This window comes from Cryptomeria japonica, chromosome 5, assembly GCF_030272615.1.
Source record: "Cryptomeria japonica chromosome 5, Sugi_1.0, whole genome shotgun sequence".
Taxonomy (NCBI): Eukaryota; Viridiplantae; Streptophyta; class Pinopsida; order Cupressales; family Cupressaceae; genus Cryptomeria; species Cryptomeria japonica.
Genome location: NC_081409.1, coordinates 461,079,958 through 461,152,046, shown reverse-complemented (window position 1 = coordinate 461,152,046; position 72,089 = coordinate 461,079,958).

The following is a 72,089-nucleotide window of genomic DNA, read 5'->3' as shown; positions in this document are numbered from 1 at the left end:
TTTCAAGCATATGATCCCATGGTAAACTTGAAGGGAAATGTTGAAAGTCAAATTTTGACTCTTATGGGACAAAGCAGTAATCTAGAGAAGGATAAGGACAAGATGCGAAGGGAAAGTGAACTCCGAAACCTAATTGGTCCCCGATTAGACACCTTGGTGTGCCATAAGATGGACTATATTCAAAAATATGATGCAGGAGACACCAACTGAGTTGCATGCAATAGAATTCCATGCTTATGTTTTGAATGGTTTTGTCTTAATTTTGGAGAAATTGCGAGTAGGTTGGAATACCTATTTTAGATTTCTTAAGTCTACATATGAAGATGTACTTAAGTATGTATAGATCTAGTCATCTGGTGTGTATATATGTACAAGGAATTTTTCTTTACACCCTATCTTTGGCATTGTTGTGAAAGGGGGAGAGATAAGGTGAAAAATGTACAGTCTGAATGGAGTATACAAATTTCTATAGATTTTTGGATTTTTTTATCTAAGGGGGAGCCTTAGAATTATTTCATTCTTGATTTGGTGTACAGGTATCACAAGTGTTGCCAACAATGCCAAAGGGGGAGATTGTTGTCAATTGACACTCATCCGGTGATTTTCAATGCTTGATTCATGATTTAGGTTTGTCATTGATGGCAACTCTTCTTGGAGATTCAATCTAGTGGTCGTGATTCCTCTTATCTAGAAGCAAGAGTTAACCAGTAGCCAGTTAACTGATAAATTAGAGTTATTCTAGTGTAGTTTTTGTCTGAAAAGATTTCCAGTGATTACAGTAATTTTGGTGACTAATTTCTAGGTGTAAATGATGAGGACGACATTGGTAAAGCATTTTGGAAAAAAAAATTGGTCCAGTGCTATGTCTTGTTAGAGAATGAAGCCGACTTGAAGCTACACATTACACTTTTGATAGCCGACTTGGAGAAGATTATTTTTTATATAATCAGATATATAAGATTGAATTGGTGATTGGTTTTCATTTCTATGTCTAGTGTATTAAGATTGAGCGCAGTTTCACATGCGCATTTGATTTTGAGGTGATATGGTAGCTGACTGAGACTGAGACTGAGCATATTGCAAAGCGAGTACAGTCAAAGATCATGTGCTTAACCGGAACTCATTCTTGCATTGTTAGATGCTATTTCAGAGCTCTTTAATTGTATTCCCTCATTGCATTTAAATTGTAAGTCAGTGAGACCTCCCTGAAGGTTGTAGCCTTTCAGGTCATTGTAATTGAGTAGTGATCTCTAGTGAGTAGTGATCTCTAGGAAGTGAGCCTAAATGCAAGTGCATTCCCCATCTATGTCATATTTATGTACTCCTAGCCATAATATATGAATATTGTGGGTTCCATCCCCACCATGGTTTTTCCCTTTTCAGGTTTTGAGAATATGATGAAACAATAAGGATCTAGTCAACTACTGAGAGGGGGGCTGAATTAGCAGATAGAAAACAAAGTAAACTTTTACCAAACTTAATCCCAACTCAGAAACAACTTGCTAAACTAACTGGTTTAGACACTGTATCAAAAACTACAACTGCACTGTCAAACTTTACTAGTTGACCAAAACATCAATGATACAACGTAACAGATCTGTAACTCACATACCATTTAACCAAAACATTAAATCACTTTACTAACATCAGTAATAGCTCATTTCAGATCACTTCTGGTCATCTAAACATATCTAAGTGGCTTTACCAGTTAATCATATCAACCATATCAAAACATATCCACAAAATCATTCACCACTTGACACAATGATTTTTCACGTGGAAACCCAAATGGGAAAAACCACGGTGGGGATGAATACCCACAAGTATTTTGAACTCTTCTCAAGTTCACCCTGTTAGGAGCCAAGCCTTGTTAGAATCTTATACAATAATGTCCTATTAATAACAGAATCGGTTAGGGACCACCCGGTTAAAGGATTGACTACCATACCCTGTTAAAGGTAATACCTTGTTAGGAGTAACCTCGATAGAGGATTTCAAATCCAAGCTAATGGATCACCTGATTAGAGGATTTAAACAACACCAAGCCTATTAAAGCTTACCCGGTTAAGGGATTTAACTGTTGTAATGGTTAGAGAATAACAAGTTCTTTGTTGATCTGGTAATAGCACTATCTTGCTTAGTCAGATCCTTTTCTACTCCTATCTGCCTTCACAACATTTTGTAGACACTCCTTCTGGTTCAACAACAATCACACTACCACACTTAACCAAATTTTCAACATAATTACAAACAACTCATCGACCATAAATACAAATACAATAGGTCAGTAACACATCACAAAACCTACAAATCTCATCAAGATTACAAACATATCAGTTCAAACATAACCATTAGATTACATAGCAATCAACTAAAGATTGTTCTAGACAACTGGAACTGCTCCTGGATCACTGCACATTGGATCTTGTAGCTCATCATGCATTTATTACTTCATGCTATGCATTTTCTCATTCCCAAGATAAACGGTTATCTTCACGTGTCAAAACCACTTTGAAACCCATCATGTGCATTATGCATACGTGGAATATTCATCTCCGATCATCATTCGATCATAGATCATTACAATTGATTCACCAAGCTCCATCACTTAGGGTTTGGCATATCAATTGGACAGGGTTATCGGTTGATCACTCTACTTGAAATACTAATACCGGTTTCCTCCACTACTTTGCTACTGGTTGCATTATTGCATCATTACCATTTGCAATACAACTCCATTATCAGTTTCTATTGACATCAATGACAACACTATACTTCATCAATGCAATCTCCATGCAATGCCAACAATCTCCCCCTTTGGCATTGATGGCAATACAAATATCAATACCCTTTGATTGTGATGATTGAGAGTAAACACATACATAGGTATAGGAATCTTGGTTTACATTTTTCCATAGCATGTAACTGGCTATCAATCATATACGTTCTTCTCCCCTTTTGACAACAATGACAAAGTGAAGGTTAACCATTCCATGCTTCACCAATTTGCAACAAGATTCTCCAAGGCACTAGTAGTCCTCCAAGAAAGAATGCTCCTCTAGTTGTACTCTTCCTGTCATCAATATTGCCTTCCCAATCTACATCTGTATAGAATTTTAAATCAAAGTTACCTGCATATGGATACCATAATCTATAATCAATTGTGCCTTTCAGATATCTGAAAATCCTTTTGGTCGCTACCATGTGTGTCTCATTCAGGCTTTTCTGAAATCTAGCAACCAATCCTACTGCATGAGCAATATCAGGTCTGTTGTGGACAACATAATGTAGTTTACCTATCATTGACCTATACTCCTTTTCATCCACTAATGTAAAATCATTTTCCTTAGATAGTTAACAGCCTGTAACCATTGGTGTTCCAACCGGTTTATAGTCTCCCATTCCAAATGTCTTCAAAACTTCTTTCACATACTTGGACTATGTGATGAAAATACCATTCTTCATTTGTTGGATTTGTAGACCTATGAAATTTTTTATTTCACCTACCAGTGACATCTCAAACTCATTCTTCATCTCATCAGCAAAATCATGGCACATATCATCATTTCCTCCAAAAATGATATCATCCAAAAATACTTCACTTACCAATATCTTATCTCCTTCTGACTTGAGATATATGTTGTTGTCTTCACTAGTTCTCTGAAAAACCTATCTTCACCAAGTGAGAGTCCAATCTTTCATACCATGCTCTAGGTGTTTGCTTCAGTCCATATAATTCCTTATGTAATTTGCACACCATGTCCTTTTCTACAGTTAAAGCATAACCATCTAGTTGTTCAAATTAGACTTCCTCTTCCAACATTCCATTTAGGAATGTTGACTTCACATCCATCTAATATATTTTGAATCCTCTGTATGCTGCAAATGCAAGTAGAGTCCTTACTCCTTCCAATCTTGCAACTGGTGCAAATATCTCACCATAGTCTTCACCTTCTTCTTGTGCATATCCTTTGCATACTAGTCTGGCTTTATTTCTGACCACTACTCCATCTTGAATTCCAGTGGGTATCCTTTGTCATTGAGTTGAGAAACACTCAAAAGATTGTGTTTCAGACCTTGAACCCAGTACACATCATCTGCACTTCTTTTACCATTTAGAGAGATGGATCCCTTTCCTTTAACCATGCAAGGTGATTCATTCCCAAATCTCACAACACCTCTATTAAACTCTCTCAAAGTAAGAAACTTACTCCAGTCATCGGTCATGTGGTGTGAACAACCACTGTCTATAATCCAATCATCAGAATTATCCATGCAAGAGACTAATGCCTTCTGATCTGATGTCTCTTCTTTAATAGGAACAAAGGTAATGTCCTCATTTGCATCTTCTTTAGATTCCTCATTTGTAATTCCTCTATCCACTGCAATGAGACAATCTCTTTTACCTTTGCATTTTTACTTCTTATACTTCTCACATTTTTGCTCATTGTCTCCATCAGGACAGTTATCAACAATATGTCCAATCTAGCTGCTTGCAAAACACTTCAAAGTTAATTTACCTCTATACTTACCGGTACCTCTGCGTAACTGCCTAACCAACAATGCTTCAATCTAAATTAGACTGTCTTCATCATCTGTCTCTTTGCTGGATCTAGACTCATGAATGTGACTGATTTCTCTACTTTTCCTTACCAGTGGGGTTGAAACTGAGGCTCTAAATGCAGATTCTAATCTCTGAACACTTCCATCAAAATCATTTAATTCAAATTCAGTTAATTTACCAATGATGGAGTCAAGAGTTACCTTTGTTTTATCAATAGACTTGAGTTCCTGAATGGATGCAACTCAGATAGCGTACACTGGTAGAAGGGTTCTCAACACCCTGCTAACCACTATGGTATCCTCCATTGTACCACCATCACTTTTCATCTCACCGACTATCTCCTTGATCCTCTGACCATACTGTTGAATGTTTTCTCCTTTAGCCATCCGCATATCATCAAATTTACCTCTCAAACTCTCCTCTTTGGCAATCTTAACATGCTCATCACCGCTATAGATATCTTCCAGTTTCTTCCACACTTCATAAGCAATCTCCAATCCATGGACATCAACATACTCTAAATCGGACAAGGAACTGATAATGGCCTCCAATGCTTGATTGTTCTCCTATTGCTCCTTCTTTTGATCATCTGACAAAATCCCACTAGGCAGGTTATATTTAGTAACAACATGTTCCCAATATTGACTTCATAGGCTCTTGATATAGATCTTCATACTATCACTCCGGATTCTATAGTTTTTCCTATTGAATTACAGACCTTCTTTCTTCATCATGTTCTCCTAGATCTTTACCTCAAGCTATTAGTCTTAAGCACAAGAGGACCTGAAATGCTCTGAAACCAATTGATAATATGATGAAACAATAAGGATCTAGTCAATTAATGAGAGGGAGGCTGAATCAATAGATAAAAAACAAACTAAGCTTTCACCAAACTTAATCCCAACTCAGAAACAACTTGCTAAACTAACTGGTTTAGACACTGTATCAAAAATTGCAACTACACTGTCAAACTTTATCAGTTGACCAAAACATCAATCATACAATGTAAGAGATCTATAACTCACATACCATTTAACCAAAACATTAAATCTCTTTACTAACATCAATAATAGCTCATTTTAGATCACTTTCGGTCATCTAAACATATCTAAGTGGCTTTACTAGTTAATCATATCAACCATAATAAAACATATCCACAAAATCATTCACCACTTGACACAATGATTTTTCACATGGAAACCCAAATGGGAAAAACCATAGTGGGGACGAATACCCATAAGTATTTTGAACTCTTCTAAAGTTTGCCCTGTTAGGAGCCAAGCCTTGTTAGAAGCTTATATAATAATTTCCTATTAAGAACAGATCTGGTTAGGGACCACCCAGTTAAGGGATTGACTACAATACCCTGTTAAAGGTAATTCCCTATTAGGAGTAGCCTCGGTAGAGGATTCCAAATCCAAGCTACTGGATCACCTGGTTAGAGGATTTAAACAACACCAAGCCTATTAAAGCTTACCCAGTTAAGGGATTTAACTATTGTAATGGTTAGAGAACAACGGGTTCTTTGTTGATCTATTAATAGAACTATCTTGCTTAGTCAGATCCTTTTCTACTCCTATCTGCCTTCACAACATTCTGCAGACACTCCTAGTTTGGTAACAATCACACTACCACACTTAACCAAATTTCCAACACAATTACAAACAACTCATTGACCATAAATACAAATACAATAGGTCGGTAACATATCACAAAACCTACAGATCTCATCAAGATTACAAATATATCAGTTCAAACATAACCATTAGATTACATAGCAATCAACTAAACATTGTTCTAGACAACTTGAATTGCTCCTGGTTCACCGCACATTAGATCCTATAGCTCGTCACGTGTTTATCACTTCATGCTATGCATTTGCTCATTCCCAAGATAAACGGTTATCTTCGCGTGTCAAAACCACTTTGAAACTCATCATGTGCATCATGCATACGTGGAATCTTCATCTTCGATCATCATTCGATCATAGATTATCACAATCGATTCACCAAGCTCCATCGGTTACGGTTTGGCATATCAACTCATTAAGGTTACCGCTTGATCACTCTGTTTGAAATACTAATACTAGTTTCCTCCACTGCTTTACTATCGGATGCATTATTGCATCATTATCAGTTGCAATAAAAATCCATTACCGGTTTCTATTGACATGAATGACAACACTATACTTCACCAATGCAATCTTCATGCAATGCCAACAGGTTTCCATGTAAAAATTCTGGTGTTGTGGATCTATGGTTTATTTATTGCTTTCTTATGTTCTTCACTACTATACATTGCTAACCGATGGATAAAGAATAAGTTTGTGAATTTGATTTTCAACAGATCACTGATTCAGCCCCCCCACCCCCCTCTTAGTGATCCCTGATTCTAACAGTTTAATGGTTTAGGCCTCTTTTAAGGGTTTTGATAACTAACACATGACATTCTTATTATTTTAATGGCACAAAGAACTCAAGAACCCGTGGCTCTTTTTTTTTCTTTTTTTTTAATCATGACTCAAATGGTTAAATGAAGAATTAACCAAAGAGGAAAACAAAATGTTCTTTTCTTTTATACAACAAAACTCTCAATCAAAACAAAATGAAACATCTCTTTATGCTACCATTTCAAAAAAAGTAAATCATATGATTTCTCTTTTGAGATATGTCAAAGAAAATAACAAATGAGGATTGCACTTCTATTACTTAATATAATAATAAATTTTTCAACCATATACATCATTAAGTATCTCCCAAATCCATTTTGAAATTAAGAGAAACCGTGTTATCATCATGAGATGTATTCCAATGGAAAATATCTATCAAAGGCTTTCTCTTTCATTACACAATAATTTTTCTTTAACTAAACACTTTGAAATATCTCACAACCATACATGGCAATAGGGAAACACAAAAAACAAGGCTTGCTCTCCTCCCAACCATAATGGAATCATGGAGCCTTGTAAGCTCTAACCATACCCCTGAGAAAGAAGATTTATTTAGACCTAAGATAGTGGGGTCTCACACACTCCACAAATTTACTCTCATCAACTAAAACCCTTACATAACTCTAATAATTTTCTTCATAAAAAACACTACATACAAGACTTTGCAACTACATCTCAAACTTGTAACAATAACAAAATGGGTTAGAGGAAATGGAGAACTTATCTCTTTAATCCTATGCATTTTGTCCTCCATCTCTCCAAGGATGGACTCCTTCCTTTCCACCAATATATCTACTTTCTCAAAATCCTCCAAGAGCTCTCCAAAATGGAGAAGTGGGTAACACCCAACTCCCTCTTCACAAACCCAATATAAGGGAGATTAACCTAGAAGACTTCCATGGGGAGGTGAAACTTTTCACCTTTCTATCCTCTTCCTCCATGAGGTCTTTTCCTTATTTAATAGGGGACAACAATTAGGACACCTTGTATACACCTAAAAATGGTCTGAAGATAATTAATTAAATAAGAAATTATTCAATTAATCCCCTTCCTAATTTAATTGAATTCACTAAGCAATTTGATTAAATTCCCCTTTTCATCTACTTATTAATAAATATAAGAATTTATTTAATAGGTTCATTTCAATAGTTCCCTTTGATTAATTAATTATATTAATTAATCCTCGTCCCCATCTTCAATTAATTCTTCTAATCCCCTAATTAGTTAAAACAAATCAATTTATGAGTTGTTGAGAATTAATTAGTCTTTTCCTATTATTTGAATTTTCAAATTCAAATTACCCACATGCCTCCTAACTTCTAACCACCTAACCTAACCATCCCTCTAACCTAACTCATTCCACCTAACCTTGGCTTTGCCTAACCCTGTCCTATCTTGCACATTCTAACCTCCTTATCCTAACCTCCTATGGTGTGGATATTTTCTTCTTGAGACACATGGCACTTTGGCCACATGTCTCATCTCTTGGACACTTGCCCTTTTATGAGAAAAGCTCCTTGACACTTGTCACCACAGAGATGACAAGTGTCTCTTCCTCTAACCTCTTCTTCAACCTCCTCCAATTTCACCCTTGATATCTTCAGACTCAATCTTGACCATTGATTCCTGCCACCTCACCCTTGGCCTTGGAAATCCTATAAATATCCCCCATTTTGGAGCAATAAGGATCCCATCTTGTTTTTATCTTATGAATTGTTACTATAGGCATATATCTTCTAGCATATCATTTGAGCATTGTTATTATAGGCATTTGCATCTTAGATCTAGCTTAACTTGATCATTTTCTAGCATAATTGCATCATCATCATAGCTTAATCATGCTTATCATTAGCTTAATTAGTCTCTTGAATCAATCTAGCATAATCAATCTCATCTTTGCATATCATTACCATATCAAATCCTCCATCTAGGTGTAGACAAGTCACTAGGATTGCTTATCCAGATCTGAGAGCAAATCCATACTCGCATCTCTTAGGAGGCGATAGATCGCTTTGTCATGGTTTTATCTTTCTTTTCCTTATGATTTTCTAACCATGCTTGTAATGATATATTGAGTGTTTTGTGTTGCAGCTATAGGTATCACATTTCTCACAGAGCATGACATTTTGGCGCCCACCGTGGGGCCGAAAATCTGATTTTTGGCCTCTCGAGCATCATCAAATCTTCATTTATGACCGGTTGGAATCAAAATTTTGTACGAGCTCCTTTGTGCACTAAAACGATAATCCATCCTGACTCATACAATATTTTAAAGTGTCTTACAAGCTCTGTTCTTCACTCGTATGGTCTTGGAAAGGTACTCATACAGTCAGGTAAATTGTGTCGTACAAAATTTTGTTCCTGTGTTTTTTAAGCAATTTGCATTTTAAGGGTTTCATGAGTTTTTTGGTAGCCTAACTAGTTTTTTCAGGATGATTGTCGAAGATAACGCTTGTCAAAGCTTCATTTCAACAAAACACATCATGACTACTAATGCATTTATTTTGCAGGTTGCCTAGGAGGATTCAACTAAACTCTATGTCTTCTTTAATTTTTCTAGGCACACTTGACTTTTCTAATGGAAATGAACAATCATGTTTTATGTGTTTTGATGATAGGCGAGTATGATCTCACCTTTCTTAGGTGATCAAAAAGCTAGACTCGTCCTTTGCTTTCATTAGTGCATTTCTTTAGGGGGCCTACCCTCCTGAGGAGCTAATAACTCTTAGCTATTAAGGCCAGTGAGAGGGGAATAACCTAAGTGGGAATGGATAACGCCAAGTAATCCAACCCACTATAAAATAAATGTGATTTGATGAAAATCAAGTCAACAGCAATTCTCAGGAATAGCTCTCCTTTGTACCTTTGGGTATATCAAACCTTGGTTTTCAAGGTTGGGAGACCTCTTAATTGAGTATTATACCCCAAAGTGTTGAACCGATCCCTTACTAGTTCCAATTAAATTAGAAGCTACCTCATTCACCTCTGAAAGGGTGATAATCTTTGTGCAAGAGAGATAGTAACTCTCCCAAGACACTTGCCATATCGTGCTCCCATTAGCATTTGGATTCGGATAATACGGCATTGAGAATCCATTGCATGAGACTCAGCGGTCGTATTTTGATTAGCTATTGGGTGTGTACCTAATCTTGCAAGCAAAGGTTTTCTCTCTCAGCCAACTTCCTTAGGTAGCGTAATATGCTTGAAGGTCACTTATCATATCATGTGTCTGTTGTGTATTCATCCCTTAAACAGAAAATCGGACATTTAAAACTGGAAAACACAAGCAAAAAATCAAACTTCACTAATCAAAATTCTGCCAAACAAACATTTTTATCTTTGTTTTGTCCTCTGTCATATGAGTTTGTCTGTTTGTCGTATGAGGTATCTACTTTGTCATATGGTCTGGTGGGAATTGTCGTACGAGCCTGTGTAACAGAAAATTTTATATTATCTTTCATCGTCTAGTTCGGTGAAAAGTGTCATACGAGTCATCTTAGCAAAGGATTTTTTGTCGTGCAAGATTTTTGGTTTCTCGTATGAGCTGTATAAATTATCGTTCAGGGCTGCATAGTCTGTCGTAAGAACTTTTGTCTCTGTAGGTTCAGAACTGTCTTCTTGCACATCTTTTTTAGGTCTATCCTATTTGCTCGATCAATTTGCAATGATCATAAACACCTGTTATGTGTCATTTTATGCTTGGATTGTCTTCTTGGTTTGCTTGGTCAAGCTATCATTTGTCAAATCGGATTATAAAGATAAACACATCAAGATTTTCAAGTACACACCCTCAACAAGTTCAAGATCTAAACATCTCAAAGTGCATCATCAACCTCTTTGATAAACTGATCACCCAAAACATAGTTTATCATCAGGATCTATCATCCTTTATCACGAAACTACAACATTTGGTCAAGATAACCTTGTCCCACATCATAGGATATATCATTCCTATTGTACTTGGTTCTTATCAAATCATCATTATTGCACTCCAAAACCGAAGATCAAGAGACTTGCAAACTTTTAAATACTTGAACCATCTTTTCGTGTCATATCACTTTATCACATTTACATTGAAAGTTCATCACTTATCAAAAAAAATTTTAGACAATCGAATCCTAGCACAATATCTAAGACACGTGTATGCCTGTTTTAACTAGAGCTCACAGACGAAGAATCACAGAGACGGAAATCGAAACATTGGAAATAACTAAAGAGCATAGAACCATGGAACATGAAGATGAAATATAAGTTGAAGGAGAAATAACAGAACAAAATATCAGAGACATCAAAAAAGATCCTCAATTCGATAAATTTATGCAGAAATTATTGGAGGGAGAAAAAGAAAAATATTTCCTAATGTTAGCAAAATCTGGTGCTACACTTCCCCAAGATTTTGATGTGAACAAATTCACACAAAAGAAAAGTGATCTTCCTCCTAGTAATGAACAATATGAAGATATTTTTGGTCTTAAAATGAATGACACATCAATTCCTAGTAACACCAGAGCCAATGAAGAAACATACATTCCCAAAAGAGACGAAGTGGAAATTTTGAATATCGTTAAACCCAATGAAGATACAAGAAGGACTAGAGATGGCACAAGACAAGATCCAGATCCTCCTAGAATACAAAATCATGGTTATGCAAGAACAAATCATGTTGATATTCCTATCACAACTGTCACGCAACAACTACAAACACTACAAACACAAATTCAAGATATGCAAAGAGGAAATGTTAGAAGATACTCACTTCAAGAAATATGTCCTTATCCATTTGACATAAATCTAAACATGATACCATTTCCTATAGGTTTTTAAACTCCTAGATACAAAAAATATGATGGAAGCGCTGACCCTGAAGATCATATATGAGAATTTTCCATAATGAGTATGGAGTTTGCACATGAGGATACCTACTTAATGAGATTATTTCTGAAAATCTTAACTGGACTAGCTATGGAATGGTTCTCCAAACTTCCACCTGGAATTAGATCATTCTCATAATTGGTGGATAAGTTTGTTTCACAATACTCTTACAACATACAACATGAAGTAACAATGCTAGACCTGTGTAATACCAAACAAAAGAGTGGAGAACCTTTCATGACATTTTTACAATGATGGAGACGATTAGCTTCGAGATATCCTCGTACAGTGCTAGAGTATGAAAAAATGGACATATTCATCAACAACTTAAATGATCAAATGAGTTATTATTTAAAAATGCAAGGAAATCAAAGTTTCAAAAAGATGATTGATAATGGAATCAGAATGGAGGAAGCCATGATAAAGAAAGGTGAGTTGAAAATATACAAAGATGGAGTTCATCCTCCTAACAACACTAATAACAACAATCACAATGATAAGACAAAGTTTTGGAATAAAAATCGTAATGTCATCAATGATGGAATAGTGGATAACAACAATGTGAAACCAAAACAACTGGTTTTTAATTTATCCCATCACTCAGTAGTGGCTCAGCAAAACAATCATCACCAAAAAACAACTATCAAAAACTTCTTTCAAAGGCAATTTACAAACATTGGTGAACCCCTTGGGTCAGCACTAAAGACTCTTCTCGCAAACAAATTGATCACTTTACCAGAAGAAAGGAACTATGAACCTCAAGTAAAACCACCTTGGTGGAATGATAACCATTATTGTGATTTCCATCGAAACAAGGGACATCACATAGATACTTGTCATCGATTGAAACATGTTATCCAAGATTTGATTGATAATGGAGTAATAATAGTGGATGGACATACAACAAACGAATCTCATATAACTTTTAAAACTCCACTTCCAAACTATGAGAAAGGTGAATCATCAACAACAAATAATGGTAAGGGTAAAGTGAAGGTAAACTATGGTCATACATATGATAATGTGGTAAACATGATTGTAGTTAAAGAAAACCAAAATCAAGAAATTGCTCAAGCTATCACAAGAAGAAAAGCCAAAGTTGTTTTATCAGGTCCTATGACAAACACATCATCCACTACCAAACAATACAATCTAATGGATGAATTGTAGAAAACACCCACACAAATATCCATCTTAGAATTTTTAAAGCTTTCACCTACACACAAATAAATTCTTGAACGAGCATTAGTAGGTACCACAGTATCTAAAGATCTTGATATCGATCAATTCCAAACTATGGTGGGACACCTCACAACCCCTCACTACTTATCATTCACTGAAGAAGACAACATGTCCCTACAACATCCCCATAATGCTCCCTTGCATATCGAAGTCATCATTCATAAAATGTGAGTTAAAAGAATCCTAATAGATGGAGGAGTTGGTTTAAATATTTTCTCTTTGACTCTAGTCCGTGTGCCATCAACATATCGTCAGTGCTTAAAATTTCCCTATAATGGATAGGAAATTACAATATCAGTAGATTCAAATCCATTTCAATACTGTAGTAATCTCAAACCAGTTCAAGAAGTCATTGTTCCTCATAATAGGGAGGCATCATCTTCAAACGCCCAATCCAAGGAACAATCATTTGCCTCTATTTTGTCAAGTATGGAAAAACAAATGTAGCTAAGAGATAGAGGGAATGGAGAATATTCAATATCACAATTACCACTTTCTCCTAAATCCTTTGGAAAACCATCAAACTCTAAACAACAACCAATTCTAAAACATCTTATGATATTTGATGGAGCATTTGTTAGTGTTGGAACCTTATCAGAGGAAACAGAAGACAAAGATGTGCTACAATGGTTGTACAAGGATGAAGAAGTTCAACAAAAGATCAGCAATGTTTGCATACCTATAGAAAAGTATGGAAAATGATTTAACATCCTCAAAAAGATGGGATACATTGGAATAGGTCTTATAGGGAAAAGAAAAGAAGGTATACCAGAACCTATCCAACCTTACACTCAACAGGCTATAGACAAAATAGGCTTAGGATATGGACAAGTTGCTTTACCAGAAGACACATCTTTTAGTTAGCAACAAGAGGAATATGAAAACAAATAATAACAACTGGCAATTGAAGGAGAAGAAACATCAGCTAAGCAACAAACACCAGGAAACATGAAATGGGAAAAGAAACAAGCTTCAAATCAACAAGAGAAACAAACTAAAAGCACCTCTCAAGTAGCATTAAATCTCAATCAAAACAAGAAAGAAGCTAATACTAATCTAGGAGAGCTCATAGCAAAGTTGACAGAACTCAATCTCAGTCTTGAAGAGGTTGAATATGAAAGAAGAAAAGATATAACAAGAAAAGTTGAAGAAACAAATCAAATACTATATGAACAAATCTGTAGATTGCAGGCTGCAAGTGATACAGATTCTAATGAATGGGAATGGGATTCCTATCACTCTGAAGAATCAGCTAAAGAAAATTGTTTTGAAGGACATGTAGGAGTCGATATAGTTCACACATATGCAGGGAAAACATTAGGAACTAGGTCACTTGAATCAGAATCACATTCAGCTAACTTGGACTTAATCGACGATGATCAGGATCTTATTGTGCGAGGTCATTCGGATGAGAGTACCATTCTAGACATCAACATACATATTGAAAACTTTGATACATCCATCATGACTCTTGATACTTTCGAAACATCTCAACTCAATGACCCCCTACCTCTAATCCACCCCGAACTTATTGATTGGGAAAATGAAGGACATACTACCATTGATACCTTTCCAAATGACCATGTCATATCTGTATATCTTAATGCAATTGAACCCACAACAACTCTCACCAAGAATTTCAGAAATGCATCTTCAAGTCAAGTGGGTGCCATATCTCCTAGTCACAAAAAGAAAAATAAAGAAAACAATATCAGGTCTAATGTTGAAAACCATTTCTTGGCAACATTAGATCGGGAAAAAGTAAAAAGAAAGGATGCATCTAATGGTGAAAACCTCCTCAAGGTGTCGGAAGATGGGAGATTTGACACTTTACCTGCACACTATCAAGAAAGGTCATCAATTTTGATCGAACCAACAAAGCCAGTTAACATTGGAACAACAGAGCAACCAAAGATCCTACATCCAGTGATTTCTCTATCAAAATAAGAAATGCAACAATATATAGAATTCTTCAAATGATGGCAAATCAATTCTGCCTGATCATATGCAGACATACCAAGGTTGGATCCAAAGCTTATTATGCATCACTTGAATGTTAGTCCAAGAGCTAAACCAGTCAAAAAGAAGTTAAGGAAAATGCATCCACATATCGCTCTCCTGGTCAAAGAAGAACTAAAGAAATTACTGGATGTAGGATTCATCAGACCTGTAGCATATCCTCAATGGGTATCCAACATCGTTCTTGTGTCAAAACCAGATAAAAGCATTAGAATATGCACAGACTTTAGAGATCTTAATAATGCATGTCCAAAGGATGACTTTCCTTTGCCTAACATTGACATCATTGTAGATTTAATTGTTGGACAATCCATGTTTTCTCTAATGGATGGTTTCTTCAGATACAATCAGATTAAAATAGCACTCGAAGATCAAGAAAAGACAGCTTTTACATGCTTGTGGGGTACTTTCTGCTAGAACGTCATACCTTTTGGAATAAAGAATGCATGTGCTACATATCAGAGAGCTATGACAACAATATTCCATGACATGATGCATACATTCATGGAAGACTATGTGGATGACATCTTGGCAAAATCATACAACAAAGAGGACCATATAGGAATACTAGAAAAGATCTTTGATAGGTTAGAATAGTACAAGCTATGGCTAAATCCTAAGAAATGTACCTTTGGTGTCACTTCAGGCAAGCTATTGGGATACATTGTTTTAGCTAGAGGTATCGAAGTAAATCTAGCTAAGGTAAAAGAAATCATGGAAATGGCATCTCCCAAGAATATAAGTCAACTAAGATCACTCCAAGGAAGACTCCAGTCAATCAGAATATTTGTTGCTCAACTAGCAGATAAATGTCAACCATTTACCCATCTATTACATAAAAATGTTCATTTCAAATGGGACCATCAATGTGAGGGTGCAATCAACAAGATCAAGGCATATCCCATGCAACCACTTGTTCTAATGTCACCAATTCCAGGAAAGTTGTTATTACTCTATGTATCAACCACCGAAGAATCATTAGGAGTTCTGCTTACATAACAGGATAATGAAGAAAAAGAATGAGCCATCTACTACATCGGCAGAACATTAGTGGGATACGAGATCAACTATTCTCCAGCAGAAAAAGCATGCTTGGCAGTTGTTTTTGCTTCTAAAAAATTAAGACACTATCTATTATCTCACTCCATCAAGTTGATAGCTAAAATCGATCCATTGAAGTATTTACTCAGCAAGGCAACATTAACAGGACGATTAGCAAAAAGGATCATGATCCTGAGTGAGTTTGATATTGAATATGTAGACAAAAAAGCTATCAAGGGACAAGTCATCACACACCAACTAGCCAAGGCACCACTTCAAGATAATCGTCCTTTACAGATTGAGTTTCTTGATGTTGATATCCTAAAAGTCACAACAAAAACATGGCAATTATACTTTGATGGTTCATATACACAACATGGATTAGGAGCAGGTATTATATTCATCACACCACCAGGTCATACAATTCCAAAAGCATACAAATTAAGCTTTCCATGCACCAACAACACAACAGAGTATGAAGCTTTGGTTACAGGTATCAAAATGGCTATAGAATGGAAAATTACACAACTTCAAGTCTTTGGAGACTCTCAGCTCATCATCAATCAAATTAATGATGATTATCAAACAAAGGACAAAAAGTTAATGCCTTATAAAAAGATGGTTGATGATGTCAAGAAATACTTTATAGAAATAACTTTCCAGCAGATTCCAAGGAATGACAACAAAACAATAGATGCCATGGCTACACTTGCTTCTCTCCTTCAGACACAGGAAAATCAACAACATTATGAATTCCTGGTAGAAGAGTTGTTTTACCCTGCTCATAATTGCCCTGATTCCCAAACTATATGTCACCTTATTGGGCATGATTCCTCCCATTACAGCCAAACTTACACATACCTAAAAGATAATATCCTCCCTCCTAACTTATCGAAAAATAAAAAGAGAAACTTTATTCGCCAATCCTCCCATTATACTCTCATTGCAGATACCCTATTTAAACGAGGTCTAGACAGTACTCTTTTAAGATGTCTCGAACAAGAAGAATCTAAGAAGGGAAGTCCATAACAACATTTGTGGCACTTATTCAAGTGGTCTTACCCTTTCAAAAAAACTCATATGCTTGGGCTATTATTGGCCGACTATGGAATGAGATTCTTTACAGATAGCTAGAACATGCAAACAATGTCAAATCCATGGGAATTTGATTTATGCACTAGCACAAGAACTTCATGCTTTAGCAACATCTTGGCCTTTATGTCAATGGGGTCTTGATCTAGTAGGAAAAATAAATCCTTCTTCATCTAATGGTCACAAATTCATCCTGGTAGCTACATAATATTTCTCAAAATGGATTGAGGCAGTACATCTCATAAATATCACAGGAAAACAAATTTCTGCATTTATCTTGAACTACATCATCTGTTGCTACAGAATACCCATGACCATTATCACTAATAATGGGTGACCATTCAAGAATCAGGATGTACAAGAGCTATATGAGAAATTCAAGATCCAACACAGATTTTACACACCCTACTATCCACAAGGGAATGGGAAAGCAGGAGCATCAAACAAAACTATTCTGAAAATCCTCAAAAAGACAGTGAATGATGCTAGACGAGATTGGCATATTCAATTAAACCCTGCTCTATCAGCCTACCGTACCAGTATCTGCACACCAATAGGTGCCACACCTTTCTCTCTTATTTATGGAACAGAAGCAATACTGCCAATAGAAGTAGAGATACCTTCTCTACGAGTATCATTAAAAGGTTTTATCCCAGATGAAGAACAATGAGTATCTAAACTGCAGGATTTAGAATTGATCCATGAACGAAGACAAAATGCCTTTGATCATTTAAAGGTATATCAGCAAAGAATGTGTCGGAGTTATAATCACAGGGTCAAACCACGAATCTTTCAAGTTGGGGAACTAGTTGTATGCGGGAAAAGTGGGCGGATAAAACTCAATATGTGAAAATATTGCTAAATGACTTGTCCACACACACACACAGGACTTCTTGGTGCAAGCTATGGAGTAACAATATATTACTCAGCTTCCCAAGGTGGGTCCCATGGTTCTCTATCTCACAATGTCCCTCAAACCAATGTTTTTGCTCTCAGATCACTGAGCAAAATGGTTCAGGGATGGCAAATGCAAGAAAGAGGGATGCTTTGATAGATTTTAGTATGAGATGCGTTATAAGCTATGCATGATTTTAAAAATGCAATAAACTAGATGATAAGATGAAAAGGTTAGTATGAGTACTATCCTAACATGATATATTTAGTCTATGATTGAGCTAAATGATAAAGAAATTATTCTAAACATGCATATTTAGACTAGTTTCTATTCCAAAGAGAGGCTAAAATGATGGACATAAAAATGATATGAAAACTTGAATGTATTTGAGCATAAGTGTGATACTACAAATTTGGAGGATGATCAAAATGGAGGAATGAGAGCTCTATTTATAGCAAAAATAGGGCAATGGATGGTCAGGATTGAAAGAGTTGATCAAGGGTTGAGTTTGAAAGTTGGGGATCCATGTTTGCAATTGGCACCAATGAAATGGTCACAAGTGTCAACATAGGGTTGGCTTGAGAGAAGGGGTTGGAGGCATTAAATGCCTGAGAAGACCTTATGGTTATCTAGAGGGTAAGGGTCAAGTCTAAATTAAGATTACACACTGGATTAAGAGTTAATCCAAGGATAAACCTTTGTGCAAATGATTAAGAGATAATCATGGTCAAAGCATTAAAGGCTTGATGAGACCTTTGGGTTGGGTAAAGGTTGAGTCAAAACAAATTCTTTAACCATGTAGGAGGGTTTGAGTTATCCATTAATGGTTATTGGAGACTTTGGGGGATTAAGTGGTTGAAGGTTGGAAGCCTTTAATGGTTATCAAAGACTTTGAGGAATTTAGTGGTTGAAGGTTGAAAGCCTTTAATGGTTATCAAAGACTTTGAGGTTTTGAGAAGTGACTTCCCTTTGCTTAGGGATGTGACAAAGTTTAGAGGAGGGGTTAGGTTAATTAGAAGCGATTAGAAGATTCTAGAAGGGATTAGAAAGGGATTTGGGATTTTGCAAGTGGATGAAGAGATAATAGGATTTAATTGAAATAAAGAATTTCATTCAATTTGGTTGCAATTAAATAAATTAGATTTATTCAATTTAGGATAACTATTTAATTAAATTTGAATTTAATTAAAAGTGGATAGGGGAATTTAATTGAATAAAATGATTTATTCATTAAATGGGTATAGTGAATTTTATTTAAATAAATTGAGTAATTTACTTAATAAAATAGAAGAATGTGGATAATTTAATTAAATTGGATTTAATTAAATAGAGAAATGAACATAAAATATTCATTTAGGAATATGGTCATTTTTATACGTCTACATTTTGCCCCTCTTTGAAGTGACGTGTGTGCAAATGTTATTTCAAAGAAAATGATGCCTTATCATGATTTATGATCAAATGCAATTTTTGTGTCGCTCTTTTGATTTGCAAGTTGTGCCCCAGATTCAATATTTGATGGTGATGCCCCCTCGGGAGATGAATTAATATTTTAAAAAATTTTGATTTAATTTGATGAGTTGCATATGATGTGTATGATTTCGTGCATGTGAAATGTGGGGAAATTGATTCATTTCCCGATAAGTTACAAATGTTATGGTATAGGGGAGACCGTGACCATATTACAGGTCCATTTGGCTAACCCTAATTTCATTTTCCTCTTATAAAAGGGGAAAAAGGCTTGAATTAGATTCATTTGTGCTTTGTTGACTTTGGAGAAAGAGAATTTGGTCTACAAAGAAAATGCCTATTCCTTATCATAGACACCGTTTCGAGCGCGTTCAGAGGTACCGGAGACCTGCAGCGTATGGACCACCAGTAAGTCAACATTTTTGACCCTCTTTTGACTTTTCATTTAATCATTTTTAGTCATTTTTTTATTTTCAAAGTTTGGGTTTCACGGTTTAGCGCGTCTACGGCATAGATTAGCACATACGAAATTTTAAGTAGCGCATCAAGTCGAATATTAGGGGTCGCGTCCGAAATAGATAGGATAGCACATAAAAGAAATAGGTTAGTGCATATATGTAGAATAGCGCATGGCAACCGTCGGGTAGTGCATCAGGTCAATAGGTTAGCGCGTAGGGTAGACCTAGCGCATAGGGGTCACAGGGGTTCGCATGGGTAAGGGGGTTTAGCGCATAGGGTTGACCTAGCGCATAGGGTCAAGCGGGTAGCACCTAGGAGGGATAGATTAGCGTTTGGGTAGGGTTTAGCGCATGGGGTGGGGTAGGTGGTGCATGGGGGGAAAAGATTAGCGCGTAGAGTCAGTCTAGCACATAAGGTGGATAGAATAGCGCGTAGGTAAGACAGCCTAGCACATGGGGGAAGTTTAGCACAGCGGGAGTCTGTTTTAGTGCATCTGAAAAAAATTTGCATGATGAGTGGATTTGTGAAATTTTTGTGTCGTTTTATCCTGATTTTATGGATTTGTCCAATATGAGTGTCGATATAAGTTGTTTTGATTTGTGATATTCCAAGTTATGTATAGATATCAATGTGTTGTGTTGATCAAAATATCAGTTATTTGCGTGTTTTGTTTCAAGTTCAATATGTGAAGCCTGATTTGTGTTACAAGCTGATATGGGTTGGAAACTTGAGTTGTTTTACAAGCTGATATGGGTGAGAAACTTGAGTTGTTTTACAAGTTTATGTGATTTTGGAGACTTGAGTTGTTTTACAAGTTTTGATATGGTTTTTGAGAACTTGAGTTGTTTTACAAGTTGATATGAAATGATAGGATTTTGAACTTGATGTAGATGAGCAAATTGTTTCATGTTGTTGATGTAAGTTAGATTTTGATATCTTTGTTTTGATGTGGAAACTGATATTAGATTTGTTTTGCTTGTTGACAGGAGCGATTGGGTGTGGTGTAGTCGCGAGAGAGATTTCTGAGACCGTGAACATTGATACCACGGTTGTCGCAGGCTGATCTCGATATTATCGAGAGATGTGGGTTGACTTCCCTCTTAGGTATGCCTCGGTTCACTATGAACTGGGGGCTACTGACAGCACTTGTGGACAGGTGGCATAGCGACACGAACACCTTCCATTTTGCCACTGGAGAGATGACAGTCACACCAGAGGACTGTTATAGGATCTTGCGCATTCCTATAGTAGGTGCACTACTACCATATGAGCAGTTAGAGGAGGGTGGGATAGAGGCATTGCGCCGCATTTTCCATGATGACACAGTCTGTGGCTATGAGATCCCATGGCAGGAGTTTCTAGACCTGGATTACGCACCACTGCCATCTGTACTAGTAGGATTCATTGGTGGATTCCTTTGTCCTGATCGCAGGTCAAAGGGATTTTTTGTGGGATGGGGGCTGGTGTTGGAGGAGATGGTCACACAGGGTCGGAGGTTTTCATGGGGGTCAGCTATGCTGGCCCATCTATACAGGGGCCTGCATGAGGTAGTATACCTCGGTTATGGCAGTTTGTCAGCTGGCGTGACATTATTACAGGTATGGTGCTGGGAGCATATTCCAGTGGCAAGGCCACTAGCAGACAGGGACAGGCCCGTAGGAGCAGCATATGCCTACAGATACAGGGGGCTAGTTGTCCAGCGTAAGCTGGGCAAACTAGAGCACTAGAGGAGAGTGTTAGATGACATTGATATGGTCACATGGCGACCATACACAGGATGTGAGGTGTGGGTTGATGATGGGCTGGAGATGCCCTTTGTATTCATGACCAGGTACCTGATCGGTAGGACCCCGTTCGTGATTGAGAGGTTTGTGGTGACCCAAGTTTTGAGGAAGTTTGGGCGCCAGCAGGGTATTCCACAAGGAGCGTGCCTATATGCACAGCAACGGTAGGATGTGGTTGATTGGGGGCCGACCATTGATAGTGGAGTGGCAGTGGAGGAGTTTGTGGGGTTAGCAGGGCAGATATGGGATTATGCCCCTGAGATTTAGGATGCGGGCATGATGGATGAGTTTTCCCGATTGTTTGCTGTGCGGGCGGTGGCCAGGATATCTGATCCTGAGGAAATGAGGCCAGCCTTTGATGATGATGAGGAGGAGGGAGACGGGGGAGATGACAGAGATGATGGAGATGATGGAGGAGGAGGACGAGGGAGAGGAGCCAGAGGGAGGCAGAGAGATAGAGGGAGGAGAGGGGATAGAGGTGTGGATAGAGCGGTGAGATAGGCGGTGATAGATAGGGGGAGAGGTGGATTGGCTATTGGAGTCGGTGGAGAGGGGAGAGTGGGGGAGGTGTTAGCTGCAATGGGTGGTACAGAGGAGGCTAGGCGACTAGCGAAGAGGAGGAGGACAGATGTACTCCCACCTCTAGCACCGAGGACAGGCCGAGTGGGAGGGGTTCCTCCAGCACAGGTACCGCTACGGGTTCGGGTCCCAGGTCATATGGAGGATGCTCAGATGTGGACCCTACAGATTACTGTTCAGCAGCTGCAGGCACAGATTTTGACCTATCAGCGAAAGATTTCTCAGTTGACCATTGAGTGAGATACCGAGATAGAGCAGAGGGGATGAGCGGAGGAGGTGGTGTCGAGTATGCAGAGAGCAGCGGTGGGTGGTCCGATGAGAGACACCCTGAGAGAGCTGGTGTTGAGAGCTCAAGAGGCAGAGTATTATAGGCGACACTATGAGGCTGTGATACCCAGAGACTGGCGAGTACAGAGCTTTGCACAGTCGAGATCTAGTCGATCTCGAGCTACTGGGTCGCGATCTGAGAGCCGAGGTGTTACGGGGCCACTGAGACAAGACCCTCCTGGAGATCCAGGAGCAGGGACATCTGTAGCTAGACCATCTCCGTCAGGAGATAGTCATACTTGAGAGACATGGTCTCTATTGTAGTTTTGGATTTTGTTATTCTTTGTACTAGACACAGTTTTGACACATTTTGTACATTTGGATCATTTTTGAGATATATATATGGCACCATTTGCTTTGATCATGTGATGTGTTTATATGGATGCATTTATTTGGGTTATTTAGTTTATGTGATGCAATGCTTTAAATAGATGATATAATGTATGATGCAGGATGTATGCTTTTATATGCTATGAGATGTATCTTGAAAATGACATATATGATTTGATATGCAGTGTGATGTATCTTAAAAATGACATATATGATTTGATTTGCAACTAAATGTAAAATGATATGCAATGATGTTAAAATGATATGCAACTAATTGTTAAAATGATATGCAATGATGTTAAAATGATATGCAACTAATTATTAAAATGATATGCAAACTAATTATTTTTGGTAGCATCTGCATTCTGTATTTGCCATCCGATATAACCATTTGTTTGCTTTCTTTGTAGATATCATCATTGAGCATTGATTTGTTTAGGATATGTTGAAAATTTATACAAGCATAATGGTATAATTGAACCATAATGACCGGAGAAAAATTTACATGATTTTTTATTTTGCAAGATAGCACAAGCGTCAAGGTATAATTGAACCAAGACGACCTAAGTGTGCATTGCGTAAATAGACAAGATTAGATCATTTGTATGCGTGAAGTGGAATCAGGCCTTCAGTGATATTCAACGTATCACGTCTCAAGGAATGTATTCACACAGTACAAGTGATCACCTCCCAGATAGAAGACTAAGAAAATATTGGAAGTTCCCCTTGATCTCTAGCTTTTGAGGCATTTTAGTGAGAAAAAGGAAAAGATTCCAATAATTTAAAAAGTTCAAAATGCAAAAATAGTCAAGATTTTTATGCAAGAATGCAACATTCAGTACTTCAGAAAATCATCCATCCTTGGTATTTTTGTGAATTGTTTTGTTTTGGTTTTTGCGATGAAGCGTAGTTTTGTTTGTTGGATGTCATGCTTCTGAGTTTTGCAATAGTTGTGATGTCTTGAATGTTTGCAAGTTTTTGAACAAGTTAATGCCCCTAGCTGAGTGTGCCTCTTAATATGATCATGTACAGTGATTTCCAAGCCATGGTGGATTAGTGGTAAGAGGATAGATATATATGGATAACCTAGGATAGTGACTATGCTAAGTATGTCCTGAATGGATATATGCTAAGTGTTGGGCGATGGCCGATAGTGTTTGGATAGACAAATAGTAAGGAGATAGATAGAGGAGCCATTCTTTCACAAGAGCGCCTGTTTACCAGGTTTTCACCATTTGTTTTTATGGTACTTTGTTTTTGCTTTTTCTGGATTTTTTGATTTTTTTTTTTAATTTTTTTTTTTTTAAAATTTTTTTTTTTGCTTATTTTTGGCTTTTTCCGTGCACTAAGCTACTTAAGTTTAGTACCTTTTTAGATGGATGTTGTTAGTTGGTTCGTCGAGCACATCTCCTTCAAAATTTGTTAGCTAATAGGCACCTGATCCATAGACTGATATGATAACATAGGGACCCAACCAGTTAGGTTCAAATTTCCCTTTCTTTTCTCGATCTTGCTGATTTCTTGGATTTTCTTTGAGGACTAGGTCACCAACCTTGAAGTTTCTGGGAATGACCTTGTGATTGCAGCTTCTGCACATGCATTGTTGATATGCTTTGAGATGAGTATAAGCATGTTGGTGTCTTTCATCTAATAGTTCAAGTTCTTGCAGTCAGTTAACTCGATACTCTTCATCTATGATTAAACCTTTCAAAGAGACTCTGAGAGATGGGATTTCTACCTCCAGGGGTAAAATGGCCTCTGATCCATATACCAATGAGTATGGTGTTGCTCCTGTAGGTGTGCGGATGCTGGTCCTGTATGCCCAAAGTGCTGGATTGAGTTGTACGTGTCAATCTTTGCCTACATCATTCACTGTTTTCTTGAAGATTTTCAGTATTGTCTTGTTAGATGCTTCCGCTTGACCATTTCCCTGTGGGTAATATGGTGTAGAAAACCTATGTTGGATTCTGAATTTTTCACATATTTCTTGGACATCTTGGTTCTTGAAGGGCCATCCATTATCTATGATGATTGAACTTGGAATACCATATCTGCATATCAGATAATTGAGGATAAAAGAGGCAATTTGCTTCCCGGTCACTGTGGTCATGGGAACTGCTTCTATCCATTCGGTGAAGTATTTTGTGGTAGTTATAATGAACTTGTGTCCATTTGAAGATGAAGGATGAATTTTGCCAACTAAATCTAGTCCCCACTGACAAAAGGGCCAAGATGTTGTAAATGGCTGCAGTTCCTGTGCTGGTGCATGTATCAGATTGCCATGGATTTGGCATTTAGGACATTTCTTGGCGAAATGATATGAGTCTCTCTCCATTGTAGGCCAGAAGTATCCCATCCGAAAAAGCTTTTTAGAAAGAGTAGTGCCACTTGAATGTGTGCCACAAATACCTTCATGAAGCTTGTGTAAAGCAGAATCGAAATCATTACGATCAAGGCAACGAAGAAGAGTACCATCTAGACCTCAATGATACAAAGTATCAGCGGTAAGGGTGTAACGGGCGGCTTGTCGGATAAAGTTACGTTTTTGGTTACGGGATTGGTCAATTGGTAAGATATTGTGTTTGAGATAGTCGTATATTGGTCCATATAACGGAGAATCTGAACCAGTCAAGGCATAGATAACCTAGGATTCAGAGTGGTCATAGGCGGGGGAGAACAGTTGCTCTACCAGGAACTCGTAACGATTCTGTTGCTCTAGAATTTGTAGTAGTGAAGCGATAGTAGCCATTGCATCGGCTTCTTTGTTGTTCAATCTTGGTATTTGTTCAAAGGTGATGTGCACAAAATACTGTTTGAAATCATCTACCATTCGCTTGTAGGGTAGTAACTTGTCATCCTTTGTATGATAGTCATTGTTGATTTGATGGACGACTAGTTGTGAGTCTCCATAGACTTTTAACTCTGTAATTTTCCATTCTATGGCCATTTTGATGCCTATGACCAGTGCCTCATATTCAGCCACATTATTTGTGCATGGAAACATAAGCCTATATGATTTTGGGATAGTGTGTCCTTCAGGAGTGATGAACAGAATGCCAGCACCAGAACCATGTTGTGTATAGGATCTGTCAAAGTATAGGGTCCATTGTTTAGTAGAAAGAGCAAGAACGTCCCTATCCGTAAATTCAATCTCCATGGTGTGTTTGCCTGGTAGTGGTGCTTCAACCAACTGATCTACAATTGCTTGTCCCTTGATGGCTCATCTTTTTGTGTATTGGATGTCAAATTCACTAAGAATCATGACCCATTTAGCTAATCATCCTGTAAGAGCAGCCTTGCTGAGTAGATATTTGAGAGGATCAATTTTTGCGACTAGCTTGATGGTGTGTGCTAGCATATAATGTCAGAACTTCTGAGATGCGAAGACCACTGTTAGGCAAGCCTTTTCAATGAATGTATAGTTGAGTTCATAGCCATTCAATGTCCTACTAATATAATATATGGCGTGTTCCTTCCCTTGTTGATCTTCTTGTGTCAAGAGTGCCCCCAGTGATATATCTGTTGTTGAGATATATAAGATAAGAGGCTTTCCTGCGACTGGTGGTACCAGAACTGGTGGATTCATCAGGTACTGTTTGATTTGGTAAAAAGATTCTGCACACTTGGCCTCCCATTTGAATGGTACATTTTTGTGTAGTAAATGGTTAAATGGTAGACTTTTATCTGCTAGCTGAGCGATGAATCGCCTGATGGATTGAAGTCGTCCTTGTAGAGATCTGAGTTGACTGATATTCTTTGGTGGTGGCATGTCCATAATGGCTTGTACCTTTGTTGGATCTACTTCAATACCTTTAGCTGAGACAATGTAGCCCAGTAACTTGCCTGATGTAACCCCGAAGACACACTTCTTAGGGTTGAGCCTGACTTGGAATTTCTCTAATCGATCAAAGATCTATGTTAGGATGCTGAGATGTTCTACTCTGGTGAAGGATTTAGCGAGTAAATCATCCACATAGTCCTCCATAAATGTATGCATCATGTCATGGAATATTGTTGTCATTGCTCTTTGATAAGTAGCCCCTGCATTCTTCAAGCCAAAAGGCATAACATTCCAATAGTACGTTCCCCAAGGACAGGTGAACGCGGTTTTATCTTGATCTTCTGGGGCTATTTTGATTTGATTATAGCCTGAGAAACCATCCATTAGTGAGAGCATTGCATGACCTGCTGTAAAATCTACAATTATGTCGATACTGGGCAGAGGAAAGTCGTCTTTTGGACAAGCTTTGTTGACGTCTCTGAAGTCAGTGTATATTCGATACTACCATCTGGTTTTGATACTGGAACGATGTTGGAAATCCATTCTGCATAGTCAATGGGTCGGATGAACCTGACATCTAATAGTTTCTTTAGTTTAGTTTTGACCATGAGTACCACCTGTGGATTCATCTTTCGTAGCTTTTGCTTGACTGGCTTAACTCCTGTAGAAATGGACAAGTGATGCATGATTAAGTGTGGATCTACTCCGGGCATATCAGCATATGACCAAGCAAAGTTAATTTGCTTTTCTTTAAAGAAGATTATGAATGCCAACCTTTCTTCCTCTGTCAGGGATTCTACAAGGTGTATGTTTCTGGCTGCTTCCGTGGTACCAATGTTGATTGATTGAGTGGGCTTAATCAAAATGGGTGATTGCTCATGAAAGTGTTCAGGAAGAGTGTCAAGTCTGCCATCGTTAGGTGCCTTAAAAAGGTTTTCACCTTCAGATGCGTCCTTTATTTTTACTTTCTTGTGATCTAGAGCTGTCATTGACTAGTTTTCAGCATCAGATCCTTTATTTGGTTCATTTTTGCGACTGAGAGACTTGGCACTCCTTGATTGACAGACATCGTTATTTTGTTCACTGGTAGAGCCTATTTCTGGATTTACAGTACATAGGTAATGGCTAATAGATTCATCATCTGGGAAAATTGGTAGATCATGGATTTCAGGTTCATCCCAGTCAATGAGGTCAGGAAAGACAAGTGGTATGGAATCATTAGGTGGATCAAGCTCTACTACTGTGAGTGTTAGGACAGAGTTTTCATCATGTTTGTTCTTGGTTTTAAAGAAGTTCAGGATTTCGTCGAGGTATTCGATGGTATTATCTTCTACATAGACTTGTTCATAATGTTCCTATTTGCTTTCAATGGCGTCATAGATATTTTGCGGTCCAAATTCAAGAGGTCTATCTTCTGCGTTATGTTCTTCTGGAGAAAGAGATATAGAATCAGTATCATTAGGGATATCTGTAGTAGCATTAGAGCAGGTACCCCATTCATATTCATTGGAATCTATCTCATAGGCATCATCCCAGATTCTATCTGTGCTGCAAACAGGTATGTTGTATGGTGAAAACAAATCTTTGATGATGGATACCATTTTGATGGTTTTTGTTGATTCTGTATCAGATCCGTCTTCTACTTTCTGGATTTGTTCATAGACTGTGTTTCCTCGTGGAGGAATAATGGTATCTGGAGATGACATGATTTGTTTTTGAGGCATTGGTGTTTTAATATGAGGTACTGCTGCAGATAGGGCCTTCTTATGACTTAGAAGCTTTCCCTGATGCAACTTCTGATCTTGACATTCCTGTGCCTTGCGGATTGTTTCTGTTGATTCAAAGAGTGCTTCCTGCCAGGATTCTTCTTTGTACTTCTTCTTCACCTTCCATTGAGGTTTTGTAGTTGTGTGTGGCGGCCATTTCAATAGGAACGTGAGTTTAGAACCCAATCCTACTTTGTTTCTACTAGGTTGTGAAGGAAGATCTATAGGTTCAGTGACTCCTTCTTTGCATTTCCCAATAGGTCCTTTACTGCCATATCCCATTTTCTTCATGATTAAGTAGCCTTTTCCATATAGGTGTGTTGGTAGAACAATGTCCAAAGTGGCTGCTCTATGATATTCTTCTTCATCTTTGTATAACCAGCTAAGAATGTCCTTGTCTTCTGATTCATGTGCTAGAGTACCCAATTGGATGAAGGTACCATCAAATTTAGTGATGGGCTGAGTGGCCAGATGTATTGATGTAGTAAGCAAACCATGCAATCCAGGTGATGTTGGCAATTTGGCCAAACATAAAGGCTCCAAAGAGTATTCTCCCATGCCCTGGGCTTTGATTTGCATCTTCTGCTTGAAGTCTCCCAATAAGGAGTTGGATTTTGCTGTTTGTAGATCTGATGTCAAGGATCGATGCTTTTCTCTATTATGAGGAACCAAACTGTCTTGGGCTGCCCCCATTGTGTTGCAATGTTGAAATGGATTATGATCAGCTGATATGGAGATTTCTTGTCCATCATAAGGAAACTTGACACACTAGTGATACGTAGAAGGTACTGCTTGCATTTCATGTATCCAGGGTCATCCTAACAAGATATTGTAGGTTAGATCTATGTCTAAGACTTGACATATAGTATCCTTATGTACTAGTCCTACTTGAATAGGTAATATCACTGTTCCTTTAGAGGACCTTTCCTCATCATCACATGCTTTTATGGTAATCTTCTTGCAAGGATCAATAGATTCTTTTGAGAAGCCTAATGCACGGATAAGCTTTAAAGTACATATATTAAGTCCAGCTCCTCCATCTATTAAGACTCTTTTTACTTGGTGTTTGCAAACAATGACTTCAATATGGAGAGGAGTATTATGCAGATGACTCAGGGAAGTATTGTCATGCTCTGAGAAGGTGAGGTTATGAGGTCCTGTCATATGGGCGACCATGGCTTGAAATCTGTCTGTATCCAGATTTTGAGGTACATTTGTTTCCAATAGCACTTGCTCCAATATGTCTTTGTGTTTTGGTGATAGTTTCAATAATTCCAGGATAAATATCTGAGCTGGTGTCTTGCGTAGTTGACTAACCAAGTCATATTGGATTTTTGGTGTGGTAGTTGTAGGTGCAGTATGTCTCTTCAAGACATATTTCTGAGTTCGGGTTGTTACATTGATAGATTCATGATCATGCCGATCTCGAATGGTGATGACATTGACTTGATGATCTTTAGCTGATATGTGATTGATACGAGCTCTGCGTGTATCATCCGAAGTTGATGCTCCATCTTTGTTGTAATTTGGGAGAGGATTTTTGAAGGCTCCGTGATCACCATTTGTTTTGAGACCATCCACCGTTAAGTCACCTCGATCAATCATGTCTTGTACTATGTGTTTCAATCTCATGCACTCGTTTGTTCTATGACCCTTGTTGCGATGGAAATCACAATAGTGTGAATCATTCCACCAAGGTGGTTTTATTGGGGGTTCATAGTTTCTGATTGGAGGCAAAGAAAGAATCTTTTTTGCCAAAAGTTCTCTGAATGCGGATTCTAATGATTGTCCCAGTGGTGTGAAGATACGCTTTTGGAAATTGTTCGTGTTGTTGCATGAATTGTTGTTAGGTCCTGGATTCAGGTTTTTGCTTTGTGTATTGTTGGTGTTGTTTGTGTTGAGTTGTCCTTGATCAGTGTCTTGCACATATGTGTTAGCATTTGTATTAGCATTTTTAGGATTTTTCGTGTTTTGAGGATTTCCAGACAATGCGAGCACTGGTTGTTTAGATTTGGGATCATGTGTTTCATTTTTGCCTTCGTTTTTGTTTCGAGTCCAAAATCGAGATTTGTCAAGGTTGGTGTTGTTCTGGTTATTTTAGTTTGATGAGTTTGTTCCTTCTTTGTAAAATTTGAGTGTTCCCTTTTTGACACATGCTTCTTCTACCTAAATGCCATTTTCGATTAATTTAGCGAAAGATGGTATGCATTGAAGTTTTAGTCTGTAACTCATTTCACTATTCAAGTTATCGATGAAGATTTCCATTTTCTCCTTTTCAGGAATATCTTGAGGATATCGTGAGACCATGCGTCGCCAGCATTGAAGGAATATCATGAATGTTTCATTGTTCTTTTGTTTGGTGTTGCAAACATCTAGCATGGTTATGGCATGTTGGATGTTGTAGGAATAGTGAGTTATGAATTTGTTAACCAATTCATCAAATGATCTGACAGGTGGCGAAATTTTGGATAATCATTCTATGGTTTGCCCTCCCAAGCTTCTGGGGAATAACCTCATCAAATAGGTGTCATCATGAGAAAATTCAAGGCTCAGTGTGCAAAATTCTCGAACATGATCTCGGGGATCACTTTTGCCATCATATTTATCAAATTTGGGAACGTCTGAGTTTGGAGGAAAAGGCACCATGTTCAATCTTCTGTCAAATGGGTAAGGACAGATTTTGTTTAAAGAGTACCGCACTGTTGTCCCTTGTTGCATATCCTGTATTTGCCTTTGCAACATTTGCATTTGTTGAGTAAGGGCTGCTAGAGGTATATTGTCTTGTCGAGGGAAAATTTCTTCCCTTATATTGGTTCTTAGCTGAAAAGGTGTGGTAAATGGTATATTTTGCTCTGGTGTTTCTAGCTCAAGTATATGCATTTTTGGTATGCGTTGTTCTGGAATGTGTTGCTCAGGTATATGTTGTTCAAAGTTACGGGTGTCTTCTTCTCTTTGTTGTTCTTGATATGCATATTGTCGAGATCCAGTTTTAAAGATGTTTGGGTCTAAATCTTCGGGAAGTTTAACGCCTTTGCTTGTAAGCATGAGCAAATATTTTTCTTTGTCATTTTCCATGAGCTTTTCTACAAGCTTTTGGAATGAGGGGTTTTCCTGACATTCCCGAAGAAGTGCTTCAGTAATTTCAGGTTCTTCTAAGGGTGGAACCTCAAAAGGATTTGATAATCTTCGATTCATACTAGACTCAGCGTGTGCCTCGCTTTGTTTGTCTCTTTGAGAGCGAGTAACAAGCATTTTAGTAGAAACTCTCAGTGATGAAAGGGACAAAAGCCTCATTGATATGTTGTTCGGGGGTGGGTGGTTCTGGTCGAGATGTGTTATAAGTGATACACTCATCGGGCAAGAATGCGGGATTGATTTTTCCACTGTGGTTTATGGTTTGATTAAAAGCAGACTTTTGACAGTATGCTCTTGTCTTCAAGGGTTCTTTGTCAAATTCGCTAGATTTGTTTTGGATATAACGTTTGACATGATAAAGGAATACCTGATGAGATTTGAATAGTTGACAATTGATGTATAAAAACTTATTTCTCTTGATGAATTTGGAAAAACTAGGTTGTTGTTTCTTCAACGTGATGTTACAATAGAGGTTCTTTCTTCTCAGAATAAGGGGATTAGTTATGCATGAGTGATCAATGGTTTCCTTTGATTGGTTTGGATTCAATTGATCTTGTTTGAAAAATTTTAAATCTTACTCTATCAAAGTGAAGGTTTAGATGTCCCTTCCCGACAAAGCATGTCAAATGATATGGATAAAAGTCTCCCAATCTGGAAACTGGATTTGACAATTTGAAAATTTTAAGCAAGTGTTTTGAAATAAAAATCCGTAAGATGGTAAAGGATTCTGTTGATACTGATGATGAAGTTTCCGGATTATGATAGGAGAGACATCCTCTATCGCATGATTCGCTTAGGATTCTGACAACGTTCATTGTGACACAAATTTAGCTCAAGAAATAGTTTTAGTGGTTTGTTTGTCACTTTGTTTTGATGAAAAATGGTGTTTGATAGAAAAAAGCTTCTAAAAATGTTTTTGAAAATTTCAAAAAAAAATTCAGTTTTGCCCTCTGTTTTTCTATTTTTGATTACGCGCTAGAACAGAGACTACATGCGCTACTGAAATGTCTCTATGCGCTAAAATGATAACCACATGCGCTAGGCTACCCCCAGACACGCACTAAAGTTTTCGACTGTTAAAATTGTTTTTCTAGCTGTTGAAAAAGCTATGCGCTATCCTGGGTCTGTCACGCGCTATCTTTTGGACTTTATGTGCTAATGTTTGGTTACCATGCACTGGACTATTTTTCTGATGCGCTAAATGTATCAACACTGATTTGTCTTGGGATAAAACGCTATTGTTTGGACCTGACGTGCTAACTTGATGTTTTGATGCGCTAACAGAAGTACCCCATGTGCTAAGAAGTTGCTCTTATGTGCTAAACAGCCCTGATTTTTTTTTCTTTGGTTTGGTTTTTTGTGAATTTTGAATTTTTGCTGTGAATTTTTCAAGTTTGATGGATGATTTTCTGAAGTAATAAAGGCAAGCACGGCACAAAAAGTACAACCATTTTGCCTAATCTAACAAAAAGTGTATGTTCGGTGAGGATGTGTTCAAATCCCCAATGTTTTAACAGGTTTGGATACAAATAATACACTTCAGAAAGACTCTTTAGTCAAGGGTCATAAATAACATCATAGCCCACTAGTCTCGATACTCCGTCAGCTCAAACAACCATGTCACCCCCTAGAGGGTGCCCGTTTTTTTGCCTTTTGCCAGAAATTAACTCAAAGTGAATTGCTTCACAGTTGAGTAGTTATCTTGGGAGATATATAGTGAGTAATCTTGGGAGCAGATTCTTCCCCACCCTTGCACTATGATGTTATAAATGTCTGGTTACTGACTCGGTTCAAAGTTTCTATTTCTATGGTTCGTAATCAGGCTTCCTATTCGGCCGTCAATGATAAACTCCCTCAGGAGGCTTCCCAACCTTTAGAACAAAGGCTTTACGTATCTCAAGGATACTGAGGGAAGGCTAATCGTTGCGTGCAACCGTTGAAATGGACTTTTGTCACTTTCCACATTTGATTATAGTGGGTTGGAATTCTTGACGTCAAAACCGTTCCCCACTTAGGTCATTCCCTTCACACCAGCCATAAACGGCTTTAAGAGTTGATTCCAACTCCTCGGGAAGGCAGGCATGCTAAAGGATGTAAATGCTTGAAGTACAGAAAGCTATAAGAGTGGTCTGGATTTTTGATCATCCAATTAAGGGGAGAGCATATTCCTTCCACTTTCGAGACAAAGCAATCAAGTTGGTTCTTTTTATCCTTTCAATTCAGTGATTTGCTAAAATCTATATGGAGATGTTGCTCCACGAAAACATGATGTTTATTTTATCCTTTCAGGGCAATGATTTTCTGATCTATGAAAAGGAATTTTGGTCAACAAAGTAAATTCGATGTTTTGGTCAGCAAAAGAAATCGCTTAAAAGAAAATGGCCCGCTCCACCTGCAAGAAAATTGTTAGAGTCCTGCAAAAAGTCAATTGAATAGTTAGAAAATCTAGATTTTGGTGGACTTCTACAAGTCTAGATTTTATTTCGGTTACAATTGTAATTTTCTTGCTCACTGTCTGTGATGTGCTACAGAAAAGACTGCATGCGCTACAATAAAACCTAGATGCGCTTAACTTATGTCTCTCTGCGCTACACTATTTTCTAGATGCGCTACTCTGTGCGTTGGAAGTGCTGCTCTGTTTTTCTCTCGCATTCAGACCTGCAGGAAAAATACTGATTTGATGCACTAAAAGATGGTTTTTACACGCTGGATGATGGACTTAAAGCGCTAGATGGTAAACCGGATGCGCTAGCTAACAGACCCGAAGTGCTAATCTATTTTGCAGATGCGCTACTCTGTTTTTCGTCCGCGCTGAGACCTACAAGAAAAGTTTAGTGAGGTTATGCGCTAAAGAAAGGACTTTACGCACTGAAGTAGAAACCCCACGCGCTAAATAGTGGACTGGATGCGCTACGATGTTTACTGGATGCGCTAAACAGTGATTTGAACGCGCTAATTCATTTTTCCCGCATGCCTGCAAAAATAGTTAGTTTCAAAAACCGATTTAATATTTGGGGTTGGGCCCCACGGTGGGCGCCAGAAATGTATGCGGGAAAAGTGGGCGGATAAAACTCAATATGTGAAAATATTGCTAAATGACTTGTCCACACACACACAGGACTTCTTGGTACAAGCTATAGAGTAACAATGTATTACTCAACTTCCCAAGGTGGGTCCCATTGTTCTCTATCTCACAATGTCCCTCAAACCAATGTTTTTGCTTTCAGATCACTGAGCAAAATGGTTCAGGGATGGCAAATGCAAGAACGAGGGATGCTTTGATAGATTTTAGTATGAGATGTGTTATAAGCTATGCATGATTTTAAAATGCAATAAACTAGATGATAAGATGACAAGGTTAGTATGAGTACTATCCTAACATGATATATTTAGTCTATGATTGAGCTAAATGATAAAGAAATTATTCTAAACATGCATATTTAGACTAGTTTCTATTCCAAAGAGAGGCTAAAATGATGAACAGAAAAATGATATGAAAACTTGAATGTATTTGAGCATAAGTGTGATACTACAAATTTGGAGGATGATCAAAATGGAGGAATGAGAGCTCTATTTATAGCAAAAACAAGGCAATGGATGGTCAGGATTGAAAGAGTTGATCAAGGGTTGAGTTTGAAAGTTGGGGATCCATGTTTGCAATTGGCACCAATGAAATGGTGACAAGTGTCAACATAGGGTTGGATTGAGAGAAGGGGTTGGAGGCATTAAATGCCTGAGAAGACCTTATGGTTATCTAGAGGGTAAGGGTCAAGTCTAAATTAAGATTACCCACTGGATTAAGAGTTAATCCAAGATAAACCTTTGTGCAAATGATTAAGAGATAATCATGGTCAAAGCATTAAAGGCCCGATGAGACCTTTGGGTTGGGTAAAGGTTGAGTCAAAACAAATTCTTTAACCATGTAGGAGGGTTTGAGTTAACCATTAATGGTTATTGGAGACTTTGGGGGATTAAGTGGTTGAAGGTTGGAAGCCTTTAATGGTTATCAAAGACTTTGAGGAATTTAGTGGTTGAAGGTTGAAAGCCTTTAATGGTTATCAAAGACTTTGAGGTTTTGAGAAGTGACTTCCCTTTGCTTAGGGATGTGACAAAGTTTAGAGGAGGGGTTAGGTTAATTAGAAGCGATTAGAAGATTCTAGAAGGGATTAGAAAGGGATTTGGGATTTTACAAGTGGATGAAGGGATAATAGGATTTAATTGAAATAAAGAATTTCATTCAATTTGGTTGCAATTAAATAAATTAGATTTATTCAATTTAGGATAACTATTTAATTAAATTTGAATTTAATTAAAAGTGGATAAGGGGAATTTAATTGAATAAAATGATTTATTCATTAAATGGGTATAGTGAATTTTATTTAAATAAATTGAGTAATTTACTTAATAAAATAGAAGAATGTGGATAATTTAATTGAATTGGATTTAATTAAATAGAGAAATGAACATAAAATATTCATTTAGGAATATGGTCATTTTTATACGTCTACACTAGTATTAAAAGAAAATCCACACAACTAGGCAAATCGAGAAAAGAAAGGAAAGTTCAAACCAAACTGGTTAGGTTCGTTTGTGATCATAGCAGTATTTGGGTTAGGAGCATATCAGCTATCAACACAGGACAAAGATCAGCTTGAAGAACCCATCAATAGAATGCATCTGAAGAAGTTTTGTGTGCGAAAAAGAAAAAAAATCCAAAAACAATGAAAAAGCAAAAAAAAATCAAAAAAAATGAAAAAGCAAAAAAAAATCCAAAAAAAAATGAAAAAATTAAGAAAAATCAAATGAAGAAAATCAAATATGAGAAAAAGTGCAATAAAAATAGATGGTGAAAACCTGGCAAATAGGTGCTATCTGTCAGCTAGCTCTTCTATCTATTAGATCATGCATCCTTCTGCTTGCATTCTTTTCCATCAACGTTGTTCATATGCATAAGAAAGCCTTTGTACATACGCAGACATCCCCAGTGGCTTCTTTCCATGGTTTGGATGATTGGGTATATCATACTAAATTTGTTTCTAGGCTTGGGGCAAAATCTTGCACCTAGCTAGGGGCAAAATTTTTGATCATTTTGAGCTAAATTAAACAAGTAGAACAACAGTTAGACAACTCTTATCAAGAAAAAACTAAGACATATCCAACATTGAACACAAGATCAAATTATCAAACATCAAACTATCACAAAGTCAGTCTAAACACAAGGACGATATCTTTTGGATAATGATTTTAACATGATTGTTCAACTTTTCTATCTTGATTTTTGCTATCATGATTTTTGAGTGACTCCGGGATGTCTTTGACTAGAGAAACAAAGAAGGAACATGATATTTTTCTACTGTCTATAAATTAATCATTAATATGTGCAAATTTGTCCCAAGACATGATCATCAGAGTATCATCGAAGACATTTCTGGTTTGCATATTGAAATGATTAATACTACCTATTTTATGCAAGCAACACTCAGGTCATCTTGGTTCAATTATACCTCGATGCTTGTGCTAACTTGCCATATCAAAATCTAGGAAAGCAGTGCTTTGGTCATCATGGTTTAATTATACCATCATTATTTACACTCACTTCCCACATTTTAAAAATCTCAATGATGACAAAACGCAATAACCCAGTGACTGGTCCGGTCGTAGCTTTGCATTTAGCTTACATTTCATTCTTGCATGGGATCCCGCATGCTCATTTTATCCAAGGTTAAATCTATCACAGGAATCATCAAAGTATTATCATAAGTGTATACGCAATCAAAATAATGACTCATCTCTATCCACATATTATCGACTCAGCGAAAATCTTATATTTCTCCCTACCAATAGAACCAACATCAGCATATCTAAATCCTCCTGCAACTTGATATCAACAAACTGTCAGTTCTTTATCCAATCAATCTTACCAATTCTATCAATCGATCACATATCATCTATTTTATCATGTCTTATACAAGATGTATCTTTCTTGAAACCAGGGGTTCTGATCATGTCTTATATAGGATATATCAGGCCTGAAACCATACACTTTAATTATCTTTGTCTTATACAGGAGGTGTCATTCCTGAAACCAGACCAAATCTTGATCTTATCAATCTAATCAATCAAGCTTTATCAATAATCAAGAACCACATTACCATGATCATATAACTCACATTTTCATCAACCACAGTTGCAGACATCAAAACATTTCTAATCGGGATATCAATTTCGCAAAGATCCAAAAACTCCAAATATCAATTATCTCAATTGATCTCCCGAGGGGGCATCATTGTTTTGGAATTTATTAATCATTAGTTGGGGCATCCTATCCAGCCAATATCATCATCAAAATGAGATTATTCTTTGAATCAACGCGTCATCACACCTCGCTTCAAAGAGGGGTGAAATGTATACACCTAAAAAAGGTCTGAAGATAATTAATTAAATAAGCAATTATTTAATTAGTCCCCCTTCCTAATTTAATTGTATTCACTAAGCAATTTGATTAAATTCCCCTTTTCATCTACTTATTAATAAATCTAAGGATTTATTTTATAGGTTCATTTCAATAGTTCCCTTTGATTAGTTAATTAAAATTAATTAATCCTCCCCCCATCTTCAATTAATTCTTCTAATCCCCTAATTAATTAAAACAAATAAATTTATGAGTTGTTGAAAATTAATTAGTCTTTTCCTATTATTTGAATTTTCAAATTCAAATTATCCACATACCTCCTAACTTCTAACCACCTAACCTAACCATCCCTCTAACCTAACTCATTCCACCTAACCTTGGCTTTGCCTAACCCTATCCTATCTTGCACATTCTAACCTCCTTATCCTAACGTCCTATGGTGTGGATATTTTCTTCTTAAGACACATGGCACTTTGGCCACATGTCTCTTCTCTTGGACACTTGGCCTTTTATGAGAAAAGCTCCTTGACACTTGTCACCATAGAGATGACAAGTGTCTCTTCCTCCAACCTCCTCCAATTTCACCCTTGATATCTTCAGACTCAATCTTGACCATTGATTCTTGCCACCTCACCCCTAGCCTTGGCAATCCTATAAATATCTCCCATTTTGGAGCAATAAGGATCCCATCTCATTTTCATCTTATGCATTGTTACTATAGGCATATCCATTCTAGAATATCATTTGAGAATTGTTATTGTAGGGAATTGCATCTTAGATTAGTGCGTGATTTATCAGACACTTAGAGAGGTCACATAGGGTTGTGTGGATTTGAATATTTGTTACAGATGCCTGATATCCATGTGAATCGCACTATGTTGACCGCATTAGTTGAGCATTTCCATTCTTAGCATAACACTTTTCATTTTCTGGTTGGAGAGATGATGATCACTCCAGAGGATATTTATAGGATATTGAGGATTCTATTTGCCGGAGATAAGGTAGATTATAATTCTACTCCATGATCGGGTATTTTGGCTCTTAGATGTATATTCCATGATGAGACTATCCTTGATCGTACTATCACTTAGGATGATTTGATGAGCAGGTATGGTGCAGAGTACCCTTTGGCTTGTGTTTTGGCTAGCATGATTGGTTGTTTTGTGATGCCTAATAGAGGATAGCAGGGATTTTTATGTGGATGGGGCAGAATGCTAAAGAAGTTATTGATTCATCCAATGGGATTAGGTTGGGGATCATTCTTACTCACGCATATGTACCATGAGATGCATGAGATTGTCTATCAAGAGGGGAAGAGCATGGCAGCAGGTGTCCTAGTTTTGTAGATATGTCCATGGGAGCATATCTCGGTTTGGAGACCTATTGTAGATGATTCTAGAGAGGCACAACAACCTATTGTATGTCGGTACTCAGGTTATGTTACACAACCCCACCTAGGCAAGACTAATTTTTGGAGGAGGTAGTTGGATGACTTGATCACTGTATTATGGAGACCATATAGGGGTCTAGAGCTGTGGGATGATTGGAGGGCACAACGGAGAGATATGTTTATGACTAGACCTTTGATCGACAGATTGACTTCTATTATTGAGTGATTTGTAGTATCTAGGGTTTTCAGACAATATGGGAGACCACAAAGTATATCTCACAATTTTACAACGTATGCTAGATATGGGGAGGAGGAGAGATGAGGATGGGAACCAAGACTATCATATGCATTGAGCATGCAAGAGTTAGCAGGTTTATAGCCACAGAGATGGGAGTACCTGAAGGATGTAGCAGATGCAGGGGTATTGCCCCAGTATAGAGATTAGTTTCAAACATCCCTTTCCTTAGTTTACAGATCCTATAGAGCATGCACCTCTTATAGATGAGGTGGAGGAGGATGCACCAACATAGGCATAGGTACTAGGCCAGGTACAGGGATGGAGAGTGGATGTACCTACATGGACAGGAGGTGATCCTGGTGCTAGTAGCAGTAGGGCATTAGTGGGAGGTCGACAGCAACAAAGAGAGGAGGGTGGATCCTTAGGAACTATTGGGGATGAGGTTGACAAATCTAGGGTAGAAAAGGTTAGAGGTGAGGAGGAGAGATCAGCTCCTAGGAAGGTTAAGCAATGGAGAGATGAGCAGGGAGGCAGAGAGGGGGAGATAGGGAGATGGGGATAGAGAAGGAAGTACCAGACATAGAATGGTCTTTGAGGGTGAGGGTGACAAGTTTGCAGTCATAGTTCACAGTGACGCAGATTCAATTGGAAGAGCGAGACCAACAGGTCACAGAGATCAGAGCAAAGCAAGATGCCCTTCAGTGAGAGGTTTTGCATCAAAGGAGTCATGTAGCTTATTATGTTGCACCTTATAGTGTAGTGGTCCTAGTGGCGCAGCAGGTTGTTCCATATTCTCAGTATATGGCTCATTCTGAGGGAGCTAGGGCACCCATACAGGACGTCAGTTAGCAGACACCACATCCTCCACCTGAAAATGAGGGAGAGGTAGAGAGATAGATTTGTTATACCTCCTATATTTTTTTATATACCCCATTTGGTAGTATATGTGATTCTTTCTCCGATGAGACATTGTATATGATAGTTGATATGATTGTACTCTTAGACACTGAGATTATGACGAGATATGCGAGCTCTTGATTTGATTTCATCGTACTTGTGTTGATTGATTATGAGATGTCTTTCTATATTCTTGATTCTATATGTATGCATATCTTTTCAGTATGGATGTATGTAATGCAGATGGATATGGATGGGTTTTTGCTTTTTTTTTTTGTTTCTTTTTTATATGCAAATAAATGATGAAAATGAGTAACTAGTAATGCAAATGTTTAATTTCCATGCAGTAATATGAATGCAAATGAATATATAATAAAATGTATGGATCTATATAAGATGTTTATGTATGCAGCTAATATCTCAATACATAAGTACTCAATCATAGAAACGATGATGAAAAAGAGACAACTTACCTAAGAAATGATGATTGCTTTAGGCTCTCATTCAAAAGATAAAGAGATCATTGTTATCATGTCAAAATCACTTGAAATGCATAAAATTTAGAATGAATGCAACCTAAACTTAGTCACTGGATTTGGTATGCTTAATTTTCATCACTGAACATTTTACAAACACAACAGGCAAAATAGAGTTCCTTAATTTATATATGCAATATTAATTATCTTGTCCGCAATTACCCTTTTATCGTTCATATCCTTGGACAAATTACGCATGCATCCGGATTGCAAATTAAATAAATTCCCTCAAAATAGACAACAAAATGACTCCAACCTCCCTGTAGCATACAAATAAGCAAAGTCAAGGTATGTGTGGTGATTTCACCTTGATGTGAAGGCACTTATCATAGACATAGCTTATTAGATGTTTCTATTGGCATAATGTGAACCGGTATGAGGACATAATGACATTGTATGTTGTCATTGATGTCAATATGCTGAAGAGGTGAGAACCGGCATATGTGAGAACCGATATAACACTGTGAACCGGCATTTGTGCCAAAGTGAAGCGGTGTGTTTGTTCAAGGTGAACAGGCATATGGTTATGGGAACTCGCACATGGAAGTGTTGTATGACTACCAGTTGGCAGTCTCAACTTCAGGGTTTCCTGTTGAAGTACTTCAAGCCTATGTGGCTCAACCGTGACTTTGTGTGATGAGTTATCATGGTAACGAAGAACAAATCATGTTGCCACATAAGCCTTGTGCGCGTGAAGGATCTTGCATGAAGGATATTGTTCCTATCTACCTCGGGAATGTGCAAAGTCTATAAACAGTGATAACATGTGATGGGTTATCAGTCGCTATGAAATCGGTGGAAAATGGACGATGGTGAATGTCTTGATATTGGATCAAGACTGTTGCATTTAATGTAGTGTGCTCAGTGGTCAGGATTGAACCGTTTGAATTCCTTAACCTAACAGGTTTTAGGGTTTAGGGTTTATGCTACTGACCTATCTGTTTTCCTATAAGGTCAATGTTGTGATTCTTTCTGAGGTTGTTGGCAAAATTTGTGTGTGTGTATCCAAGAGAAGAGATACATGATTCTTGCCAGCCCAAAGGAGAGAAGTGATTCCTGCAGAGTGTAAGTGCAAAAGGTGAGGAGGATCTTAAGCGGATCTACATTGGCATTGAGTATTGTTACCAGATCATTGTAATACCTTTTGATCTCTAACCACTTCAATAGTTGAGATATCCCTTAATAGGGTAGCTTTAACCGGCTTGCTATAAATCCTTTAACAGGGTGACTCAAAACCATTGAGTTCTTGAAATCCTCTAACAAGGTAACCTTTAATAAGGTTTAACCCTTAACCGGGTATTCTAGCCATCCCTTAACCGGGTGATCCCTAACAAGATCGGTTCCTAACAGAACCTATTGTATCAATCTTTAATCGGACAAGGCTCCTAACAGAGCGGACTTCTAAAGAGTTCAAAAACAAGTTTGTGGGTATTCATCCCCACCGTGGTTTTTCCCAGTTGAGTTTCCACGTGAAAAATATGTGTGTCATGTGTGATGTCTTCTTCATGTGATGCTTTGTTGTTTTCTATCAAGTGGTAAATCATGTTGATCTAGTTGCTTATATGTATATCTTTGATGGTAGATTACTTGTTCATGCATAAGGGTGAAATGGAAATGAAGTGTTAGAGTATATGAGAAGATAGGTGTCAACCGGTTTATGCTTGTCTCAGTTATTCTGGGTTTTGTCGATTGTACTTTGTTTAAGGACCAGTGTTACTATTTGTCTATCAATGCACAGTGTCTACTGACAAACTGGTTTAAGATTGTGTTTTTGTCTGTACTGTTTCACCCCCCCCCCCCTCTCAGTACCAGTTTGGTACTATTTTATTTATCATTGAGTTATCAATTGGTATCAGAGTGTCCTCTAGGTCCTTTGTGTTATAAGCTTAACCGCTTGAGGTAAAGATCCTAGACTAATGATGAAGAGGGAAGGTCCAAAGTTTAACAGGGAAAATTTCAATATATGGAAAGACGGAATGAAGATATACATCAAAAGCATGGGTGCTCAACACTGGAGCTATGTTGAAAATTTCTATGTTGCCCCTACCGGTACTCTCACCGATGACCAAAAGAGAGAGATAAGGTAAATCCCAAAGAGGTATGGGATACTCTTGAAAATATTTATGGCGATGATGAGCATGTAAAGCAAGCTAAGGAAGAAAGCCTTAGAGGGAAGTTTGAAGACATGCGGATGGTTGAAGGTGAGACCATTCAACAGTATGGAATAAGAATCAAAATCGTTGTTTGAGATATCAAGAGTGCAGGTGGTAAAATAGAAGATTCCACTGTGGTAAGAAAAGTTCTGAGATCCCTATTGTCAGTCTCTGCAATAAGGGTTTCTGCTATTCAAGAGCTGAGATCAATAGACAAGACTAAGGTATCCCTAGACTCCATCATTGCAAAGTTGACAGCCTATGAGATAAATAGTTTTGATGGCAGTGCTCAAAAGACTGAATCAGCTTTTAAAGCTTCTGTTGTACCATCCAGAAAAGGAAAAGAATCTAGCACTAGTGGTGAACTAAGACAGAGCAGATAAATGGATGATGAGGAGATTCTGATGGCATTTGAAGCTCTCCTTGCCAAGAAACTTCCTAAAGGAACCAGCAAATACAGAGGTAAGCTACCTTTGAAATGATTTTCTTGTAACCAGATAGGACATATTGTTGTAAACTATCCTAATGGCAACAACAAGGACAAACCGAAAAGGTTCAAGAAATTCAAAGGAGGAAACCGGAGAAACTGTTTTGTGGTAGTTGATGAAGGTGTCACAGATGAGGAATCAGAGGATGGAGAAAATGAAGATATTGTGTTTGTTACTGTCAAGGAAGATGTGTCAGACAAGAAAGCTCTTGTCTCCCGATTTGATAATTCCAATGAGTGGATCATTGATAGTGGTTGTTCTCACCATATGACTAGTGATCGGAACAAGTTTTTGTCCTTGGAAGCGTATGATGGTGGTGTGGTTTTCTTTGGCAATGATGCACCATGTATGATCAAAGGAAGAGGGTCCATCTCTCTGAATGGAAAGAGTAGTGCTGACAATGTGTACTGGGTTGATGGTCTCAGACACAATCTCCTAAGTGTTTCCCAGCTGAATGACAGTGGCCTCACTCTGGAATTCAAGAATGGAGTTTGCAGAATCAAAGGAAAGAATGGTGAATTGGTGGCCACCAGCATACAGACCAAAGGTAACCTATTTCAGCTAAATATAAGTACATGTCTTATGGCTAAATTTGATAATAGTTGGATATGGTATAGGAGACTATGCCATGTAAACTTTGATAACATTGTGAAGGCTAGTAAGATCAAGGCAGTTAGAGGGTTGCCGGTGCTAAGAAAATCGGATAACACCTTGTGCAAAGAGTGTCAATTGGGGAAAATGTTTTCCTCAACCTTTAAAGGTAAATCTTTTACTGCTAACAATTTGCTTCATCTTGTGCATACTGATTTGTGTGGTCCTATGAAAACTAGGAGTGTGCAGGGTGATAGGTACTTCATGATTCTCACTAATGACTGCTCAAGAATGATGTGGGTCACATTCTTGAAATATAAGTCTGAAGCTTTTGTAAAGTTCAAAGCCTTCAGAGCATTAGTGGAGAAGGAAAGTGGTAAAAGGATCAAGTGTCTGAGAACTGATCAAGGAGGGGAATTCACTTCCGGTGAATTCAACAAGTACTATGAAGAACATGGCATCAAGAGACAACTGTCTACCCCCTAGAATCCATAGCAAAATGGCCTAGCAGAGAGGAATAACAAGACTGTGGTTGAAGCAGCTAGAACCATGTTGATTCAAAGAAAGGTAGCTCACACCTTTTGGAGAGAAGCGGTGAGCACTGCAGTCTACACAATGAATTGGGTAGTCATCAAGAAAGGTAAGGATAAAACTCCTTATGAGTATTGGACCGGTAAGACACCTATGGTTAGCTACTTTAGAGTGTTTGGTAGCAAATGTTACATCAAGAGGAGTGAACTCCAGAGCAAATTTGATGTGGTATAACACTATGAACCGACATTTTTGCCAAAGTGAAGCGGTGTGTTGGTCAAGGTGAACGGGCATATGGTTATACGAACTAGCACATGGAAGCGTTGTATGACTACCGGTTCCTAGTCTCAACTTCAGGGTTTCTGGTTGAAGTACTTCAAGCTTGTGTGGCTCAACTAGTGACTTTGTGTGATGAGTTAGCATGGTAACAAAGAACAGATCGTGTTTCCACATAAGCCTTGTGTGCGTGAAGGATCTTACATGAAGGAGATTGTTCCTATCTACCTCAGGAATGTGTGAAGTCTGTAAACGGTGATAACGTGTGATGGGTTATAAGTCGCCAAGAAATCGGTGGAAAATGAACGATGGAGAATGTCTTGAGATTGGATCAAAACGGTTGCATTTAATGCAATGTGCTCAATGGTCAGGATTGAAGTGTTTGAATTCCTTAACCTAACAGGTTTAGGGTTTAGGGTTTATGCTACCGACCTATCTATTTTCCTATAAAGTCTATGTTGTGTTTCTTTCTGAGGTTGTTGGCAAAAGTTGTGTGTGTGTATCCAACAGAAGAGATACGTGATTCTTTCCAGACCAGAGGAGAGAAGTGATACCTGCAGAGTGTAAGTGCAGAAGGTGAAGAGGAGCTTAAGTGGATCTGCATTGGCATTGAGTGTTGTTACCAGATCATAGTAATACCTGTTGATCTCTAACCACCTCAACATTTGGAAAATCCCTTAATAGGGTAGCTTTAACTAGCTTGCTGTAAATCCTTTAACAGGGTGACTCAAAACCATTGAGTTCTTGAAATCCTCTAACAAGGTAACCTTTTAACAAGGTTTAACCCTTAACCGGGTATTCTAGCCTTCCCTTAACCGAGTGATCCCTAATAGGATCAGTTCCTAACAGAACCTATTGTATCAGTCTTTAAACGGACAAGGATCCTAACAAAGCAGACTTCTAAAGAGTTCAAAAACAAGCTTGTGGGCATTCATCCCCACCGTGGTTTTTCCCAGTTGGGTTTCCACGTGAAAAATATGTGTGTCATGTGTGATGTCTTCTTCATGTGATGCTATGTTGTTTTCTGTCAAGTGGTGAATCATGTTGATCTAGTTGCTTATATGTATATCTTTGATGGTAGATTACCTGTTCATGCAATAGGGTGAAATAGAAATGAAGTGTTAGATTGTATGAGAAGATAACTGTCAACCGGTTTATGCTTGTCTCAGTTATTCTGGGATTTGCTGATTGTACTCTGTTTAAGGAGTGGTGTTACTATTTGTCTATCAATGCACAATGTTTACTGACAAACCGGTTTAAGAGTGTGTTTTTGTCTATACTGATTCACCCCCCCTCTCAGTACCAGTTTGGTACTATTCATTCATCATTAAGTTATCAATTGGTATCAAAGCATCCTCTAGGTCCTCTATGTTATAAGCTTAACCGCTTGAGGTAAAGATCCCAGTCTAATGATGAAGAGGGAAGGTCCAAAGTTTAACAGAGAAAATTTCAGTATATGGAAAGACAGAACGAAGATATACATCAAAAGCATGGGTGCCCAACACTGGAGCTATGTTGAGAATGCCTATGTTGCCCCTACCGGTACTCTCACTGATGACCAAAAGAGAGAAGTGCATGAGAATGAGCAAGTCATGGAAGCCCTAATTAGTAGTTCATCTGACATTGAGTTTATTGATGTCCAAGATAAGGTAAATCCCAAAGAGGTATGGGATACTCTTGAAAATATCTATGGCGGTGATGAGCATGTAAAAAAAGCTAAGGAAGAAAGCCTTAGAGGGAAGTTTGAAGATATGTGGATGGTTGAAGGTGAGACCATTCAATAGTATGGAATAAAAATCAAAACTGTTGTTGTAGATATCAAGAGTGCAGGTGGTAAAATGGAAGATTCCACTATGGTAAGAAAAGTCCTGAAATCCTTATTACTGGTCTATGTAATAAGGGTTGCTGCTATGCAGGAGCTGAGATCAATAGACAAGACTAAGGTATCCCTAGACTCCATCATTGCAAAGTTGACAACCTATGAGCTAAATAGTTTTGATGGCAGTGTTCAAAAGACTGAATCAGCTTTTAAAGCTTCTGTTGTACCATCCAGAAAAGGAAAAGAATCTAGCACCAGTGGTGAACCAAGACAAAGCAGAGAAATGGATGATGAGGAGATTGTGATCACATTTGAAGCTCTCCTTGCCAGGAAACTTCCTAAAGGAACTGGCAAATACAGAGGTAAGATCCCATTGAAATGCTTTTCTTGTAACCAGATAGGACATATTGTTGTAAACTATCCTAATGGTGACAACAAGGACAAACCGGAAAGGTTCAAGAAATTCAAAGGAGGAAACCAGAAAAACTGTTTTGTGGAAGTTGATGAAGGTGTCACAGATGAAGAATCAAAAGATGAAGAAAATGAAAATATTGTGTTTGCTGTTGTCAATGAAGATGTGCCAGACAAGAAGGCTCTTGTCTCCCGGTTTGATCATTCCAATGAGTTGATTATTGACAGTGGCTGTTCTCACCATATGACTGGTGACCGGAGCAAGTTTCTATCCTTGGAAGAGTATGATGGTGGTGTGGTTTGCTTTGGTAATGATGCACCATGCATAGTCAAAGGCAGAGGGTCCATCTCTCTGAATGGAAAGAGCAGTGCTGACAATGTGTAGTTCCTGTATCTGAATTGGTAAGTATATTTTGTGAAAATACTAGTGCAGTTAATATCTCCAAGAATCCAGTTTTACATTCTAGAACCAAGCACTTTGAGCTTAAGTATCATTTCTTGAGGGAATAGGTTCAGAACAAAGAGATTACACTAGAACATGTTTCCAGTAAGGAGCAGTTAGCAGACATATTCACCAAGCCTCTCCCAAAGGCTAAATTTGTGTACTTAAGAGGTGAACTAGGGGTGTTACCCCTTCAGGAGGTAAACTAAAGGCATATGCTCCACATTAGTCAGGTATTGCATAGTCAATTTTTTTGTGGATTGATGTGTTGAAGGATGCTACTCCTCAAGGGGAGCGGCATAATGGAATAGGGTAGCTTGTGCCTCCACTTTGGCATTGTTGTCAAAGGGGGAGAAGATGTGAAGCGGAGAAGATATCTGCAAAAATTGGGGGAGAAGATGTGAAGCGGAGAGATATCTTTGTATATTGCCATCAATGCCAAAGGGGGAGATTGTTGGCATTATGTGAACCGGTATGAGGACATAATGACATTGTATGTTGTCATTGATGTCAACATGTTGAAGAGGTGAGAACCGGCATATGTGAGAACTGGTATAACACTGTGAATCGGCATTTGTGCCAAAGTGAAGCAGTGTGTTTGTTCAAGGTGAACCAGCATATGGTTATGGGAACCGGCACATGGAAGCATTGTATGACTACCAGTTGGTAGTCTCAACTTTAAGATTTCTGGTTGAAGTGCTCCAAGCCTGTGTGGCTCAACCGGTGACTTTGTGTGATGAGTTAGCATGGTAACGAAGAACATATCATGTTGCCACGTAAGCCTTGTGCGCGTGAAGGATCTTGCATGAACGAGATTGTTCCTATCTACCTTGGGAATGTGCGAAGTTTGTAAATGGTGATAACATGTGATGGGTTATCAGTCGCCAAGAAATCGGTGGAAAATGAATGATGGAGAATGTCTTGAGATTGTATCAAGACTTTTGCATTTAATGCAATGTTCTCAATGGTCAGGATTAAACCATTTGAATTCCTTAACCTAACAGGTTTAGGGTTTAGGGTTTATGCTACAGACCTATATGTTTTCCTATAAGGTCGATGTTGTGCTTCTTTCTGAGGTTGTTGGCAAGAGTTGTGTGTGTGTGTGTATCCAAGAGAAGAGATATGTGATTCTTTCTAGACCAGAGGAGAGAAGTGATACCTGCAGAGTGTAAGTGCAGAAGGTGAAGAGGAGCTTAAGAAGATCTGCATTGGCATTGAGTGTTGTTACCAGATCATTGAAATACCTATTGATCTCTAACAACCTTAATAGTTGGAAAATCCCTTAACAAGGTAGCTTTAACTGGCTTGCTCTAAATCCTTTAACAGGGTGACTCAAAACCATTGAGTTCTTGAAATCCTCTAATAAGGTAACCTTTAACAGGGTTTAACCCTTAACTGGGTATTCTAGCCATCCCTTAACCAGGTGATCCCTAACAGGATCGATTCCTAATAGAACCTATTGTATCAGTCTTTAACCAGACAAGCTCCTAACAGAGTGGACTTCTAAAGAGTTCAAAAACAAGCTTGTGGGTATTCATCCCCATCGTGGTTTTTCCCAATTGGGTTTCCACGTGAAAAATATGTGTGTCATGTGTGATGTCTTCTTCATGTGATGCTATGTTGTTTTTTGTCAAGTGGTGAATCATGTTGATCTAGTTTCTTATATGTATATCTTTGATGGTAGATTACCTATTCATGCATTAGGGTGAAATGGAAATGAAGTGTTAGATTGTATAAGAAGATAAGTGTCAACCGGTTTATGCTTGTCTCAGTTATTCTGGGATTTGCCTGTTGTACTCTATTTAAGGACTGGTGTTACTATTTGTCTGTCAATGCACAGTGTCTACTAACAAACTGATTTAAGAGTGTGTTTTTATTTGTACTGATTCACCCCCCCCCTCTCAGTACCGGTTTGGTACTATTCATTCATCATTGAGTTATCAGTTTCCAGATCATCAGAATCACTCCTACAAGCAAAAAATTAAAATAAGTATTATGCCCCCAATCCTTGCTATTCTTAGTCAAGATAGACTTCCTTGAGTTACTCAAAGGGAATAATAATTGAAAACCAATTTAAAAGACAGCACACAAAGAAAATTTCAATCATACCTCAAACAGTTTAGTGATTGTTTTTAGTTGTCTTGTTTTGCTTGTTTACTCAATGATAAAACTCGGCAGTAGTGTGGAGATAGGTGACTGACTTAGAGTGGATGGCCTGGTACTACCAATAGAAAGATGACTTGGTTAAATTTCTTAGGACATTTAGATTGATCAGTCGATTACCTTGAGACTGGGACATTGATCGGTTTCAAGCCATGAGGGTTCCAAAAGAACTAGGATGTCACAAAAGTGACTAAAAGATATGTACAAGCGAAAGCAAAGATGTAGGACTTTAGTACAAAAGATAAGACTAACTTGGATGAAATCCAATAGCCATACTGATCTATTTCATTGTTTTGATTTGATCATTGATAGGAATGTCTGGTTTCAAAGAGTAAGTACCATGTATAAGACCGATCTATCTGGTTTCGAGTGTACCCTTCCTTGCATAAGACATGTTGATGTTTGATAGAGTTTGATAGATTGATTCACAAGACATGCAATAAGTTCTATTGTAGACTTTGAGGGTTTGTCCTTTGTTGATTTGATTTGATGGATGGTCTATGCTTTCTTGCTTTGATTTTTTAGTTTTTTTTTATTTTGTGAGTTTTTTTTTTTAATTTTTGGGATTTTTTTTAGGTCATTTTATGATTATTTTTATTTTTTCAGCTATGCCCCCAATATACAGACCTATATGACATGATGATCTATAGAATGCATGTGGAGACAATGAATTTTTGATATGATCTATGTTAATGCAATATGCATGATGAAGATGTATTTCCTATTCGAACAAGGATAACCGTGTTTGTTCAACATTTTGTAAGACACCAATTGAATTGGAGTTACAAAAAAATTCATAGATAAGTGGTCAATCAATCCATAAGGTCCCTTGGAACATCTAAATTAACACACTTAGTGACTAGGATTTACAAATGGAGACGCAGAGAACTTCCCCATTGATTCTTGAAACTTTCATCTTATTTTGCCTATGTGAGTGCAAATGAGTTAATTCCTACTCTTGTGTTCACTAAAGATCCTTATCGTCCTATATGACTAGCTACATGGATTATTCTAACTTCAAAAGCATCTTGAATAGAGCCTCGCTACCAGCAAGATTTTAGAGCTCCGATGAGGTTATAGAATGTAATTTCTTGAATATTGCTCCATTGTAGTAGGCGTCCATAGCCCTGATAGTCAAGCTTTATGTCTCATGTGTATGCGTGATATTTTAGTTATATATCATTGCTCTTTTTCCTTGAGATGAATTTTTTTTTTTTTTCTTGCCTTGACTTGTAAGTAATGAAACCTACTTGGGTGAGACAATTATAGTGGCGCTGAAGTAGAATTTTAGATTTTTCACTAGTCATATGATCAATTAGGTGCCTAGAATGAATTAGAGATTTTGTTAATGTGTTTGAGATATAGCAATTGATAGATTTTGGGTTAACAAGTCTCAAATTGTGAAATCACTACCCAACCATAAGTAAAGTGTCATCATAGGGTGATGTTGAAAATGAATGACTTTAGGACCTCATACACGTCATGTCTAAATATATAAGAAAGGAGATGACCCTTGTTTGCCTTGAATGCAAACAAATGATAAACTTGGACATTTGCCTTGTTTTATTGATGCTGCTATAGAAAATGCAAAAAAAATTGTGAATGTGATGCAATGCTATGAATCAAATGATATGCAATGCAAAAAGAAAAACTGAAACTAACCCAGCCCTTAGATATAGTATCATTTAAGGTGCAGTTGTTCATAAGGTTGGGGAGTTTTCTGTAGGTAGTTCACTAGTCTAGCATAAATATGTCTTTCCAAGAAGGACTCAGCTAAGTGTTCATGTTCAACATCTCCAATGTTGACTTCATTTTTATTTTTTTTGGATTTTGTGATGAAACTAGGGTAAAGTCTTATGCAAAGGATTGGATAAGGGGGATGGAAAGAAGAAAAAGAGGTGTTGGATAATGGATCAGATATTGAAAGTTGGGTGCATGAGTGAATGGAAACTTTTGTGGGATCACCATTGGCACACATCTTAAGGGATGCTGGATTGATGAAGGAAAAGTGGATCTCAAATTTTGATATTTGGATGGAGGAACAACCAAGGATTTTGGGACATAAGGATCCAAAATGGATGAAGGAGGTGATGGAGAAATAGATTTGGAAGGTTTCGATGGAGGAACAACAATCTTGGCTATTGATTTGGATTTTTCTTTAGATTGTTCCGCTTCAAGGAGATGCTTAGGGATCCACTTAGTTTTTTATTTTTCATGCTTTTGCAATTTCTTGGAACGCATTGCTTCTACAAGTGCCTTAGCAACCCATATAGCTTTTGATTTTGCTTTCTTTTTCTCAGTGAGCCTTTGTGTCCTTCTAGGTGGATGGAAGGTACGCGAAGATGTATGCCTTTATTGATCCTACACAAGGGATGGAGGAATATAGGATCCTAAAATGCATGGAAGAGATGAAGGGGAAGGTGTGTACTTGGATTTTGGTTTAGTAAGGGCACCAACATTTTGAGGAATGTAACTGAGACCATGACTCTTAATATTTTTGTTAACATGGAGGGGTTCTTGCTTGTGAAGGTCTATCCCTTTGCGTTTATAAATATTTTGACTTGTAGTATCATGAGAGGGCTTTGTAGGCATAATGGATCCTTGAGGCGAAGATGGAGGATTATGACAAGGAGATGAAGGTATACTTTGATCTTGACATGGAAGAGGACCATTCGATAGAGTAGGAAGGGGGTTTGACTCTTCATTTTGAATAGAATCATTTGAAAAGGTGGAAGAGGCATCATGATCTTTCTTAGGAAGGATACTTTTCTCTTGAGATGGAAGGGGATCATCTTGGAATAAATGGAATGGTATAATGGGATCATCATGGGATTATAGGAAGGTAGGATCTTTTTCAACCATTGGATGGGATGGCCCTTTAGATAGCTCTTGAGGTTCAACAATAGAAGTTTCATCATTAGATTCATTATTTGAGGGATATGATATGGACTCTTGTTGAGAAGCCTTAGGAGATGGAGGCATCATGGAAGAGATGGAGACAACATGTGAGCCATTCCTAGACACAGGCTCATAATTTTGATCATGTTTGGTAATGACATCTGGTTTCTCCTTAGGTGAATTTTTAGGATCTTCGATTTCAATAACACCATCATCAAGGAGGTCTTGAATTTTATGTTTTAATTTCATTCACATTGAAGTTTTGTGTTTGTTATGCCTATGATATGCACAATAATTACTCAAAATTTCACATCCTCATGTGGTCTTTTTAGGCAATATGATAAGATTATGCTCAAGAAGCTCTTCCAAAGCTAACTCAATAGATTGCCCCAAAGGTGTAAACTGTCTATCTAGAGGATAGGTGTATTTTTCTTTTGGTGAAGGTGTATTGTGATCTTGTATTAAATTTGGCTTTTGATTTTCAATTACTTGTTGTTCCACCATACATAACTGTTTTAGCATTTCTTGAAGTCTGGTGTTCTTGATATCATGAAATTTTATCTCGAGAGGTGTCATTGAATCTTTTTGTCGGGCTTGAATTTCATATATTTCTCTCTTGAGATCTTGAATTTTTTGGGCCAAGGTAGCCATGGGCTTCTTACTTTTGTCAAAAATTTTAGAAGAGCTTCTGGTTCGAACAGGCATTTACTACTGACGTGACCAATGGCGAGATATGATGTAGATGTCAAGATCAAATTGAAGCTAGTTACGCATTTTAACACAGTGATTTGAGAGAAGTGACTAAGAATCAGTCTGGTTTCACGAACAATCTATCCTATATAAGACGTGATCTAAGTAACTTAGGTTGATTAAGTAGTTGATTACACTAGCTGAAAGACGATTGACAAAATCATGCAACACAACGGCAGGGGTACACTACAAAGATTATTTATGCTCAAGATGAAAAAGACCAGATATATGCTCACTATAGACCGATTAGGCGAGTATGACAACTCTAGAAAAGTGTACAAATAGACAAGTTTTTGGACTGACAAAATCAGAAATTCATACAATAGAGTATTCAGACCCAGATGATAATTTAGCAGCTCCCAGACAACATAGGAAGTTTCTTGTATGAGTTGCTTCCTATACTTGCATGACAGTTTAATTTTCTCCAGACAACAATCTGATGAGGATAATAATTACTCATACGACAATTTAACTCAAGCCAGACGACAATTCTCTAGCACTAGGACAATAATTCTAACAGGACTAGATGATAAACTGACAAGATAAATTCATATTCGTACTATAAAAGGTATATAGCCAGATGATAAAAAATCAGACTCATACGACAATAGATGTATAGCCAAATGATAAAAAAAAGTAGACTCGTACAACAAAGGACTGGACAGGGACTAGTTTCTGACATAGATAGAGTTTTCATCACTGAGTTTTTGACGTTGCTGGTTGTTTTCTCCAATTTTAGTATTTCAGTTTCAGTTTCAAGGATGAAAACACAGCAAACACGCAAGATGTATAATGACTTCAAGCACAACATGCTAAACCTATGGAAGTTGTCTTAGAGAAGAAAACATTTTCTTGCAGACCTGGGTACACACCCAATAGCTAATCAAAATACGACCATTGTGTCTCACGCAATGGATTCTCAACATTGTATTAGCCGACTCCAAACGCTAATGGGGGCACGAAATAGAAAGTATCTTGGGAGAGTTACTATCTCTCTTGCACAAAGAATATCCCACTTTCAGAGGTGAATTGGGTAGCCTCTATCTTATAGTTCTTAGTAAGGAATTTCATTCGAAATTACCCCTTGAAGTCACACAAGCATGATTGAGGCCTATAGCCCGACAAGGTACCAAAACAAGTTCTAGTCACGTAAACATGATTGAGACCGCGAGGCCCTACAAAATGTCCGATATGAGAGATCTCAAAGAGAAAACTCAAATAATCCCATCTTCTGAGACTTTAATCACCAAAGGCCTATTTATTATAGTGAGTTGGAATGCTCAGGTCCATTTTTACTCACTTGGGTTGTTTGTACAGGGTGATTACTTTTCCCACTGTGATAGGCCCACTAAAGGTACAAAAATTGAAAACTTAGAAAAAGCTTCAAGGGTCTGGATTTCTAATTGTCTGTACAGACAAGAGCATACTCTCCTACCTCTTATATTTTTCTTAAATCATAAAAGACAATTTTTTCATTAACCAAATAGAAATTTAAATGCCTAAAAAATGAATTTAAAGAATATACGAAGTTCACTTGAAACTCCTCAGGCAACCTGCAAAAATAATGAATCAGTAGTCATATTGTTTATGTGCGACATGCGTGTTCTTCGACAAACATTCTGCAAAAACTAGTTAGGCTGTGAAAAAAAATATCTCAGATAGACAGAAAACAAGTTAGGGTTAGCATTAGCACCATCAAACTTTAATCAAAAAACCCCTAAATTGCAGTCTGCTTTAATACAAAAAACCAAAAAATCATACGAGTATTCTCACCCATCCGTACAATAATTCACCATGGACCGTACGAGACCTACAGATTGTTGTTCTAGCCTTTGTGAAAAATCATACGAGTTTTTTCAATAACTTTACCGAAAAATAAAAATAATTTGATCTACGAGGCCAAAAATTGTAGTCTTATGCCCCATGGTGGGCACCAAAAATGTGTGTGTGAAAAGTGTAATAAGTATCTGCAAGTTGTAAGACACAATACTTCAATTGAGTCATTGCATGCATGGTTAGACAGATATAATCATGAATATAAAAACCATAACAAATTGACCTATTGCCTTTTAAAAGATGCGAGTATAGACTTGCTCTTAAATTTGTCTAAGCAATACCAATGACTAGACTACACCAAGATGAAGGATTTAATCTATACGAGCACAAGAATAAGCTAAATGTATGGAAGATTAAGCTAGATAGATGAACATTAAGCTAGATGAGTGAATATTAAGCTAGATGAATGAATAATAAGCTAGATGAATTCAACTGATCATGATTAAACTAAATATGCAAAAAGATAAACTAAGATGCAATAATCTCAAAGCACAATATTTTCAATGACTAGAGCAAAAACTGCACAATGACAATAAATCTCCAGGGTGTCTTGAATGAGAAATGAAGGTTGCATTTATAGAGACTCAAGAGAGAGACCAACGGTTAAGACCGATTAACAATGAGCGGTTGAGATTCCTCAAGAAAAAGCACAATCCAGGATAACTAGAATAATTGAGAGATCAGATTTAGTTAATCTTGAGATAGATTCCAATTATAGCTTGATTGAATGCATTCAAATTATAAGTCTGAGTTTGCATTGGAGATAAATTTAGTTGATTTCATGCACTTTTCTTTAATTCCTCAAGATTTTTATTTAGAAAAAGCCTTTTCAATGCAACTGAACCTCTTTCCTCAAGAAAAGTTTTGAGTTTTAATTTTAGAGAAAATGATTAATTCAATTTAATTGTTTTTTCTGATTTCTCAAGTTATCTCAATTTTAGAAAAAGAAACATCTCAAGTTTAATTTCTTCTCTCAATTTAATTCTTTTCTTTTATTTTCAATTTAACTCTTTCTTTTGCAGATTAATTCCTTTTTTGTGATTAATCTCTTTTTGTAAATTAATTCCTTTTTTTGTGATTTAAATGGCAAATTTATTTATTAATTAAATATGCTAGGATATTTAATTAAATAAATAGGATACTTGATCAAAATTCTTAAATTAAAATTATTTATTTTATTAAATAAATATTTAATTAATATACAGTGATTTATTTGTCATGTAACATTAATGATTGAAGAATTAATTAATTTGGTGCTCAAGGTTGATTTAATTGCCTTTGGTTAGGATCTGGGTGACGTTGTTGAGATTAGGGGCCCATGGTTTAGATGACCATTTTTAGGGTATTACACTAGGTGCCCGGAGAGAATGGCTAAATATGACAGGCATGATAAATTTGATAAGCATGACAGAAATGATAGATATGAGAAGTATGACAAGCCTTACAAGTCTAACTGGAAGTATAGGAATTAGAAGAACTGCTATTTTGTTGTTGATGCAGATGTTACAGATGAAGAATCTGAAGGAGATGAAGTTGTATTTCTTTCCATTAAGGAAGATGGATAGGTACCTGTTGATTCCACTAGCTGCACTATTGAGGAGAAAGATTTATCTGCTAAAGTTGAAGAATGAGATGAATGGGTAATAGACAGTGGTTGTTCACATCATATGACGAGTGATAAAAGAAAATTTGTGATTATGGAAAGGTATGATGGTGGAATAGTTAGATTTGGAGATGAAAAATCCTGTGTGATCCATGGTAGAGGTTCTATATCCTTTGATGGTAAGCATAATACTGATGATGTTTTGTATGTTGAAGGTTTGAAGTATAATATTTTGAGTGTCGGATAGATGGTTGACAAAGGTTATGATTTACAATTCAAGAATGGTAATTGCAAGATCCTAAATTCCCCCGATATAGAGATTGCATCCGAGACTAAGACTGAAGGTAATATTTTTTATTTGAATGCTGGTGAGAAAAATTGTTTGATTGCTCAGATTGATGAAAGTTGGTTGTGGCATAGGAGAATGTGTCATGTTAACTTCAATTCAATGATTAAGATCAGTTCTATTCAAGTTGTTAGAGATCTGCCTAAAATTGTTAAGCCCACTAATCTTGTGTGTAAAGAATGTCAATTGGGTAAGCAAACAAGCATTTCTTTCAAGAGAAAGTAGTATACATCTAATGGATTGCTAGATCTTGTGCATACTAACCTATGTGGACCTATAAATGTTAGAAGTGTGTAGGGAGATAGATATTTTATGTTTCTAATTGATAATTATTCTAGGATGATGTGGGTTGTCTTTTTGAAGGAAAAACCAGAAGCATTAGACAAGCTCAAGATATTCGAAGCAAAGATTGAGACTAGGTCAGGATTGAAGGTGAAAAGTCTGAGATCTAACAGAGGTGGAGAATTTTTTTCTACTGAGTTTTATTCATTCTATGGGAAGCATGGGATTAGAAGACAATTATCTGCTCCTAGAACCCCTCAGCAAAATGGAGTTGTTGAAAGGAAGAACAGGACTATTTTGGATGTTGCAAGGACTATGATAATTAAAGGAAATGTTCTGAAGATCTATTGGAGAGAAGCTTTAGCACTGTTATTTACACATTCAATTGAGTTGATATAAAAGGTGATACCAGTAAGACTCCTTATGAGTCATGGTTTGGTCATGTTTCTACTGTGAGATATTTCAAAGTATTTGGTAGCAAATGTTATATCAAGAGAGATGAAGACATAGGAAAGTTTGATGCAAGAAGTGATGAAGGAATTTTCTTGGGGTATTCAACAAAGAGAAAATCCTACTAGGGCTACAATAAGAGACTAAGAAAGATAGTGGAAAGTGCAAATGTGAAGGTGGATGAAAATTGTGGAAAAGAGATCAGAGCATGTGAATATGATGATGGTCGGCATATTGTTTTGAACTCTATTCAAACTGAAGAACTGAAGAAGACTTATTCAGTAGAAACTATTAATCTGGATGTTGTTGTTGTCGATGGAGAGGTGCAGGTGTTGGCATTCTACACTCACATGAGAATGGTTGATGTTGTCATTGATGTTGGCATTCTCCAAGTTCACTGGCAACACAGACATCATTTACTGGCACCGGTAGGCACAACAAGTTCATTCGTCGAAATCTACTTCACACTGGCAACGAAGCATACCAGCATCTAGGCCGACATGAGACAAGTTTTGTTTATATTATAAATGTAATTAATTATTTGTAAGATGACATGATGTATTGTAAAGACTCATATATGTATGAGACCTTATAGGTCATTTTTGATATGGCATTATGTAGAAGATAGCGAAAGGATTTTGTAATAAGGCAGATAGGTTATGTGAGTGAATTTCATTCACTGGCAAGGTTTTTGGTTATGGTTTCTGACAGAGCTTAAACCGGTACTAAATCTAGCATTGCAGATGCTATTTAGAGTAGTACATTGTCTTGTATTTAATAATCCATTTTGTAGTCAGTGAGACTCTTTTGTTGAGCAATGAGCTCTAGGCTGTTGGCCTTCTTGCATGTGTAGGCCCTTATTGTAAGTAATATTTATTCATATTGGCTAGTGAGTAAATATTATGGGTCACAAATCCCACTGAGGTTTTTCCCTTACCGGGTTTCCTCGCCAAAACATCTTGTGTTATGGTGTGCATTTATGTTGTCTCTATTATTTCTATTTACTGCATTATTACTTGTTTATCGGTACATTAATTTGGGTTGAAAAGTTATAAATAAGTTCAAATATAATAGCAACCAGTTCAACACTGATTCACAACCCCCCCCCCCCCCTCTCAGTGTCTTTGGGACTTTCATTGCATCTAACAATTGGTACCAGAGCCTAGTCCTCTATTTGCAAACTCCTAACAACTTGAGGAAGATTCTGAAACCAGTACTGATGGAGAGTTTGAGAAAACAGTTGGAAGGAGCTCTTGAAGATTTTGATGCAGAAAAATTGAAGAATATCAAACTTGAAGATGATCTGAGGACTGCTCAGGAATTCATTAAAGGACTTCAGGATAACCTGGTTATAGTACAAAACAAGAGGAAGGAACTTCATGAGCAAATGTAGAAACAAGATGATGAAAAGGAAAATCTTAGAGATATTGTAGAGAAGTTGAGGCAAGAGAACAGTAACATGAGGAATGAAATACAAGATTTAACCATGAGGCTATGTAAGGATATTGAAGACGGGAAGAAGAATGAAGAAGACTTGACTAGGAGACTTAATGATGGAGCAAATAAAAATTTGAGACTTTGTCATGAAAATGATATTCTTAAGACAAATTTGATTCAAATACAACATGATAAAGAGGAGCTTAGGAGACAAGTTGGGATTCTGGAAAATGAGTTGATCATTGCAAATGAACACAAAGACAAATTCAAGAAAAGTTCAAAAAGGCTTGATGACATGCTGAAAAGATAGAAACCTGATGGAGAAACAATTGGACTTGGATTTGAACTTGGAGAAAGTTTCAGTACTGCAAATAATCAAGATCACGGCAAACTAGTAAGACAACCTAATGCTTATAAATTTAATGGGAAATGTTTTAATTGCAACAAATTTGGTCATAGAGCAAATCAGTGTAGATTTAGAAATAATCAGAATACAAATTTACCCAGCGGTCAATGTTCCAAATGCAATAAAGTTGGTCATAACTCATAAAATTGCAGAATGAATGTGAAATGCTATGTTTGTGGTAGATTTGGACATTTATCTAATCAGTGCAGAACACAAACCGGTCAAGGATATGGAAAAGCTATTCAGAGGAAAAATGTAACTTGTTATGCATGTAACAAGATTGGACATATTGCAAAATTTTGTAGAAGCAAGACTATATCAGAGAATAATCAAGGATCTAATGAGAAGGGAAAAGAAAAAGTAAACAAAATAAAGCAAGAATTTTCAAAACAATGGATTAAGAAGAGAGATCAAAGAGTTGATAAATCTATCTCTACACCGGTAGAATAGAGTAACACTCCACCGGTAGGAGATTCTTCATCTATCTAAGGAATAATCCTTAGGGGGTGGGTGTGTGCACAAAGATGGTGGTCAAAAAAGTGGACACCACCCAAAAAAAACTTGGAAAAACAAGCAGCGCATACACAATTTTAAAATTTGAAATTCCCGCGTACGCGCTTAGGTTTGTTCTTCTCGGGCCTAGAAAAGATAGTGAGTACGCATTGCTTTTAGGAAAATGAGTACGTACACGCTACTCCTAGGAAATCGAGCATGTACGCGCTGCTCATAGGAAAATGAGCACGTACACGATAATAATCCAAATAAAACCGCATACGCGGTGCCTGGTAAAAAAAGTTTTTAAAAAAACATAGGTCTCATTTACCCATGAATTGCATTTTTAACTTCGTTTTTTGCCCATTTCCTCTCCTAAACCGTGAACGGGGTGCTAGATTTGTCCTCTGGGCTATGGATCAAGGTTAGTTTTTGTTTATTTTTGTCTTTCTTTCCGGTTTATGCAATTTTTTTTACATTTTGAATTTAATTTCATTAATTTTGATTAGGTTTTTTCATTTTTTGTTTCAAAAACCAGATTCTTCTAATCCAGAACAAGAACAACCAAATGCACCTCCTGAAAACCCACAAGAACAACCAAATGCACCTCCTAAAAACACACAAGAACAACCCCCAATTCCTCCTTTTGACCACACAGCCGAAACACAGGGAGAATTAATTAATCAGTTAGGACAAAATATTTCTAAAATCAATAGACTGATTGTAAAATTGAAAACTTTTGAACTTGACCATCATCAATCCCTCGCCACTAGCCTAGAAACATTAGCTAGTGGTGCCATAGTTGTTTCCACAGAAATTACCAAATGGGGAAGCTTTAGGGATAGGTGTCGTCAATTCTATGCCAATGGGCTATCATACGATGGAGTAAAAGACAAAAATATTTCTAAGCAACAAATATGTGCCCTTTTTGTTGATCCCAAAACTAGTCAGTCATTACCTCTTAATGCAAAGAGGTTTCCCATACATTGGTGTACCAATGTGCAGATGAAGAATCTTTTTTGGCAGAGGTGGTGGATGATCTTTGATGATCCACCTTGTAATAATTATGAGGTGCCATTATATTTTTTGAGAAAAATATATTGTGAGATTGTGCTCAATGTGTGGCCAAACTATTTTGACATGAGAGAGTTTCATGGTAGAGGTGGTGGCTCTGCCCAAGATAGACCTGGAGCCCATAAGCGATTAGCCATGGAGAGTCGATGCCCCCTAGCACCCAAACCCAAGGTGCATCAGGTTGTCCCATTAGAGCTAAAAGAGTCAATGGAGCTATAGACTCTTCAGGTGGCCACAGCATTGACTCATGCCATCATCCTGCATGGGACGTCATTAGCACACCCTATTGTATTGGATGATGAGCCGTTAGAGGGCGACAAAGAGCCCATCAAGCATATGTGTGTCAGTTGCTCGGGGATATGCTCGGGGATAGATAATGTAGCTAGTGCAGATGGATACTCATATCATCTATGTATGATTTGCAGTTGTAGACGTCAGGCTCACATGATTGAGGATGTCGCGCTGACAGATGAGTTGATGGACATAGTGTTTTCCCATGAGCCACATACATAGGTGTGTTGATTCGAATTCATAACATTTATTTATCAGTCACTTTAAATTTGTAATTACATAAATAAATTTTCATTTATACATCGATTTAAATTGAGACAAATAATATGCATTTCAGGATGCAGCAGCGGTATCCCATACACCTCCCCCAGTTACTATAGCTACAACTTCGATGCCTAAGGTATAAATTTTATAACATGTTAAAATAGAATAGTACACTTTGAATTCAAAAAAATACAAGATATACTATCTTTAATGTTTGGTCCAATTTCTGGTTTGTAGGTGTTGGTAGGGGATGAAATGTCCCAGATTGATGACATCACGCTCTCAGCGATCGATTTTGGCCTACAAGGCTATACGGTATCATATTTTGTACAACTCTTTTTATGTATTGTTTTGATGGAATATGCAAGTCATTTCATTTTAGATTTTTAAAATTATGTTTAATTTATTATATGTACTAATATCTCATGTTAATTTTGTGTGTTTAGGGTACCCCCTCCACATCTAGGGCTCGTCCTAAGAAAAAGAATTCCTCGAAGACACCAAAACATGTGAAGAAGGTAATTGAACACATTTTTAGTTGTACAATTGTTTGAAAATGTTGAAATCAAGTATTAGTTGGGGTTTGTAGATTGATTAGTGTTTTTTGTCTATTTTACATGTACAGTGGCCATTGAGCTTTGTGGATTTGTTGAATGCACCTGATTCACCTGCGGATCAAGAGAGGGCGGAGGTATGTATCTCTACTTTATTTTCTTGATTTCATGATTATATGCACGCGTACATGTGAACTTGTGATATATTATAATCTTATAATTTTTTCATACAGGAAATATCCATACCTATTTCGTCAATGGCGAACCCTCCTCCTTGCACTGGAGAAGCATCTCAGGATCCGGTACACTTTTGTTTGATATGTAAAATTATTTGTCTTTAACCTTCAATACTTATCATTATATTAATTATATTTAATATTTGTATATTTTTTGTATAGGTAATAGCGATAGTTTCTACATCGATGGTGAGCCATCCTCAGTCCATTGGAGAAGCATCTCAGGCATAGGTACGTCATTATTCTCTATATTATAGCTTTTAAGTGTTTTTGATATATTTATGTTAGTACATTGTATTAATTGTACATTTAATCTACAATAGATTCCTTTGCAGTACGGTCATAACGTGGATCCATTTAAGTATGTCTTCAAGAAAACTCCTAAGAGTGACAAGGAGAGGAGAGTGAAGACATTAGCTCCTTGATCAGCCGATGAGGTAATATACATTTCAATTGCAAAGGAATTAAAGTTAAATGCATAGTTATGTTGTTAATTGTGAACTATTTTCTACAAAAGAATTCTAACTTGGCTTTTGAATTGTGGTTTTACAGCCATCTACAGAGCTGTGTATTGTGTCGAAGAGGCTTGATTTTGATGATCCACCACAAGTTTAGGATCGTATAGTGTTAGTTTTGGTCATAGAATGACCAATACATGTAGATATATTCTACATTTTTATTGTCTATCATTTTGGACATGGCATATGCCACATTTTTGTAATACTTGTATTGACTTGGCAGACATGCCTTTTTTTATATATATAAATATCGATATTCAATCCAATAAATGTGTAATGAGTTCATTATTTTATATTCATTGTATTTTGAGGTTGTCCTTTTATAAATTTAAATGAATATTTGCATATGTAATCAACATTATGAATATAAACAACAAAAATATATGATATAAAACATTGCAATTGTGGAATATGATTTGATAAAATTTCTAAAATATTGAGTTAACCCAATAAAACTCCTTGTATTCAGTTCATTATTGTGTATTCGTTGTATTTGGTGGCTTCCTTTTTATAAATTTAAATGAATATTTGCATATGTAATTAACAATATGAATATAAACAACAATGTGTTTGGTGCGAGAGCACCCTCACGCTCGCAATGGTCAAATTTTGTTCATCGTGTGCACAAACCAACATCATGAGCATGTTCGGGTGGGCAGTTTTATGTTAGGTATGCCCCTATCATGCATCCCAAAGCGCCAGAATGTCAAGAGTCATACCGTACTGGTGCAATCTCTCAATTACCCTGAGTCCAAAAAATTGTCAAAATTTGACGGCTTGTTTCTTCAAATCCAAGACACATATGGTCAATTTGTTTGATCTTGTGGGGTCATGTGAGGCTCCTCTATAATGGCTTGTCTTAGTTTTTTATGAGTCAGAGCCATTTTCAATTGGTAGCATTTTTTCGCCTGCTCCAAAAATTATCAGTTGCATGCAATGCAAAGTTGCAAGATTGGCTAGAATTGATTTGGTTCGTCGTGTGCACAAACCAGCATCGCAAGCACATCTGGGTGGGAAGTTTTACACTAGGAATGCCCCTTTCATGTATCCCAAAGCACCAAAATGTCGAGAGTCATACCGTACCGATGCAATCTCTCAATTGCCCTGAGTCCAAAAAATTGTCAAAATTTGACGGCTTGTTTCTTCAAAATCAAGACACATACGATCGATCTGTTTGATCCTGTGGGGTCATGTTAGGCTCCTCTACAATGGCCTATCTTAGTTTTTTGATGACTCAGAGACATTTTTTATTAGTAGCATTTTTTCACCTGCTCCAAAAGTCGTCAGTTGCATGCAATGAAAAGTTGCAAGATTGGCTAGAATTGATTTGGTTCATCGTGTGCACAAAATGTCATCACAAGCACATCTGGGTGGGTAGGTTTACGCTAGGCATGCCCTTTTTGTGCATCCCAAAGCACCAGAACTTTGAGAGTCATACCCTACTGGTGCAATCTCTCAAGTACTCTGAGTCCAAAAAATTGTCAAAATTTGATGGACTGTTTCTTCCAATCCAGGACACGTAAGGTTGATTTGTTTGATCTTGTGGGGTCATGTGAGGCTCCTAGACAATGGCCTATCTTAGTTTTTGATGACTCAGAGCCATTTTCAATTAGTAGCATTTTTTCACCTGCTCAAAAAACCATCAATTGCTTGCAAGGAAAAGTTGCAAGATTGGCTAGAATTGATTTGGTTCATCGTATGCACAAACCAACATCACGAGCGCATCTATGTGGGTAGGTTCATGCTAGGCATACCCCTATCATGCATCCCAAAGCACCAAAATGTTGAGAGTCATACCCTACTGGTGTGATCTCTCAAGTGCCCTGAGTCCAAAAAATTATCAAAATTTGATGAACTGTTTCTTCCAATCCAGGACACATACGGGTGATCTATTTGATCCTATAGGGTTATGTGAGGCTCCTATACAATGGCCTATCTCATTTTTTGACAATTCAGAGCCATTTTTGTTTAGTAGCATTTTTTTGCCTGCTCCAAAAGTGTTCATTTGCATGCAATGAAAAGTTGCAAGATTGGCTAGAATTGATTTGATTCATCGTGTACACTAACCGATGTCATGAGCATGTCTAGGTGGGTAGTTTTATGCTAGGCATGCCCCTTTCATGTATCCTAAAGCACCAGAATGTTAAGATTCATACCCTACCGGTGCGATCTCTCAAGTGCCCTGAGTCCAAAAAATTGTCAAAATTTGACGGTTTGTTTCTTCAAATCCAGGACACATATGGTCGATCCGTTTGATCTCGTGGGGTCGCGTTAGGCTCCTCTATAATGGTCTATCTTAGTTTTCGATGACTCAAAGCCATTTTCGATTAGTAGCATTTTTTTGCCTGCTCCAAAAGTCGTCAGTTGCATGCAATGAAAAGTTGCAAGATTGGCTAGAACTGATTCGGTTCATCGTGTGCACAAACCAACATTGTGAGCACATTTGGGTGGGCAGGTTTATGCCAGGCATGCTCCTATTGTGCATCCCAAAGTGTCAGAATGTCGAGAGTCATACCGTACCGGTGCAATCTCTCAATTGCCCTGAGTCCAAAAAATTATCAAATTTTGATGGCTTGTTTCTTCAAATCCAAGACACATGTGAGTCAATGGGAACCAACAGTCTACAAGACTATTTGTCAACCCACTCTTGTGATTCACATTCTTCCCACAAACAATACATGTATGAAGAGCAAAAACATACCATCTGTCTCGTATAAATTACCAGTGAACTTGAATTTGAACTCATAAATGAGTGCATGTCACTCAATCCTGCAACTGTACAACAATCTAGATAGTTTTCAATGTTAGATTAAGTGATCAACCAAAAATATCTACAAACCAATGACGTACCTGGATTACCTGGACTCATCGTAGACTTACACCATCGCACAATTATTTCTGCATCTACCAACTCAGCACCATCTTCGTACTTCAATTCTTCCCTGGCTAGGGCTCTTTTCACACATGCTCCTACACCATCGTGCTCTCCCTTACCATGTCTAGCCTCAGTGAAATTCCAAATATGTTGTACACGGCTTGTCACATGCATCCTTGTCAACCAATAAAACATCCTTGCATTCTTGAATTGTGCAATGCAATTATCTGACCATAATAAGTGTCAGTTGTATCGTATGTTCCTTTCCCTTAAACTATCATAGAAAACTTTAAAGAATCCTTGTACAAACTCCGATGAATGAGTACGATCATCACTTATGTAGAAGTGATACTCTCTTACAACCTTTCTATCCTCCTTTGTGCTATCATCTGCATGCATGAATGCTATGTGTACAAAAATAGAAACTTGTGTAGAGTGATAATACATGGATTGCACTTCATTTTGAGGTTGTAGTGTATAATTTTCAATGAAATCAATGATAGAGACAATGGTGCCAAGAGGAAATGTGTCCTTACATAACTTGAATTGCTCATCTGACCATCAAGCTCTATGTGTATGCATTATGTACTCATAAACTAGTTTCTCTTGAAACATTTTCATAAATTGAGCTACACATATATCATTTTTCACTAGCTCACATCTCTTCAAATCTTTTCCATCTTTAACTCCATATGTGATTGTCTTGTATTTTTTGAAAGAAACTAGTTTCGTACCAATTTCATGTGTGCTCTCCAAATGTATGCATCTTGGTAAACATTGTAAACCACCACATATAGCACAAGAACCTTCCAAACAAGGCATCTTATAATAGATGCAACCATCATGTCTATTACATAGCACACTTGAAATAAATTCTCTTGCCGACTTAGGAGGTGCTTGTATATTACATTCCTACAAAACATCGTTAGTGTGCAAAGTAGAACAAATATGACCAAAAATATCATAATGCATAGAAAATTCAATATGCATCCTACAACAACACGTGGTGCATACGTGATTAATCTTAATATAAAAAGGTTTTTCCATTTCAAAAAATCTTTGAGAAATTTTCATTTGAGGAAACTTTTGAAGGAATCTTTCATAAAATTTAGTTTGAGTCATATCCAAATAGTGTTTTGCATGTGGCTCATGATTTTTAGACCCAATTCACCTTCTAACAACATCTCTTTGATTGGGCGATTTTCTTGTGTTGTCATGCCAAAAAATTTCAATTAATGTTTTTAGTGCATCAACAACAACCTTGTCTTTGCGAGGTAGTCTACCCAAGAATGCCCAAAGAGAATTAATGTTAGGTTCCTCTATTTGTTCTCGCCTCTTTAATGCTTTACTTAATGTTGTTCTACTATCATTTAATGACTTACTTGTTTTGCTTATCAAATGATCTTTTTTATTTTCTTGCTCATTATGGTTGATGTAATGACATGTCGAGTAACATTAGAATCTTTACTACGTGATTTTGAACCAATAGATTGATATGTATCAAATAGATTTCTGACAATAGTTCTTTCACTGTTACTTTCAGATGATCTTAGGCCTAGAATTTTCATTGTCTCTCTAAAATTCAATTTTTTAATCATTTGAACAATTAATTGACATCTTGCGGTTTGATTTAAGTTTTTAAAATAGTTTTCCCATATTCTTTTAACCATTCTCCTACAAGTTCATTCATTCATTTTATTGGGTATTGACTTCAATATATTCTCATCAATGTCAATTAGATACTTTGGTTTCCTATGAATGATTCTAGGAGGTGTTAACATCAGTGCATTATGTACATTCAATTCATCAAGTAGAGAACGTGTAATATGTTCATCATTTAATTGATTATTCAATGCGGTATCTTCTTCAATTGCATTAGGTTCAAACGGTAAATTATAAAATGTTTCTTCTTCAATTGCATTAGGTGCATTATATTCATTTGGTAAATCGAATTGAGATGTTGAGGATGACATATCTTCTTCTCCCATTGTTCTTATGTCACGCAATTTCTTCATATGTTGCATTTGTCTTTCCTTTTGAGCCTCTCGTTGTTCCATCGTTCCTCACTTGTTCTTTCCCATGGTTGATATCGATTGACCTAAATAGAATCATATTACATATATATGTAAAGAAAAGTTCATAAATAAATAAATAACCATAAATATGCATCTTATCACTATTTTTTGGAATCAAACTATTAAACAATCACAATTCAATCATTTGAAACCATGCAAAAACAAAAAACTAATAAAAACAACAATTCAATCATTTGAAATCATGCAAAAACAAAAACTTCACTTACTTTTATGTATACAAAAGTGATAGAAGTGTAAACACAGTTCCAGTGGGGCCTTCAACGACCTCAAAAACTTCTTTTGAGGTCATTGAGGCTCTTGGGCAACTAAAACTATGTCTATAAATCATGTACGCGCTATTAGACCATAAAATGTTGACAAGCTCAATGGTATTCTTTTTCCCATTCTGGGCTGATAAGTAGCGTGTACGCGCTACTAAGCCTAAAAAATGTTATCGCAGGGTAACGAATAATGGGAATAGTACCCCATACATGCTTATGAGTAATACGTACCGCGTACACGCTACTAAGCCTTAAAAAAGTTATGGCAGGGCAGGGAACTAATAGTTTCAGTGCCTCGTACGCACTATTGAGAGAGAGAGAGAGAAGGATGGAGAGAGAGAGACGGGGGAGGGAAGGTAGAGAGAGGGAGAGAGGTAGAGGGAGGGAGAGAGGGAGAGAAGAGGGGGGATGGGAGAGAAGAAGGGAGAGAGAGAGAGAGAGAGAGAGAGAGAGAGAGAGAGAGAGAGAGAGAAGAGGGGGGTATGGAGGAAGGGAGAGGGAGAGAGGGAAGGAGGGAGAGGGAGAGAGAGGGAGAGAAGGAGAGAGGTAGAGAGAGAGAGAGAGAGAGAGAAGGGGGTGGGAGAGAAGGGGTATGAAGGGAGAGAGAGAGAGAGAAGAGAGAGAAGAGGGGGGTGGGAGAGAAGGGGTATGGAGGAAGGGAGAGGGAGAGAGGGAAGGAGGGAGAGGGAGAGAGGGAGAGAGAGAGAGAGAGAGAGAGAGAGAGAGAGAGAGAGAGAGAGAGAGAGAGAGAGAGAGAGGGAGGGGAGGGAGAGGAAGAGAGGGAGAGGGGGGAGAGTAGGGGGGAGGGAAAGAGGAGGGGTCTTAAGGGGTCATAGGATACCATATGACCTCTTAGGAAACAATACGATCTCTAATGACACCTAAGGGGTCATATGGTCAGATAATAAAATGATATATTAATTTTAAAGTTATGAATAGAACATCATACAACTAGACTCCAAGCGAACAAACAACGAGGCTTCACTAAAAAGCAAGTATAAGAGCTCGACCTAACCCTAAGAGTACTGCCTAAGTTCTAAAACATATGATGCTATTAAATTTGCAAGGTTATAAGATTGATCTCGATTGTGACTATAGGAATTACACACTTGATTTCTTTCATGGGTATGTACCGTTCCAAGTTGTTTGACAAGTGATGATCATCATATACTACCACTGCCATGCATACAACAAACTTTAATTTCTTTAGGTGACAGGCATTGTGTAACAACGTGGGAACTCTCGCATACCCACCACTATCATTCTGCAGGACATCATCTGTGTTACTCTCCCTCTATCTCTTCCTACTTGTTGTTTTCTTCTAAAAAACATATTGCAGGTACTTTGACTCATCATGTTGCTTTGTTGACATTATTTTCCACATCTACTTTGCTCATTAAAAACACATTCGAGAAGAATATTGCTACAGGTTTCCTTTTTTGTCAAGGTAATACACCCGTGGTTCAATTTCAAACCTTATTCCTCCTATTTAATATACACACAAAAATCCATCAGTCAATTTTTTTAGGAGAGGATACATGATAAAAATCAAAGAGGAAGTTGCAGACAAGAAATAAATTAACTTACTTCTATAGAAGTGCAGACACAGTTGCAGTGGGGTATGGAGGAAGGGAGGGAGAGAAGAAGAGAAAGAGGGATGGGGTATGGAGGAAGGGAGAACGGGAGAGAGAGATAGAGAGAGAGAGAGAGAGAGAGAGACCTTGTATGCATTTGAGAGGGGGAGACAATACACTTACATGTGTATATATATGTTTAATATATTATATATATACATATATTATATGTATATAAACATATTATATATACAATGTCATATTATACACATATTATATATTACATATATTATATGTATATACACATATTATATATAGAATATCATATTATACAATAGCGCGTATGCGTTGTTTATAGTAAAGGTAGTGCATTCGGTTGTTTATAGGGAAACAAGCGCATGCGCATTGCTTACACTATAAGTACCCCCGTACGCGCTTTTTAAACCATAAGTACCCCATACGTGCTTTTGACTATTTAGGCTTGGAAATAGGCCTGGATGACAAAGCTATGGATTGGAATTTTGATTTCCCTCCATTTCTCTCATTTTTGACGTGTTTTATTTTATCAACTTGGTTTATTGACTTTGTCATCATCAGGTTTACACTTCATAAAGTGGATATTTCTAAAATTGCCACCATATTTTCACCCATCTTCTGAGCTTTCTAACCATATAATTTGTTTTCAATTCGAACAACAATAACATATTATTATTGAATTTCTTTTACTAGTGTCTCCATAGTTCTCATAGATATAGGTGCACCATTTTTTGAATAACTTTTGATATACTTATCCAAATTTTAAAAACTTTATATATTATTGTATTGCACTTGATTATTTACAATTTTTTAAAAAAAATTGTATTTTCAATTTTTTTAGTGCAACTTATGCTTTGTGCACGAACAGGTACCTAATTTTCAGGATGTTTTTGATTGGAAAAATCATTAAAAAAAAATACTCAACAAAAAATTACAAAAAAATACACATCTTCTAGTACTCATTCTTAACTATCTTTTTGCCAAAGGACTTGTCAAAATACTAAATCTAACTATGACTTTTTTGATGCACATATCAAACACTATGTTATGTTTTTCAGAAAAAATCAGGGTCATTTTTTTGTGCATGAAGGATTTGACCCCCTTAATCTTATCCAATTTTGAAAAAGTTTAGTATTTTGGAAACTAGATTTGGAGTACTACAATATTTGTTCTTTGATTATCTTCATATCTTGAGTGGATGACTTTCAAATTTTGCCTCCAAGTTCAGGTTCACCTGATTTCAAAAAAAAAGTGTCCACTTATACCCCCCTTTTTTACCACCATCTTTGTGCACTTACCCATATGGCAGAAAACTGAAAATCATGCATTCTACCCTCGGTTGATGGTAAGAGGTTATATTTCTTCTTTACAGGTAGATATGTTAAGATTTCACTTAACCGGCAAGCATTTAATGTGGTTGTTGGAGAACATTTTGATTATAAAGCACTGGAAAACCCTCATTTCAATTCACCAAGCATCCAAGCATTCGAAGAGCACAAAGAGAGAGCAAAGGAATTCTAAGGCAAAGCAGCAAGGTGTTTTCAGGAATTCAAGGATTTCACTTACAGAAAAGGTATTTATCTTTCGAAATGGCATCTTCATCTTCTACACCTAAATTTATTGCAAACCCTACTATGGTAGAAAACATTAAGCACCCTA